Below are 72,089 nucleotides of genomic sequence, written 5' to 3'. Positions count from 1 at the left end.
AATGTTCCTTGTGCAACAAGCAATGATAGATATGCAAAGAGATAGCGATTTTTGTTTTCTGACCCACAATTATCAAGTTGAAGAAGTAAGTTCTCTGGTAATCGTTTAAAATGATGATGGTCATCCTGTGGTGTATTATCTTCCATGCATGATTTATTTTGTGCAACACCTTGATGGTGGTCTAGTCCTTTTTTCGAGTTGAGGGCATTTAGTAGCACAGAGGTTGATCTTGGCATTCCATCTACTTGTAGATCACCATTTGCATGCCTATGTAGTCGTTCCAAGTTCCTAAAGCACAATGATAATGAGGCAATTGTGAAGTTAGGATCATGAGGCCATAGATCAAGTGAGAAATGTCCATATCTACCTTCTCCATGTCCATGTGTAATCATGCCTATTAAAGAAATTGGTAGTTGAGTAGATCTTTCAGTCTCTTTTGATCGAAGCCTTAACCTAGGGATAGCTGTCTTTTGCTGGTCCATTTTATCATGTATGATGCACAAGTTTTTATCTAGATCTAATACTAAGGCCAAGCGCCAACTATAGTATATGTTCCAGCAACTTTGTTGTTGTAGCATGTGACATTGACGCTTCTTTAGAAGCACATTTCGCCCTTGAAGACACTTTGTTGCTGCAAGTTGCTCTTTGATCTCTGAGCAAATACTACATTTGGAGAACTCACTTGTCTTTGCTAAGGTTACATGCTTAAACTCTGTGTTCCAAATACGATTGAAGGTGGATAAGGACATTTGCTTATATCCAATACCACTCAATGTTGTATTTACTTCTGCCCATATATCTACCTGCTTGTAAACATCTGGGATGACCAATTGTGTCTCCCTTGATCCATCTTGCATTGTTCTACTCTTGTGTGGCATTTGCTCTGCATTCTTCTTAACAAAGTCTCTAAGGATGGCTCTTCCCATATCTGTGTGATCCCAAGCTGCTCTTATTATCCCCTTGTTTCCATGCATTGCCCTCCTCACGCCATGCTCAAATTGTGTTTTGTACCTGTAAAAAGATGTCTTTGTGATTCCATGAATCTCATACCATGCCCTTCCACATACCACTTGTCCATTGAAGATAAAGATGTACTTCCTTGTTCCCAAGTAATCAATCCTGCATGATGATTCAAACTTGTCATAAACATAGTTTGTGCGGTCTTCAAATTGCAATTCCCAAAAGTATTTACGTAATTATTGCATTGCTTCTCTATCAGCAAACTGACAACACTTTTCTTGGCAACAATCAATCATGGAAACCTGTGAAATGGATTCCATAGAAGTCCTCAAGTTTGCACCTTTAGGGGCAATAATTCGAGGCTTTCTATTGACCATACAATATGATCTCTTCTGAACAAAAATTGATTTTTTTGCAGAAACATAATCTTCATTGGTATCTTCCATGTTTTTGGCACAAGCATTTGTAGAGACAAATTGCATGTATGATTGTTGTTGTAGCAGTGATGTTCCATCATCAAAGGTGACTTGTTTAATAGGCCATCTTTCCAAAGTGACACAGTGGAGGTTGTCATCTATGTATGTTCCTGTGGTTTGATCAAGGGCTTTATCTACCACCACACCAACATCCTCTTCTCCTAGCAATTCAAAGTTTATCACATCATATGGAAAAGCCAATAATATAACCCCTGTCCCAACACACACAGTGTTGCCTTCTGTCCATAGCATCACTCTACGTTCTCTCCAACTTTCATGAATGCTAAGCACATCAATATCCTCAGAAGGTAGGACATGGTTTGATTCGTAATCATCTCCTCTGTCATGAATTTTTATTGAGTTTGAAACAACCACCACTTCTTTCTTTCCCCATTTTGCAAAACCACCTACAGCTTCATGAACCTTCATTGCATCAATTGTTGGGAATGGCAAATACGCTGCTACATTTAAACATTTATCAATAGCCACTGAAATATATCCATCTTCAAGTGTTTCTCTATGGCATGTCTCATTTGGATGTATTGCATGCACTCTACCAAGTGCAACAATCTCATGATCAACTAGCAAATTCACAGTTTCTCCAAAATAAAATTTGTTATTCATGATACTTGTACAAGTGAGAAAATTGAGATTTTATCATTTGTATGTTGTCACCTCTCAGAAAGAAGAAAATAGTGATGAAATTGCTAAATACAATGAAGTATCAAATTTCATTGAAACAAAAAAAGTACTTAAACATTAGATAGAATGAGTCCAACTTCCATAATAGAAAGTATTAATGGAAACATCATACAGAAAGAAGGGGATAGATTTGACCATATGGCCAAAAACAAACTTTCTCATGAACTGTGCCGCCCTAAAGTAAATAAGAAAATTTTCTTCTATTATTTTTAGTTGCCTTGATTTTACTTTATTTTATTAGCTACTCTTTGAGTAAGCAAAAACTTCCTTGTGTGTTCTCATTGGGAAAAGATATAGCATATGTTCAAAACTTGTACTATATCTATTTAACACGAGAACAATGATTAAAATTATTTATAATGTGTATAGGAAAAGATTTAGCCACCTGGTCAAAAATCTATTGTATGTATTCCATACCATAGCAATTATAAAAATTATTTGTGATCCCCATAGGGGAAAACATAGTCAAATGATTGAAACCTTTGTTGTATGTATTTCACATGATAAAAAGGATAAAAGCTCATTGTGGTCTCCATAGAAAAATATTTAGCCAAATGGTCAAAACTCAAGCCTAATACATATAACAAGGATAAAAGTTCATTGTGAACTTTATGGAAAAAGATTTAGCCAGATGGTCAAAACCTCTATTGTAACTATTTTACACAAGACTTAGGATTAAAATTCTTTGTGATATCCACAAGAAAAGATTTAGCCATATGGTCAAAACATGTATTTAACCTAGATGATAGCAAGAACAATAATTTTTTGTGATGTCCATAGAACAAGATTTAGCCAAATGTTCAAAGCCTTTATTGTATGTCAACAAGAATAAATAATTTCTATGATCTCCATTGGAAAATATTTGATCAAATGATCAAAACCTTTATTTCATGTATTCCACATGACAATAAGGATAAAGATATTTTTGAGAAACTTTGACCTTGTGCTTAAATGTTGAAACCACAATGACCTCTAAAGAATAGGAGATTTCATTCCCTATAACACAAAGTTATAAATATTGAGGAAATTTTAGCATCAATTAGAAGCTATTTGAGAAGGAAAGATAATTTTTACCATGTTTAAATATTTATAAATCTTATACTACCTACTTGTTGATAATAGTAAAATGTATCATATTACATTTTATTTTTAAGTTATACTATTTTAGTCTAAATCATGTTATATTAGTATATCGTACTATGTGCATATTATGGAATATATTATCAAAATATATTTTAATATATATATATATATATATTAAATTAATTTATTAATAATTAATAAATATAATTTAAATTTTATTAAATCATATTTTGTAAGATTATGTATATTAAATGTATCTAATATATAATGTGTAATATCATTGAGGATTTTGAACCCACCTTAGTGATAGTTCGAGAGTAGAATCTCTAGTAGGGTAGGATAGAGAGTATGTAGGAAAAATCTCTAGCTATGGAAATAGGGGCAATATCACAATAGTGGGTTCTTAAGGAGGGGCGAGGGGGAAGGAGCTGGTCTAGGAGAAATGCCCCTAGTAAGAGTTTGAGGGCAATGTCTTCCTCGGTGGAGGTTTGGGAGCAATGCCCCTAGTTGGGGTTTCAAGATAGCGCTCGTTGTAGGAATTTGGGGGCAAATCTCCCAATTGGGGATTTAAGCGGTAGGGCCCTTGGTGGGGGTATGTAGGCAACACCCCTAGTAGGGGCTTGGGGGTAGTGTCCCTGATGGGGGTTTGGGGGCAACGCCCCTAGCGGGGGTTCGAGGGTAGTGCCCCCGGTGTGGGGGTTTGGGGGCAACATCCCCAACGGGAGATCCGGGGGGTAGCGCCCCCTTGTGGGGATCTGGGGGCAACGCCCCTAGCGGGGGTTCGAGGGCAGCGCCCCCGGTGGGGGTTTGGGGGCAACGCCCCCAACGGGGGGTTCGGGGGGCAGCGCCCCCCTGTGGGGGTCTGGGGGCAACGCCTCCAGCGGGGGTTCGGGGGCAGCGCCCCTAGTGAGGGTTTGGGGGCAACGCCCCAACGGCGGGGTCCGGGGGCTGCCGGTAGACCCCGACGGTGGCCGACGGTATAGCCATTACGTGATTTTTGAAAAAATCGCGACTTGAAATCTTTAATAAAACTAAAAAATAGACACAAAAATAAGATCTAAATCTACTTGTATTCCGTAACAAGTTATGGTTATTCGAATAGCGTGATACATTAAATGATTCGTTTCATGAGTCGGTCTTTACAACTAATCATGACGTTTTTCAAAATGAGTTTCTCTTCACCTCCCTCTCTCTTCCACGCAACTCTCTAACTTGAGCGTTTTCTCTGTTGCGTTTTTACAGTTGCAGGTTTCGCATCTCTGATCCTCTGCGTTTTTATCTCTGCTCCTATCGCCCCTCTCTTACTACAGGTGTTGCAGCCCTAATCTTTGGCGGTTCTATCCCCCTCCTCTTCTTTGACTACTTTCCACTATTTCATTTTCTCAAACTGAAACAGATTGTGCAGTGCAATTTCTGATTTGAATCAGAGTATTTCTTTGACTACTCTCCACTTTTTCATTTTCTCAAACTGAAACAGATTGTGCAGTGCAATTTCTAGTTCAAATCAGGGTATTTCTTTGACTACTCTCCATTGTTTCATTTTCTCAAACTGAAACAGATTGTGCAGTGCAATTTCTAGTTCGAATCAGGGTATTTCTTTGACTACTCTCCACTGTTTCATTTTCTCAAACTGAAACAGATTGTGCAGTGCAATTTCTGGTTCGAATCAGGGTATTATGACCAAAACTACGTGCATCTTCAAATCAGAAATCTTGCTCCAAGGCTTCAGCAATTCAACAAGGTAGTGAATGATCGCCAGTCCACACCATGTCTACTCCTACTTCACGGGTGATTTCTGTTACGTTGGCACACATTACTGACCTACTAATTACAACAGGTTTTCAACTTTTCCCTACTTCATTTCTGATTTTGAGTTAGACTACATTGATTATGACCATTTCAATCCATACAATTACTACAAATCACACTACTACTCTTTTGTATGATTAGTATTGAATAATATTAAGATCAAACACCAAAAGCATTTTCTAAATAAGAATCATGTATGAAAACTAAATGCAATATGTATTTATGTATATGTATTTCTGTAGCAATGAGATTAGGCACTCACTCTTGAGAATTCAATGTCTTCTTCTTCTTCTCGATTGCTTGATTGATCTCCTGGAATGCTTGCGTTTTTTGTTGTCCAACCACTACCTTGCAAGTGATAGCTTCACTCTACGTCAATATTGAAAACATGACTTCTTGCACTGTTGAAAATACTCTTTTTGTTGTGAATATGAAGTATATGATTTGTGTAATGTTGAAAAATTTTTCTTAGATGTGAATATGGAATAAATGGTTTGTGCAATGCTTTTATCAATGATGAATGCTTTCAAAATACTAGCCTTTCTTTCTATTCTGTGATTCTATATACCTCAAGATTTTGCCTCAAGGCTAAACCTAGCCTTATATTTGTTGTATCATTCCGTAATATTAGAGCATTTTATCATGTTCTTATACATTGTATTATACTTTACTATATAGAACTTTTCATTATATTGTATTTTCATAGTAAAAGCATTACTATCAGATTTTATGATTACACTCTTTATAATTTTGCAATAAGCATATGGCTATACAATACTTACAAATACTTAATATGATTTTGCCATAGGATGTAATTTGATTTTCTAACAACACATATCATGATCTTTCATCAATTTATAGATTAGACCATATGGTCAAAAAATTTCTTGCAATATAAGAAGTACTTTATGTTATTTTATTCAATACAATCTGAGATTTGGCCATGAGGTCAAATCTTTTCTTATAATATAAGAAATAATCTATGTTCTTTTTTCCAACATACTGTGAGATTTTTCCATGTGGCCAAAACTTCTCCTTAAGCTATCTCTTGGCCAAAATAAGGACTCTTGTAGTATCACAATATCTTGCAACCAATCAAGCACTTTGTTCATTTTACTACAAGAATGACATTTTGCCATTTGGTCAAATGCTTTCTTATATTATCAACCCTTGCTTACTTCCAAAAGGAAAGGCTAGTTTCTACTTAGAATTCCTTACTTTCTATAATTTGGCCATGTGGTAAAATCTTGTCTTGCAACAAACAAACCACTTTTTTGGAATTTGATCCTAAAAAATTAAGACTAAATCTATGGTGGGTTCAATCACACAAATTTTGGGTATGCTAGATTTGGTTGTATGGAAAAATGTTCTAAGAAAAACATCTTCTATATTATCTCCAAAAAAGGAAGACCATGTTCTACTTGGAACTCCTTGATTACCTACTATATTTATAGGAAGTCTCGCCATGTGGTCAAAACTTGTTGTGCAACAAACAAACCACTTTGTTTCCATTAAGCATTTCTTTCATTTCAATTTTTCATAACTTCCTATAAATATCATATTATTTTGCCACAAATTAGCCACTTTTTCCATTCCACTACAAAATAAAAATTGGCCATATGGTCAAATCTTTCATTTTGTTATTAATGCTAGCTTCCAAGAATCCCCCATTCTTGTTTTGTTCAGCCATATGATCAAATCTAATCTCATAAATCTTGCAAACCATGAGATCACTTTTTCATTCCATTATAAAACAATATTTGGCTATATAGTCAAATCCAATTTCACAGCATGTTACAACAAATGAATCACTTTCTTCATATGGTTATGAAACTAGATTTGGCCATATGGTTAAAACTAGTTTATAGAAATCATCTTATCTTGTAGGTTTTTCCATGAGGTCAAATCTCCACCTTTCAAGTGTTTTTCACTTTATCTTATATTGATATCTATGGGATTTGCTACATAGCTATATTTGTTTATATGTGAATCTCATATCACAATAAACTGCATCCTCTCTTTAACTAGTCTTTAAGAACCTTATGGTAAAAAACCATGGCAAAGTTTCTAATCTGATAGATAAGTCTTATGACTAAATAGGATTTGACCACATGGCTAAAACCAATGACAATGTTTCTACAATATAGCTCATTTCAAGGGAAACTTACATGTGCAGTAATTAAAATGTTAACTTTGGGCCAAATGGAATTGTGAGCTTGCTACATAACCACATTGATATATAGGTGGATCTCATATTGGACTAAATCTCATTCTTTGATTAAATAGGATTTGACCACATGGCCAAAAATCTTAGCAAAGTTCCTAGAGTACGATCCTTGCATAGGAAACTTACATGGAGAAGAAATCCAATATTAACTTAGGGACAAAATCATCCATGACATTTTCTACATAACCACAATGATTTTTCACTATATGACCATTTGGTTAATCCCATGGTCAAGTCTCACTATTAATAGAATTTGATATTCTCACTGAAGTCCATGGCAAAGTTTTTACTATATGATTCTTGCAAGAGAAACATAATTAATGCTAACTTAGGGCCAGGATAATCCATGAGATTTGATACATAAGCACACATATTTATGGTTGGATCTCATACCACACTTAATCTCAAATTTCAATATTTCATTTTATGGAAGAGTCCCTTTAGAGTACATTTGTCTTGTATTTCGTAAAATCTTGTGTTGTTGTCTTTTCAATTTTCAACTTAGAAATCTTATACATTTATTTGGGTTTTGTGAATTTTGAATATTTTTCAATGCACTTTTGTCTAACAACTTTTTCTCTTTGTAGAACTATTCAATGGCAAAGAAAGATAGCACATCCAAAAAGGAGACCCAAACCATTGATGGAGTTAGTGGTGGTTTTGTGTATCCATGGTATGTGGATGTTTATGATAGTCAAGGAAAAAGGGCTGACAATGTTCTCTTATTCACTTTGAAGAGTGATATTGCATTTTTTCAACAAGATGGTGTCATAGAGAAGATAACAGATGGATGTGCTGGGAAAGAGGGAATACCATGTAATATTGTTAAGATCAAGGGAAAAAATGTAGTATACAAACTTGATCCTTTGTCATTTCACTTTGCCCGTATTAAAGAGGATGAAGAATGCTCTTTGAAAACAATGGGATGGACCTTATTTGAGGAGGTAAAGGGCACAGAAGACATTATATTAGCATTCCAAGCTGTTCAAAATAGTGAGCTACTTTCCCTATCAAGAAAATGTGATCGCCCCAACAAAAGAATGAAGCTCCAAGATAAACAAATAGACTTGAGATCTTCACCTTCTCCTCAAGAAGAAAATAATTCATGGAATCCCATAAGCTCAAAGTCAAAATCACCTCAACAAAGTTCCTTGTCACAAGCTCTTGTTGTTAGTATGGCTGCTCACACTACTAAGAATGATGCCACTTTACCTTCCATGTTAGAAGTTACACCTGCAAAGCCAATAATTTCTCTTGAGGTCAAGGGAGTAGAAAGAACATTCGATTTTCCTGAAATAGTTAAGAAGAAGGGAAAGAAGGAAGAATCAGGATTTCACATGTTTGAAAAATTCTTTGCATTTGGTCCAACAACACAATTTCCTATTCTCGTTGATAGGTGTTATGAGGCACCTCCTTTGTATGCTTATAGGTCACTGTGTTGGGATTATGTAGAGAAGCTAACCACATCTTTCATAAAGACTCCCATGAACCCAGCAACAGCAGCATATCTTATGCCTTTTGTACAAGACAACAATGAGAAGAGACCCATGCATCATGATGAGGTGGATGCTAATAAGTTAGACACTTATAGTTATTGGATTATATCAGGGCTTCACTCAATTCATGCAGCAAAGATATATATTCAAAGTAATACTACACGTTGTCTAGCAACCAAGCATTTATACACCATAAGAAATGCTAGAATATTAGTTGATTGTCCTGCGGAAATGTGCATTGAGCTTTCACGAATGACAAATATGGAATCACATAATGTTATGAAGAATGCACCTTATGTTGAGCAACTTCAACAATTAAGAGATCAGTGGCTAGCATTTGGTTCTCCACCAAAACCCCAACAAGGGCTTTCTAAGACAAGCTCTCAAAGAGTACCATGGCAGGTAATCACATATAAGCTTACCTTCTTTTTTTATGAAGATTAGTGTGATGCTCTTTCTTTTGTTCTATGCTCACTATTTTGATCTTTTTTTTGCAGAGATTTGTGGCATACATTGGAGAAAATTGTGCATCTAGAGATTGCCATATGATTGTTAGCTCCCAAGAAATATTTGATAGTTGGATCAGAATCATGAAGAGATACTCTAGAGGTGAGCTTATATCCCAAGAGGAGAGTTCGAGAAAAAAGGGAAGGCAACCTTCTCCTGCTGCATTTCGTTGCCTTATGGGTTTAAAGGATGGAGACATCCTTACACTACAAGAGGAGATCAATGAAGGTCATATCCTTTTTCTTAGAAACAAATGGGATAAGGAAGATATGATTGACATGGAAACAAGGGCTAAGCAAATCAAGCAAGATAGGGTCTTAAAGGAGGAATTAGTCACTCTTTTCAATGCTTCAGTTCCAGAAAGTAGCGCTGTGATGAAGACTTGGGAAGAGCTTGTCGATGATTATGATATCAATGATGAAGTCTACACAAAGATTTTAGGCATTTGCAATGATTGGGTATCAAAGAAGCTCACACATGGAGCTGATGCAGGGTCCCTACCAAATGGAGCAAAAGATATTGTGAACTTCCTAATTGGAAAAAAGAAAAATCCTCTTCAATCCTCCACTACTTCCCCTTGGCGTGTATATGTTGTCGGATGCAATCTAGAAACCTTTGATCTTATACATAATGTTTATAGAGATCCAATTACCATTGGGGTTGTTGTTCTAGATGCAGCACATGGGGTTGAGGGAATGAAATGGGGCTCTATAAAGTTTGGAAAGGTTGTATCCACTCTACTACAAATGATATGTGAACCTAAACAATTCACGTTGTTATCATTTCTTGATCGAAAGCAAATGGCAGCTTTGGAAAATGCTCTTGAAAGCTTTTCTTGCCAGTATCGCATGCTAGTTGGTAGTGTTGACTTCCTACCAATGGATAGAACATTTGCTTTTGGATCTATAGATTCTTTTGTGGTTTTGACATTAGTGACCATGGAGAAAAGCTTCATCAATTTTGAGCGATATATAAACAATGTCAACAAGCCTTCCATTTTGGACTTTGAAGTCTTGGACAAGGAGTGCAATGATGAAGATCTTGAAGAAGAACAAAGGATTGCAAAGGCCGTTTTGAGAAAGAAAATGAAAGTTATGGAAACTACAATCAAAGCATTCAATGATGCTCATGAGGTTGTATTTGATGTATATGCAAGTGGACTTGCATCTAAGGTGGCATTGATAAATCATATGAAGACTATTGTAGTGGTTTGCAACACTCAAGAGCAAAGAGAGGTTGAAGCACAATTGTGGAGGGTCCATGAGAGTGCCAAACAAAATTCAAACTGCCAAGAGGTTCCTCCTACTGAAGTTCAAGTTCTTGAAGTACCACCCGAGGGCATAGAAGAATCAAGCCAAGATATAGCAAGTCTAATTATGAAAGAGAAATTAAGGGCTACTTCAGGTGTTAAAACTCAGTTCCTTCTCCTTTCATCAAGGAAGACACATTGATGTAATTTTGATTTTTTTCTTGAGAAGTTACTTCCATTAGCATTTGCAATATTTTCTTTCTTTGATGATATTAATTAAAGAAACTATGTCTTTGGTTTTTTAATTTTTTATAAAAGGTACCAAGCATGTTTGGTTTAAAAAATCTATTTAAGTAAATATTTTACCAAATCAGTATTAAAGAGCTCATTAAAATTTATCATCTTTTGTAAGGATAACTATTTAATTGTAATCTAGTGTGTAAGAATACTTATCATAATGAAAAGTTTGAGCTAGCTATGCAAAATTTACTTAAGTCTATTTTAGATCTTATTTCAATTAAACTCTTATATGTGTTGTGTTATGATCTTGTCATGTTAGTTTTGGTTAGATTTGTCCACATGGTCAAATCTCTTATCTCTTATAGCCTCTTTTACTACATCACTAGTGTATGTCTATGCATGTACCTTAGGATAAGAAAGCCAACAATATATTGCACACCCCAAAAAGATTCATTGCACCTCCCAAAGGATTTTTACCTTAGTTATAAATATTGCAATAAAGATTTCTCTCCAATGTATCTTTTGAGATGTGTATATAAAATATTAAGGTAAAATTCTTGTTACAATTCGTGAGTTTAAATATCTATGGGATATAACTAGTTCAAAAATAGAATGGTTAGTCCTTAAGAAGAAACTATGAAAACTTATTCAAATAGAGTATAACTTATCTCAATTAAATTGTCATGTGTCACTTATATGTGACATAGTTTTGGTCACATGGTCAAAAGTATCATGTTTAAATTTTCTTTTAATAATTAGGACTAATAAACATCTTCTTTGTACATGCCATTTTGAAGGCCTTTTTAAAAATTGAGTATGTTAAATATTATAATGATAATATAATTTGTGCAACTAATTACAAGAATCTATTGTTAGTATCTCAAGTATACTTATAACTAGCGATAAAAATTAGGTATGGAAAAATGACTTTATTAGAATAGATTTTACTTCAAAAAATGTCATATATATTTTTTTCACCTCATGATATTAATTTTGATTAGATTTGACCACATGGTCAACTGTCTCTTTTCTTAAGACATCATTTTTTAAGTAATACCTATTTATGTATTTATCAATGTGAAGTTAAATTGCTTTAGTGTTCTATGCCAGTTTATAGCTCAAACATTAGGTAGAATGATGAGGAAGTAAATGAATCTAATGTGCTTCTTTTTCTTCTTTGTAACTTCAACTAAGACATCTATGGTTGGATATCTAGCAGATTCAACAACAATAGAGCACGATGATGTGATTGATGTTTCCTTGATAAGAAATCAACACAATTATGTGTAATACTTGATCTCAATGGTCTTCTTTTACAACGATGCTTTGCTAAGTCTAAAAGGTTTCAAAGCTTTCAAATGGGAAAGCAATGGCTTGTTCTTCGACGAGGATGTATGGAGTTTCTTGAAGCCTTATTTGCAAGATTCCAAGTGGGAGTTTGGTCAACAACTTTACATAAGAATGTCATGGCAGTTATTAAGTGCTTGGAGATTCATGCAAAAAGGAAGTATCCTTTCTTCATGATTTGGGGACAAGAACAATGTCATAGACATCGACTTAAAATCATATATAGGCCAGATAAGATGGGAGTAGAAGCAATGTTCAAGCCTTTGAAGTATGTATGGGATCAATATGGAGATGTTTGTCAGCATACCAAGACTATTCTCATAGATGATATAGTCCTTACAAAGGATGTCCAAATCCTGTTGAGAATTGCATTTATCCAAAAACATTTGATATTGATCGTGAAGACTCTATCTTGATCAAAGAACTTCTACCATACTTGACTCGCTTAAGCAAATACCATGATGCACGTGAAGTCATCAAGTTTGATCGATATGGACAAGATCCAGTTCAATATGGACATGAATTTTATGCTCAATTCAAGGTTGTCATTGATGAATGGACTAGATTAGAGAATGATGGTATTTCATCTTCATCATCAGCACCGCACGAGACCATGATTGATAAAGATGGTATATATGTTCAATCTTCAATTACTTATTGCTTCAAGAGACCATCTATTATACAAACATCCTCAACAAATGCCTTACATCATCTGTCTCTTACATTGAACAGCTCACAATTATCCATGTTGAAGCAAACTCCTTTAGTCTCTATTTTGAAAGATATGGAAGCAATGCAACTTGCTCATGAGTTAGGATATTACAAACATTTCATAAATGGTAGTGCAGCTAAACGTTTTACATAAAATCTACAAAATTTGTATTTTTCCAATATACATGATGTAACAAGAAGGCGCTGACTCTATATGGACTAATTTTGACTTTCATAATAGATATATCCCTTACATTAAAGGCTTTTGCATAGCTATGAAATATATGCTTGTTAGAAATTTAAAGTATTTTATGTAATTACCTTGGTGTTTTTAAACACCACCAATATCAATGAGAGAATCTACTTGATGTTTTTTATTATTTCAATAACATTAATTAATTGTGTTGAAATTTCTTATAAAGTGGTTTAAATCCTATTTTGTACTTTATGATAGTCTACTATACAAACATACTCAACAAATGCCTCGCATTGTCTATCACTTACATTGAACAACTCACAATTATCCATGTTGAAGTAAACTCCTTTAGTCTCTACTTTGAAAGATATGGAAGCAATGCAACTTGCTCATGAGTTAGGATATTACAAACATTTCATAAATGGTAGTGTAGCTAAATGTTTTATACAAAATCTACAAAATTTGTATTTTTCCAATATACATGATGTAACAAGAAGGCACTGACTCTATATCGACTAATTTTGACTTTCATAATAAATATATCCCTTACATTAAAGGATTTTGTATGGCTATGAAATATATGCTTGTTAGAAAACTGAAGTGTTTTATGTACTTACCTTTGTGTTTCTAAACATCACCAATATCAATGAGAGATCTACTTGATGTTTTTTATTCTTTCAATAACATTAGTTAATTGTGTTGAAATTTCTTATAAAGTGGTTTAAATCCTATTTTGTACTTTATAACCATCTACTATATAAGCATACTCAACAAATGCCTCACATCGTCTATCACTTACATTGAACAACTCACAATTATCCATGTTGAAGCAGACTCCTTTAGTCTCTACTTTGAAATATATGGAAGCAATGCAACTTGCTCATGAGTTAGGATATCACAAACATTTCATAAATGGTAGTGCAACTATCTACAAAAGTTGTATTTTTCCAATATACATGATGCAACAAGACAGTGACTCTATATGGACTAATTTTGACTTCCATAGTAAATATATCCCTTACATTAAGGGATTTTGCATGGCTATAAAATATATGCTTGTTAAAAATTTAAAGTGTTTTGTGTAGTTACCTTGGTGTTTTTAAACGCCACCAATATCAATGAGAGAATCTACTTAATGTTTTTTATTCTTTCAATAACATTAGTTAATTGTGTTGAAATTTCTTATAAAGTGGTTTAAGTCCAATTTTGTACTTTATGTCTTAGCTAACAAATAAGTCTTGATTGATAATAAAATTTATGTCTATTTCTTTGGAAACACAAATCATTGGTCAAAGGTTAAATCTTTAGTCTTAGAAAAATCATAAACTTCTAGCTTGGTATATAAATCTTTATTTTATGATATGAAAATTCATTTAGCTAGTCAAAGTGTGAAGCTAGTTAATTTTGGCCAAAGTCAATATCCATCTTGTCCATATATTGTCAAGATAGATAGAAATTTTGAATAAAAGATATTTATATGTCATGCATATACATACAAAAAATGTAAATGGGATGAGCAATTATTTGACATACTTGTGTCTATTGGTTTACACAAAAAAAGAACCATCACATCATAGGTTATCCAAACTTATTACGATATGGTATTAGATCAAGTTGTTAAACCACACCTAGTTAGTGGTGACTCTTTTAAGGTCCTAGTTCATGAAACTTATACATGTTACTTTAAATGATGCTATATCTATAAGAAAAAACTCGTATTATAATATCTTCAAATCCATAGCATTATAAATTTTGGCCATGATAATATATTTTCATAAAATGTTTAAGACTCTTGTATTCTAAATTCTCTCTCCACTCCATCAAACCTTTGTATTCTTACATTAAACTTGGAAATTTCCTAGGTATATACTAGTTAAGCCTCCTTGATGTTTCCACCACCATACAACATCATATTTTGTTAGTATGCTAGAAAAGATAGAGGTGAAATCCAAATCTCGTAACAGCCACATAGCTTACATTCATCATTTAAGCTCTCAAGATGTGTGATCTCATATTTGTAACATACAAAGTGCCCTTTAAAGATAAACATAAACATAGTGCTCTCTTTCATTCACAAAAGTAAGGCATTCATTCAAAGTGGGACTTGGGAAATTTCCAAAATCTCTAATATGGTGTTACCCCGAGATAAGCAGCTAACTTCATCGTAACTCTACGTCGGGGATCTCGGATTACTACTCCAACACTCCCTTTTTTATTAGGGCCCCTGGACGCTCCATCAAAATATAACGTGTACGTCCACAATGGGTTTACACAGCCCACCATCACAAACTCCTCTATTCGTAGTTATGGTAATCAAAGTTTACAATATTGAGAGGATGAACTGACGGCTCCATCCCACCTTCTTCATTGAACTCAACAGGGATACTTATCAACAGTCATAAGCAGTGATGGCAAAAGACTTTAATCTCCCACACAAAGGTTCCATCTTCTTGCTCAATCACTTTGTATCCTTTGCTCCACCAGATAAGTTTCCCCTGATGGTATCTCTGCTCCAGATATGGGTGCTCCAAATAAGGGATTAACCGCCCCATCAACTGACTTTAAGCTCTTTCGCAGGTCTCAAATCATCCCCAGCATGGACCTACAATGCGTTTCTCTATATTAGCATACTTAGAAATAATAAGGTTTAATCTTATTAAGATTAACCTTATTTTTAAACTCTACTCCCTGTAGATCAACTAATAGGGCCGTAGACCTATTTTTCCCTAACCTGACAATCTTGTAGGGGCCATCCCATTTAGGTTCTAACTTCCTTGGAAACAACTTTCTTCGTGCATCATAATAGAGGAATAATTGCCCTTTTTTAAAGGTATATCTCTTCGCTCTAAGGTCATGCAACTGCTTCATCCGACGCTTGGCTACCTCTTGGTGTAATAAGCTCTGCAACTTCAGCTCATCCAGGTGGGCTATAGTCATGAAACGTTCAAAAAGGGAATCCTTATCTCCCAAAGAATGGTTAATTGCAAACTGTATGGTTGGCAACTCAATCTCAAGGGGTAACACACACTCTTCCCCATAAACCAATTTGAATGGAGTATGGTCGGTAGCTCGCTTGAACGTGGTATTATATGCCCATACTGCCACATACAGCTTCTTGTCCCAGTCTCGTTTCTTCTCAGAGACTATTTTAGACAAGATACCCACAAGCTGTTTATTAGTACTTTCAACTTGTCCGTTTGCTTGTGGATTATAAGGAGTCGTTTTATTGTGCTTGATTTGCCAAGCCTCAGTCAAGCTTTTGATCACCTTATTCAGAAAATGGGTTCCACGATCCGACACTAATTCTTTCTGTGTACCGAAACGGCAAATAATCTGCTCTAACAGGAAACTTGCAGTCTCTTTTGCATTGTCCTGCCTCGTCGCCCGTGCTTTTGACCATTTTGTAAAATAATCAGTGGCTACTATAATGTACCTCTTCTGGGTAGTAGACGACGGGGTGATAAGACCCACGAAATCAATGCCCCACTTCTCAAATGGAAGGATAGCCATGATGGGTGTAAGTGGGCGTTTCCTATTCTCTCTACTGTCATGCCTTTGACAGGTGTCACATCTCTTAACATACTCAAAAGAATCTTGGAAGATAGACGGCCACCAATATCCGGCTCTTAATGCTTTCTGCACCATCAACCGTCCTGCGAAGTGCCATCCACATGCAGAGTCATGGCACTCCTCCAAGATAAAAGGAACCTCGTTAGGCATCACACATCGGCGATAGATATCATCAACACCCTGCCGATATAGCGTCCCTACGATCAAGGAAAACTTCAATGCCTGTTGTTTGATTTTCCACTTTTCAGACTTTGATAAACGAGCTCCCGTCTCTCCCGTTGATAGATAATGCGTAATAGCTGCATACCAAGATAAGATAGAAGCTGTATCGATTTTAAATATTTCCTCAATATCGCTTCCTTCAACCAAAATCTCTTTCGGCTCCCCGAAATCCACAAGGCATTCCACAATACCCTACAACCTCACTGGCTTACTCTTGATATCATAATCAAACTCCTGCAGAGTGATTAACCACTTTGCCAAACGATCAGGCGGCTGTAGCTTGTTCATAAGCAGTCTAAGTCCTTCCGCCTTCGTATAAAACACTACCTTTTCATAGAGGATGTAGTGCCTGAATTTCTTAGTCCCAAAGACCATCACAAGACACAACTTCTCCATGTAGGTATAGTTAATCTCTGAAATGCCCAATTTTCGACTAGCAAAAGCTATCGGATGATACCACTTTTCCTCCCAGATTTGGGCTAAACAATAGCTTATACTATACATAGTGGCTACTAAAAATATATAGAACACCTCGCCTCTTTTAGGTGCTTTTAAAGCGGGTGCTTTTACTAGGTCCTGTTTCACATCCTCAAAAGCTACCTTACAAGGGTCGCTCCATTCAAATGAATAGCTAAAGGATAATAAATTCGTTAATGGCAATGTTCTTTCTGCCAAGGCATTTATAAACCTTTGATAGTACCCTATCGATGACAGAAAGCTATGAACCTCTTTCGGAGTGCGTGTGGACTCATAGCAACTATAACCTTGATCTTTTCAGGGTCAGTTCCGATTCCTACTGAACTGACCACATGGCCCAGCAATAGCCCATAAGGTACTCCAAAAACACACTTACGTGGGTTAAGAGCGATACAAAATTGTTTGCAGCGCTCAAAGCACTTTCTCAAAATAATCAACATCCTTTCCCTTACAGTGGCTGCCCCTAGGTCATCAATAAATACTTTCAGCTCATCTGGGGAGATGTCACCAAAGGTCTTGCCTGCTGTTCGTTGCCATGATCGAGGCGCATTGCATAAACAAAGGCCATCACATGGTATGAAAAGTACCAAAGACAGTAATAAAAGTTGTTTTCAACTTGTCCTCTTCTGCAATTGCCATCTGGTTATATCATGCAAAGCAATCCATAAACGAATATATCTCCCTACCCGCTAATTGATCCAAAATCTGGTCAATAAACAACAACGGGTAGTAATCCTTAACCGTCTGCTTATTCAGCTCCCTAAAATCCACACATAATCGGATCTGGTTATTTTTCTTCTTCGTGATCACAACGGGTGAACACCATTCTGTCTGTTGTACAGGGAAGATTAACCCAGCTTTCCTTAGCTTATGTAACTCCTCAAACAGCCCGTCCCTCAATTCAAAAGGCATACGCCTTACCTTCTGACGTACAGGACGACTGCCTTCTTTTACAGGAATAGTATGAACAGCCAGGCTAGGAGGAATTCCTCTTAGCTCATCATAACTCCGAGCAAAGATATCGCGGAATTCTTGGATCAAGGACACATAGTCCTCCCTTTCTGTTGAACTGAGCATAGAACCTAATTTAATTGGCCATGAATCATTCAGCGTGTGCGATCGACATGACTCTGGGTCTGTCCTACAGAAGGGTGGTCCCGGTTGGCCGGGAACTTTTCTCAAAGGATTTGACAACGAGACTGCTAAGGTGTGAATCCTTCTCTCTGAATGCATTCAACATTCGATCCATGATTAATTGCGACTTGGCAAGATCCCCAAGGGTTTGTTTGTTTACCCTTTTATCCTTGGGTTAGGGTTTATACCCTGTTAACCCAATTAACAAGCACCTTAGGTTCCTTAAATTAAGACAGTAATTCTTGGGCAACCTTGTCGCCCTAACAATAAATGCTTGTTACCCTAACTTGGCAACTTAGTAGCATGATTACTCATTCTTGTAGGTTAGAACTGCACTAGAATCTGCCAACCTTGTTCTTAAGGAGTGGCAACTCTACTTTGTGATTTAACACAAAACCATGCGATGTTGCAACTTGTTGCATAGGAGTCGCATTTGACTTGTGGGATCATCTTTCCCATCAATTGGCATTTCTTGGTCAAGAAATATGTTTAGTCATGTAACATGTCCACTAGTATCATCCAGGACACGTCTTTAGCAGTCCATCGGAAAGGATGTCTAGAAAGCTCCGCTCGGTACTCCTATGGAATGTTACGGGGTTTGCGATCTAGGGCTTTCCGCGTCTGCCACGTAGCAGAAGTATTCCAACCATTCCCACTTAGGATCGATCTGAATTAGGGTTTTTCCTGATTGGTCATTTCCTAACAGCCACTAGCGTCGGACCCAAGCGAACTACTTTACGCAGAAACGCCAGGTCCGAAGCGGATTCACGCTGCACTTGGTTCAAGGAGAATGGGAAACGAGAGGGATGCAAAGCTCAACCTCTTTGCCATAAGGCATAGTCCCATTCCGTTCCCCTAAAACAGCGTAAATCGGATTAAATCATAACTCTAGGTCAACGCTTTTGTTGTTCGTGTCCTTTGACAATCATCCTGCTATTCCTCGTGATTTGAGAAAAGTTTCCAGCCAACCGGGACCACCCATCCGTAGGACGGACCTATGGCCCATCCTCCGCACTTTCCTCGGGTTGTTTTAGTTATTTAATTATCTAACACATTAGTTGGACATGTAACAACCAGTTTCTTTAATTGAACCATTAGGCACTGGTTCCTTCACATAATCTTATCACTTGACATAGAAAAACAATATCAGACAAGTTTTTTATTAACAGATCATCATATTTATCCTTGAAATACAAAGAGTTCCGCCCGTAGGCTTATTCACAATCCACCCGAAGGCTATCTAGCAATCCATAGGGATCACTATTCCAAGTTTTCACCTATAGACTAGTATGCGGGCCTCGAGATGCAATCCCGAGTCACGCTAGCCTCTTGTGCAGGGCCCCGAAGGCGAGGGATTTACGGCCAGAGCCCCCCTGGCACCCAAGCGTCCTCCTGCTCCAAGTAGCGCTCAACGGAGAGACCTCTCATGGCGGGTTCGGTCCACGTTCCCAGGGTGCTCAACAACCCCCTTGGTTAGGGTCAGGCAGGTAGTCGGGGGTAACTGAAGCTGCCATTCCCTTTAGGACTTCAACTTGAAGTATAGATATCCATTTATCTTTTAATTCATTGGTCAAACAAAGCCAAACAGTGCTCTAAAGTTTGTAGCAAGCACAAACATGTCCATTGATCGTTTTTATTGGCAAACTGCTAAGGAATGAGTCCTTCCTTTCGAATGCATCCAGCACTCGATCCGGGATGACTTGCAACTTGGCAAGATTCCCTGTATCCTGGGTTAGGGCGTACCCTATTAACCCGACTTGGTCAAATCTTAAGTTCATTGGGTACTTCAGTTTCTGGTCTTTAATTTCCAATTAATCTTCATTACTCAAGAAGGATACCAAAGTATTCATCCTCTTGCAAGATAACTTGCGTAAGGATCTGCCATCCTCGTTGCGAGAATTTGGCCTTTCTTCTTGTGATCCAATCACAAGACCATATGACTCCGTACTTATTGCGCAAGTGCCGCATCATACTATGCGATAATGGAGTGACGAAACAATCCGTTTCAGGTTCTTTAAGACTGACGTCGTTAGACCTAGGGTTTCCAAGTTTCATCTTTGTAAGATTTTCAGGGACAAACCCTATTCCTTTTACGATTACAATTCACTGTCCCTACATTCAGGGAATGTGGGAAAGTATTTAAGATATAGGCGTTTCTCGGAATTTAACTTATTCCCAACGAATATTTCGCAGCATAGGTATTTTCAAGTTTACATCAATTTGGTTAACTCTAGAAGATAATTTCGAGATTACTTACACATGATTTGTTATCTATGTGTAAACTGATTTTTCAATCCTAAACTTTATCGATTTGAGGTTAGGTTGATTCAAAATAATCTTCCTACACTTTGCGAACAACATTCATGCTAAACAAGTAACCTTTTACTTGATAATTTATGCTGTTGATAAACGATATTTTCCTAGAGTTTATGCATTGTAAGAATCATTTCATGCTTGTACCTTGTTGAGATATCGAGCTCCACTCGTGATACGCCAGGGTGACCGTTGTGCATTTATGTCACCGACTTGTCAGTTGCAGACGCGGTTGGTACACCGCCCATGAATAATAGCTACATGATAGCTATCCTTATCTATTCTAGTTCGTGGCTCAGTTAGTATGCCACCTTAGTTAGTTGAGTTTGGTTTGAGACCCATATATAGGGTTCTTCTATTTCTTTGTAAGAGAGTTTTTTTGGCTTACACAACTAAGAAGAGGAAAACTGTTTTCAGCCTCCACCCTTGTGTGTATTCCCCCATTGTGCAAGCAAGAAAGCTACAAGTGAGACTCCTTCCTTCTCTCCCACAATCTTGACTTGGTATCAGAGCCTTGTTCGTGGTAAGGAGCTCAAGAAAGCAAGCCAAGCTCGCGGTGTTCTGGTAAGAGGAGCAGTGTTGCTTTCATTTTCTGTTTTGGGAGCAGATCTCTGCAGGTAGCATAGCCGGAAATTGCAGGAGTGCATTATCTCAGGTTGAGATGCCCTTCGCGGTGAAGCAAGAGGGCAGTATATGCTGCGGGAGAGGCCTTTAGCCCTTGGCGACCTTGTTTTTTTGATTTGAGGCCATTTCGGGGCCTGTTTTGCAGACGGAAGTTTTCTGCACGCACTCAGGAAAAGGCTCAATTTTATGCTGTGCAGCCACTGTTCTACAGGTCGGTGAAAAGTTACTGTAGAAATTGCATCGTATGCTTGTGCGCAGAGACATTGGGAGTTTCAGAATCATCCTTGGTTCCTGTTTATGCAAAATCGTCACTAGGAAGTGACTATGTAGTCAAATACCACTTTCGCCAGTTTTCCAGATTTGCCCTTGTGAGGGTGAAGCTGTGTTTTTTGCAGTGACAGAATTTCTTGCAGTATTCTGTAATGGCGTCTGATTCTCTTTCACAGATTGTCACTGAAAAGCTTGACAAGAACAACTTCCAGGCATGGAAGTTTAGAATGACGAATTTCCTTATGGGAAAAGGATATTGGGAATTTGTTGCAGGAAATGAAGAAGAACCAATTCTTCCTGATGTTCCCAATCAACAGCAAATGCAGGCATTCAAAACATGGCATGAGAGAGCTAGGAAAGTTATGTATTGGCTATCTATCAGTATTTCAGACTCGATGATTGTGCATATTCAGGATGCAAGTACGCCAAAGGAGGCATGGGATACTTTGTCAAAAATGTATAGCACAAATACGCAAGCCAGGAAAATGCAGCTCAAGCAAGAGTTGCATAATGTGCAAAGAGAAAGTATGAGCATCAACGACTACCACATGAAGGTGAAGAAGATTGCAGATGCACTTGCTTCCATTGGGTCGCCAGTGGAAGATGATGATTTAGTTTCTGTGACCTTGAATGGTCTAGGAAAGGATTATGCGCAGTTTCGGACATCCATTTCCGTCCGTGAAAGATTTCCTGATTTTGAGGAGCTGATTGCTCTTCTAATTTCTGAGGAGCAGAGAAATGGTGGTGCATCTTCTTCAGGAGGAACTTCAAAAGAAGTTGTCTTCTACTCAAATGCTGGAAGAGGTAGAGGCAGAGGTAGAGGAGGCCGATTTGGAGGTCGTGGTAGAAATCAGAATATGCAGCAAACTCAAGAAAACCAGTCCTATGGAGGAGGACGTGGTAACTCTAGAGGCAGGGGGAGCCAAAGAGGTCGTGGTGGATGGCAAAGAGGTCAAAATGCAAACAGTAATGTTGAATGCTACTACTGTGGTAAAATGGGTCATATGGCTAAAGACTGCTATAAAAAGCAGAATGACATCATGAATGGAAAACTGCAACAAGGGAATTATGCATCTTCTAGCAGACAGGGTGATGACAAAAATGAGCATTTGTTCATGGTGCAGCACATGAACAATTCTGTGACAAGTGCAGAAGAAAGCAATGATGTATGGTATGTTGACTCAGGTGCATCAAACCACATGACAGGTCATGCAGAATGGATGGAGGATGCAAGGAAAATGGAAAAACCAGGATTTGTGGAGACTGGTGATGATACTGCACATCCTATTGTGCAGATTGGAAAAATTCCCTTGTCTATGCAGGATGGGAAAAAGAAATACCTGTCCGATGTATTTCATGTCCCCAATATCACCAAGAATCTGGTTTCTGTTGGTCAAATGGTTGAACAGGGCTTGCAGGTCAGATTTAATCCTCATGGATGCTTTGTTGAGGATATGAAAAATAAAGGTCGCTTGATAGCAAAAGGAAAGAAGAAGGGCAGAATGTTTACATTGGATGCAGACATGTCTGAATTGAGTGCAGCAATGTTTGCACATGGGACTGGTGTAGTTGCAGATATTGATATCTGGCATAAACGCATTGGTCATGTTAATGTACAGCGACTTAAATCAATGCAGGCCCAAAATATTGTTGCAGGATTGCCCAAATTCAAGGTTGCAGAAATGCATAAGGTATGTGAAGCCTGTCAGTTTGGAAAACAGGCAAGGAAACCATTTCCTAGACATGTTCAAGAGAGTCAGAAGCCATTGGAATTAATCCACTCTGATGTGTGGACTACTAAAGCTGCATCTCTTGGAGGCTGTCATTATTTTGTCAGTTTTATTGATGACTATAGCAGAAAAGTTTGGGTGTATTTTATGAAAAAGAAAAGTGAAGTTTTTGGGCATTTCAAAACTCTTAAAGCGATGGTTGAAAAAGAAACAGGCCTGCAGATAAAATGCCTAAGGTCAGATGGAGGGGGAGAGTACCTCTCAAATGAGTTTGCAAGGTTCCTGCAGGAGCATGGCATAAAGCAGCAATATTCATGCAGTCATACCCCACAACAAAATGGAATTGCAGAAAGAAAAAAAGGCATATTGGAGAGGTATCTCGTGCCATGCTCAATGAAAAAGACTTGCCAGATTTTTATTGGGCTGAAGCAGTTGCTAAAGCAGTCTACATAATGAATAGGACTCCCACTGCAGCAATACATGGAATGACTCCAGAGGAGAGGTATACTGGTAGGAAACCAGATATTTCTCATTTGAAAATTTTTGGTTGCATTGCCTATGTACATGTGCCAGATGAGCTGAGATCCAAGTTGGATCCAAAAGCTGAGAAGTGCATCTTTATTGGTTACTCTCTGCAGCAAAAAGGGTATAGATGCTATAACCCTTCTACTCGTAAGTTTACAGTGAGCAGAGATGTTGTTTTTGATGAGATGAGTAGCTGGTATAAACCAGTAAATGTGATTGATGATGTAGATGCACAAAATGGTAATGCTGCATAGAATTCACAGCAGCAGTCACAAAATATTAGTGGACCTGGAGCGTCCTCTAGCAGTGGTTCACATTCTTCGCCATGGACAGGCAGATTGAGATCAGGAGAATATTCTCAAAGTAATGCAGATAGTGGTATGCAGGTATCACGAAAAGGAAAAGAGAAGGTTGATCAGCCCATGTTTGATGTGAATGCAGGTCACTCTTATGTGGATGGTGAATCCAATGGCTCAGAACAGAGCATTGATGATGAGTTGGGTATTCCCTCTATTGTTACACCTGGAGTAAGGAAGACTAGGGATGTTTTGAGAGCACCTGGGAGTGAACCCACTTTGCGCAGGTCTACCAGAGTTAGGTATCCTGTGGATAGGCTGAAATATGATGGATTTACAGCCATTCACTATGCATATATGGTCAAGGTGATACAGGAACCAGAACCCACTTCTTTTGAGCAAGCCATGGGAAAAGAAAAATGGGAGAAAGCCATGGATGAAAAAATGGATGCCTTGGAAGCAAACGCTACATGGGAATTGGTACCTTTGCCTAAAGGTAAGAATGCAATTGGCTGTAAGTGGGTTTATAAGGTGAAGCACAATGCAGATGGTTCTGTGAACAGATACAAGGCAAGATTAGTAGTCAAGGGGTATGCACAAACATATGGCATTGACTATGAAGAAACATTCAGTCCGGTTGCAAGGATGGCAACCGTAAGAGCAGTCATTGCTATGGCTGCATCAAAGGGATGGTCTTTACATCAAATGGATGTAAAGAATGCCTTCTTGCATGGTGATTTGCAAGAAGAGGTCTATATGGAGCAGCCACCAGGTTATGTGCATGCTGTTCATCCTGAGTTTGTTTGCAGGTTGAAGAAAGCTTTGTATGGATTGAAGCAAGCACCTAGAGCATGGTCTGACAAGATAGGACAGTATCTTGTCACTATTGGTTTTCAGATTTCCAAAGCACATTTCTCACTTTATGTGAGAAAAACAGAGAAAGGTATTATGCTACTTGTCATTTATGTTGATGATTTGATTATGACAGGTGACAGTGATGAAGATATCCTTCATGTGAAAATGCTATTGAAGCAGAAGTTTGAGATGAAGGATTTGGGAGAGCTGCGTTATTTCTTGGGCATTGAGGTGATTAGATCACCAAGTGGGATACAGCTCTTGCAGAGGCAGTATGGATTGGACATGCTGTCCAAATATGGGATGACAGGCTGTAAGCCTATTTCAGTTCCTTTGGAGCAGAATGTGAAGCTGAGCACAGATGCAGGTGAGCTTCTAGAAGACCCTACTATGTACAGACGCATAGTAGGAAGTTTGATTTATATGACTATTACCAGGCCATATTTGAGCTATGCTGTTGGATTGGTAAGTCAATTTATGCAGGCTCCAAGGAAACCACATTTGGATGCGGCTAGACGCATACTCAGGTATGTGAAGTCCACATTGCAGTATGGACTATTTTATGAAACTGGGGTTCAGATACAGTTGCATGGATACACTGATGCTGATTGGGCTGGTAGCATTTCTGATAGACGATCTACCAGTGGATATGTGTTCTCTTTTGGGAGTGCTGCAGTCACTTGGAGAAGCAAGAAACAGCCTACAGTTGCCTTGTCGAGCACAGAGGCTGAGTACAGGGGTGCAGCAATGGCTGCATGTGAGGTAGCTTGGTTGCATAAGCTACTTTATGATATGCATCAGTCTACAGATGGGCCAGTTGTCATTTATTGTGACAACATGAGCAGTATGCTTACACAACTAAGAAGAGGAAAATTGTTTTCAGCCTCCACCCTTGTGTGTATTCCCCCATTGTGCAAGCAAGAAAGCTACAAGTGAGACTCCTTCCTTCTCTCCCACAATCTTGACTACCTTCCATGATGATTCATTGCAAAGAGGTTATGGATTAATAATACGAGATGCAGTCTATACTTCTAGGTTTAATCGAAGTATGCTATTTCAATGGGTAATAATCTAGCTTATAATTCATTTCAATGCATAAAACTATTTGCTAGGAATGTGTTTATACTTTCTTTAATTGGCATGTTCCATTAAAAGTATTGATGACTAAGTTCCTTCGAGGTGAACAACTAGGATGAAAAATATATCCTATTTCTAACATTTAACCTTGCAAGATTGAATTACAACAATATGGAATAATAATTTAGAAAGGAAAACCTGGTTTTGAGGTGAGATATCCACATGGATACCGGGAGATGACCCTCCTGCGGCTGCGCCTTGGATTTTCTTAGCAGGCATCGCAATTGTAGTCCTTCGGACATGGAAGCAGCTTTACACTCCTCTTCGGAATTCCACTGTTGCTCCCTTGCACCTCAATACTCTTCTTCTCTTTTTTCGAGTAAGGGAAAAAATCAAAGTCCCAAGGGTATTTTGGAAAGGGTAAGGAATGGTTAAGGGTTTTAACCACGGGAGGATTGGGGAGTAATCCCTAAGTCCAAGAGAAAGGCTTAAGGAATTTTATAAAGCACACGGTTTTTTAAAGCCCACGGGAAACATGGGAAGGCTAAGGAAAAAAGAAACCTTATGAGCTTTAAACATGAGGGGGTCTTCAATATATCACAAGGGAAGGGAGATAAGGGATTTTACACACGGAGGTTTTCAATATGTCACGGACAGGGGCTTAAGGTTTTAGACACGGGTTCCAACACTCATGAGAGAAGGGCAAATAATGCTTTAGACACGGGGGTGTTTTTGGCTTAAGGGATAAGAGGGGTGATAAGACCTTTAAAGCCTAAAGGTTTAAAGGATAAGGGGGATGATAAGACACCGGGGGGGGGGGGGGGGGGGGGGGGGGGGGGTGAAAGGTTTTCGAAAGGCACAATAGGGGGTGAAAGCGATTTATACGGCCCAAGACAAAAGGGTTATTGAGTTTAGCACCGGGGGGGGGGGGGGTTTTGAAAGGTTTTCGAAAGGCACAATAGGGGGTGAAAGTGGTTTATACGGCCCAAGAAAAAAGGGTTATTGAGTTTAGCACCGGGGGGGGGGGGGGGGGGTAGTGAGAATTTGGTGAGGCACAAGAAGGGATGAAAGGCCCTTAAAATATTTAAAACCGGAGGGGGGGTTTGAAAGGAAAGGGTTACAAGCCCATAAGAAAGGGTCTTAAGGGGAGTTTAAAACCCGGGGGTAGGGGGGGTGTTGTTTCAAAATGCACAAAAAAGGGGGCCTTGGGAAATTTTGGGGCACGGGGGTGAAAGGGTGCTTAAGGCCCTTAGAAGCTTCCCCCCCCCAGGAAGCTTCTAAAGCTTCCACGTGGAAGGGGGGGTGAAAGGGCTTTCTGGTCGACGGTGGCAGCGGCTCCTCCCTGGGCACTCGGGACATGGCAGCCAAACGATAGCCTCCCCCTCTTTCTCTTTCGACTTCAGCTCCTCAGTCAGGCATCGAGGCAGCGTACTCCCTTCCTCCTCCTTCTCACAGCAGCGGTACTGCACGATGATGTCCTGGCAACGTCGTCCTCTCCCTCCTCCCTAGCCTTCCCTTGAGTGGGGGTTTTTATAGGGAGAGGGAAGGGAATCCTCCCTCTCTTTGTGTCGTCATGCATGGCGGTTGGAAGTGCCAAGCTCCACCATGGAGCTTTGTCATTCATTCTATTCCCCTCCCCTTCCAGCACGAGAGTCGGCTGGGAAGGGGAATTAAAAAAAAAAATTGCCGTTATTTCTTTTAAAGAAATTATCCCCATAATTATACTATCCTTAAGAGGGTTTCCTATGTGAATGGTATTTTCATCCTTTTTGGAGTTGTTACATTCTCTCCCCCTTAGAGGAATCGAGATGTCCTCATCTCGAGATAAACTGGGGATATTGACGGCTGAGTGTGCCTTCATCTATCCAAGTGGAATCCTCTTCAGGATAATCCTTCCATTGGACGAGGCATTCTCTCAGGGTTCTGGATCTTAATTGTCTCTCCCTAACATCTAAAATCCTATCAGGCCTTAGTTCAAGGACTCCTTGACTAGGCATTACAATTTGTTGATCGTCAAGTACATGGTTAGGATTAGGTACATACTTTTTCAATAGGCTAATGTGGAATACATTGTGAACCTTTAGGTTCTCAGGAAGTTGTAATTTATAAGCATTAGGTCCTAGGCATTTGAGGATTTTGTATGGCCCACAATACCTTCGACTTAGCTTCTTGCAATCTCCTAAGGATAGGGAACTCTTTTTAGGGCGTACACTGTCGAAGGGTTTTCGAAAATAAAGTCGCAACCATAGAGGTTCTTGAGAAATTTCAAGATAGAAGATTAAACAAGTGAGATCAGGCTATGCAACAATAAACTCCAGACTCTTCATATTGAATGCAAAGATTGTTGTTTTAACATGCATCTGTTCAATAAACTTGTTGTTCACAGCCTGAAGAGCTATTGAATCCAAGCATCACCAGTTCCAGTAAAATCAAAGACCAGTTTCTGATCAGAAATTATTAAACCCTGTGCGAGTTTAACAAACTCTATGGCAATACTTCACTGCTGGAATCTATGACTCTGCAGAAGGCTAGGTTTGTCTCTAGCAAGCTCTCTAACACCATAAGATACATATAAGATTTCCAGCAAGGGTTGCCACTGTTTTTTTTCCAAAGAGATCCAGGGCACAGTCACCAATACCATGTTGAGCATACCCTGCAATCATTGTGTTCCATGTTCCTCACCATAAATCAACTTAATGCTGTCTATTGCCACACAAGCTTTCAGGATGTTGACGAAGGTGACATTGTCAATGTCCACACCTATGTCAACCATTTGTTGATACCACTCAAAAGCCTTATTACCTTCTCCAATTGATGCATGTACAACATTCTAGGCATTCCAGGATACATTATCCGGTTTGGTAACTTCGTGTTACATATACTCAAAAAATAAACTGAATGGCTACATGAATACAATCACATTGAGCATAGCCTCTGATGATTAAATTCCATGTAATCCCATTGCGATCCTCAAGAAGGTCAAATACTGTTGCAGCATCTAGCAGGCTTCCACATTCTGTATACCGTCTTGACACTTTTACCACAGAAAATGAAGTGTCTCATAAAACTGCCCTTTCGAGACATCATCGTCCCAGAAATTGCATTTGACACAGAAACATTCTCCCATTCTAACACCACATTAAGCGCATAACTGTGCTACCTCTTGCTCCACATCGCACAGTGAGTATATGAACTACATATACAAACAAAATTTTCCACCTTCTGCCATGGAAGATCATCCAGTCCGGCGCCACAGAAGATCATCCAGTCCTGCAAACTCCGTTGCATTAAAGAAGGTGTCGTCAAGGAAAAAGCCACCACACGGTCGTCAAAGAAGCAGCAAGTTCATAATAGCTCCACAGAAGGTGACGTTAGAGAGATTTCAAGAGACCGACGGCATCAGTAGGCTCAAAGAGTGACACTCAGAAAGTGAATTGCAATCAAAGTGACGGCATACGAATTTCTTAATGTTGAATTGCTGACAGATGATTTCTCCTTAGTTGATTTCTTGCCACTCACTACTTCTAGCACTGTTGGAAGCTCATTAACCATATTAAACAAGCGTTTCCTATCATTTTTGTCAAATGGTGCTGCATAGAAGGATGCAACAGAGAGAAGCCAAACATCACTGTGTACTGCTACCAGCGAGAGCCAGTCCTTGCGCTCCAACCCATCTCTTGGGAAATTGATGCCTAGTGCAAGCTTTGGGAGCTGAGGTGGAACCTCTTCTGCAGGTAAGGTGACTTGCCAAGATTCATCCGCGTCGTAGAACTCCTCCACATCTGAAGTGAGAACCTTGATCAAGCCTGCCCGCATGCCCTTGTAATCCAGAAAGATCTCCTCAATGCTTCTCTGGATGACACTCGCTCTTCCACGAGTTCTGTCCGATTTTCAGCTTCTAGATCCTTAGCAACCATCTTGAACATGACTGCACTCGAACCAAGGTCCTATGAACGTGTGAATGGCATGGTTGGCTTTGTCGAGAGCGCTTATGGCAGAGCACATGCATTTCTCTCCCAGCACTGCCATGGTTGTTCCCCTTCCTCCTCTGCCGATTTCGCCTTTAGAGTTTGTCCTTTGCATGCGATTCATCACTTGCATTTCCACACTCTATTGCAGTCGTTAAAGCAAAAACTGTTCCACTCCATCATCGTCTTTTGCCTTCAATCGCTCTTCAGCTTCATCCTCGTATTCCACTGTCGTCTCGTCCATGTCGTCTTTTTCTTCACCTTTTGGCTCGTCTTCCCCTATAGCTATCGTTTCTTCTTCGCCCTTTTGCCTCCAAAAACTCCCCTTTCAAAAATAGTCTTTTTCTACTTTTTCTTTCTCACGCCCCCCAAATTCGATTCCCCCGTTACTGAGAATAATCAATCCTCTATATCTGCTGAATTCGTGTAATTCGAGCCTCGATCCTCTTCCCGTGATGCTTTTTCTCCTGCAATCCTCTGTTCCTTCCGCTATAGGCCCTAGAAAAGCGGCCCTTTTTTTAAAAAACCAGAAAAAGCAATAGTGTTTTGAAGTTGATCATAGAGTTGCTGTAGCTCTATTGTCCAGACCAAATCAGTATCTGCTTGTACAGTCACTTTGTTGCTCTCAGGAATGTTTGATGTAATGATAATGCCACCAAAATGTGAAGAACACTTATCTATATTCCACTTCAAACCGGTTGTAGAGATGTTAGAGGGACTAGTTAATGGAATTTGACCACAATGAGGACCTTCAACTGATGTTATTTCTGGTAACGTGTTATTCAAATACGACAGGCATTTCCAAAGATCTGCGGTATCCTGATTCCCTTAGTTGTATTTCCAATGTATCCACATGCTCTCAAAAATCCAGGCCAAAGTTATAGCATCTGGTGAGATGCCCTCATCTTGCATTTGTTTGTATAATTATAATGCCTTCTCACCTTGACCCTGCTCAACATAGGCTGAAAGCATCCCTTCATGCCCACCGTTATTGAAGGAGGACCTATCAGGTGCAACCCCAGCTGAAAGAAAAGGTAGTAAAAGACCCCTCTTTACTATATTACCACACAGAATAAAGATGCAAACATAACAACTAAGTATGTACAAAATATCAACTCCCACACACAACTTTTGGGTGGATTTCACACCTCGAATGCGCAGTAATACGACATCCATCCCCTCTAATCCTGGGCATCCTCTGGATGGGCCAACTACCCATGATCGTTATCATCAAGATCCACAAACAGATTAATCTCTTCATTGTGCATTTCCGGTATATCAACAAGATTATTTGTCATATCATCTGTCACTTCCATTGGAGTTTCTTCTCATTGCTCTTCTCCTGCAAATTCTTCCAATGCATAATCTTCATCATCTCTTTTCTTGAAAATGTTGATTCTTTTTCCTACAATAGGCACTCTAAGCACTGTGCCATCCAATTCTGTCAACTCATATGTTGCATTGTCAAAGACATGTCTGACCCAAACCATCTTTTCACCATCTTTCGAAGTGCAGGATGCTGATTTTCAAGGCTACTATCAAAGACTAATACCCAGTCTCCCTCTTCTATTGCTCTAGGCCGCAAGCGATGCCTGCTGTCAAACCTGTCCTTATTTCTTAGTCTAGCAACCTTCAACCTGTCAATAGCTAGCTAAATATCCTCTGGTCTTCTCTGACTGTCGAATCCGAAGAGCTAAATGCTCCTCTCTTGTCAAATCCTCCTGTCAATGTAAAACTAACCAAGTCAAAGCACAAGTCTCAGTCGGCATAACCGGTTTCTGACCATACATCAACTCTGTGGGCATATATCCTATGGTAACACTGTGAGTCGTACGATTAGCCCACAAAGCAAATGGTAGAAGTCTCGGCCATTCTCCAATCCGTCCTCTGCATGCTTTGGCTAATGCTTTCACTATCGGCGGATGCCCTCTTTCACTCTTCCCATTTCCCTCTGGATTGTATGCTGTGGTTAGAGCCAACTTGATTCCTAGTTGAGAGAAAAACTCCCTATCTTTATCTGCATCCAATTCACCACGATCCGCAGTGATCTTACCCACACAGCCATACCTATAGAAAATTTCTTCCAATAAGAACTTACACACTGCACTAGTGGTCTTCGTTCTCAAAGATCTGCCCTCAACATGATTGGTAAGATCCTCTCTAGCCAAAACAATATACCTCATCTGCCATAGACCCATAGGCATAGTAATCAAGTCAACTACCCACTTATAATGAATGCATAGTGGATAGGTCGGATGAAGCTCATCTCGATGACGCACTACCGAATATATCTGACAATCTCTGCAAGTCTCTACAAAGTGAGAAACATCTCTATATATGCCTTTCCACCAATAATTCTCCTTGATTTTCTCATAAGTAGCCCACACTCCTCTATGACCAGCCCAAGGACTCTCATGAAACTCCCTCATCACCTGTAATTGTATCTCTCTATCGCAAACAACCCGCAAAGGTAATCCACCTCTTTTCTTCGGATGCTTCCAAAGAAATCCGTCCTTGAGAAAATAACCATAGGCTTTCCTTCTGATCTTCTTGAACTCTTCATCTGTCCATTCATCTCTTTTGCTTAGTGTACTAAGGTGCTTACCAATCTGTAACCAATCTCCAACATAGAGTTCTTCTATGAAAGCCACAATATCATAGACATGACAAACATGATCAACCATAGCGGCTGAAATTTTGCATCATCCTCTTCTGTAAGTAGAGTCTCCTCATCATCATATCTGGCTCTAGACAGCATATCTGCCACTGGATTATCCTTTCCTGCTATGTGTTTAAATTCTGGATTTAATGACTTGATGTATGCAATCCATCTCAGCATAGCTATATCCGGAGTAGAGCAGCTCGTAATCATACCTATCAATGGCAAGCAATCTGTTTCTACCACAACTGAGGCTCCAATAAAGTACTCCTTGTCACATTTGAGAGCCGTAACAATCCCCAGTAACTCCCTCTTAATTTGCGGATATCTCCTCTGTCTCTCGTTTAGGACTTTCGCCCCAAACCGAATAGCATACCTGTTTCCATCTGCATCATCTTGACCCACAGCCCAACCTATGCCAATTGGACTAGTGTCAACTGTCAATATAATAGGCCTTCCGCAATTATAATCCGCTTTCCTGAGAGTAGGAGCAATCTGCAATAACTTCTTCAATTTCCGCATGGCTCTAGTGTGGCTCTCATCCCAATAGAATTTCTGACCCTTTCGAAGCAGCTGATATAAACAATCTGCTATGTGTGCAAAATGAGGTATCCAAATCATATAAAACACACAAGCTCCAATGAATCTCCGTACCTCTGAAGTGGTAGAACAATACTCCGTAATCTTGCCTATAGCATCCACCTTATCAGGTGAGGGTTTCATGCCATAATACCCATACATATGCCCAACAATGACAACCTCATTCACTCCAAAAACAGATTTTTGCCCTGATAGTGTCAAGTTCACTTCTTCTAACCTGGCCAAAATCTTCTCACAAGCTGAAATATGATCAGCCACAAAGTATCTACATCCCTGCTCATTTAGATTCTCATTCTTCTCTTCTTCTGCACACCCCTTAATGGGCACATAATCCAAGAAAGGCATGGTAAGCTGAGGTATATAATCACGAAGGACCTTATGCATGGCATTCATCATATGCGCAACAGAATTAGTGGCACCTTGAGGCAAGGTACACATCCTGACAAGCCCAATAGGAGTTCTCATAGTGGTTATATCCCTGCTTTCCAAAGCCAGCTGAAACTGATCATATCCTGAATACAAATCACCTAAAGAATAGATGGCACGTCCAGTAAATGCTTCTGCAAACTCATCCACAACTGGACCTATACCAACATTCCTGATATTAACTCTGTTACTGGCTGCATGTCCTGTATAAATCGGAGAGTACCGTTCTTCTTTGGAACCGTAAATCACCTGTTTGAGTATGGTGCAGATGAAGGCTCAAGAATTCCCATCCTGATTTTCTCGTTCAACAAATCAATCAGCTTTGGCAGGTGTGCCTTAAGTACTAGAATAGGTCGGAGATTCCATGGAATATGAGGAATAGTAAAGATCACCATAGGAGCAACAATATTCGAATTCACACATCCAATCTCATGCGGGAAAAAAGCAAATCCTCTTCCATGTCACTCAACCATCTCCTGAAAGCATTACTTCTCTGTGGGTAGCAAGAATTCACCATTTCCAATTTTCAATTCAGCAAGAGTCTCTGCTGAAAATTTATGGCCTATATGCTCCGGATTCCTCAAAATTGGCTGTTTGGCAGCCCTCTCTATTTGTTGATCACTGTCAGGTGGAAGCGGTACAGCTACCGTCTTCACCTTCTTATCCACAGTCTTGTATTTCATGTCAACCCTGGCTTCATTATGATCCTCTGCATTACTCAAATCTTGCTATAAATCAGCAATTCTGCACTCCATTGGCTGAATATCCTCAGCCCTCTGCTCTATGGACTGCATAGGAACAGCCCTAAACTCTGGATGCTGAAATATTTCAGCAGTAAACTCTGTTGGCTGAAAGTTTTCAGCCCTCTGTGTCTCTGTAAGCTGATCATAATCAGCTGGAAACTCTGTTTGCTGAATTTCTTCAGCACTCAACACTTTTTGCTGAATCACCTCAGCCTCTGACTCAGTCTGTGACACAAAATCTGCAATTTCATAAAACATGTCCAGGGATTGCACTAATACATTACTGTGACAACTCTGCATATCAGCTTTCCAACATATCTTCCATCTCTGTCATCGTATCTGCATAAATCATACTGTCATACATCCCATCTATGTGCTCATCATCCTCTAAAATTCCTGCATTTTTCAAATTTTTCTCCTTTCTGCATATGTACTTCCTGGCAGCTCTAGGAACTTAGAAGTCTTCTAATAACTCATCGAACTGTTTGCTGAAATCCCAACAAAACCGAAGGAGAAAACACTGCTGCCAGGAGGCGAGAACTCCAATCTCCTCTGCTCTGTACCACCGTCGTCTCGCGAAACAGCGGTACCTAATGAAAACCCGAATCCCTCACAGTGGGCAAAGGTGCATCTCTAAGAGTATCCCTGTTTCTAACATGGTTCACACACACAGTCATAAACTGAACTGCTCTCATGCCATCTTTACTGCGAATCCGTGCGCAGAAGCAGATCCATCATCCATTACCTTTGTTTCCATGCGCATCTCTGTGATGAATGGCTGTCCAAGAATTATAGGATAAGAGCATGAATCCTGCACAAAGAAATGGAAATCCTCCTCTACATCTCCAGTAGAAACCCTGACACTGGGACATGCAGCATACAAATCACCTGCAGTGTTGTTGGTAGCTCTCATACGCCACCCATGCTCTACATCCATAGGCCATCTGTTACTCTCATAAACTCCACGAACTATGAGATTAATCTCTGAACCATGATCCACCAAAGCAACATAAGGCACCTGTTTCTCTCCAATTTTTACCATCGTCTCTGTAGTTGCCCTAGCCCAATGACTCCGTGAAAAGTGACTATGTGGTATCAAGACAGGCTCATCAGTTTCAGCATAATGCATAGGCTGAACCCTCTTCTCTATCTACAGAAAAACAGAAGCATTCTCAACCATAACCTCATCCTCATCCTCATCCAACTCCCCAATCAAAACTCCCTGTGTATCAGTAGTAGGCAATGCATGTCTTTTCCTCTTCAGGACCTCTTGGAACTGATCTTGAAACTTTCTTTTCGAGATGCCCAAAACCTCAGAAATAGTAAAAGTCACCTCACTGCCAAATATCTTGTCATTAAAGATTTTCTTCATGTCTGTAGATGTCTCAATATGAGACATCAATCTAAACCCTGGCTACTTTCTCTCTCTAGGCTCTTGCCTCTTTTCTCTCTTTTGAGCATCTTCCATCTGTCGTTCTAGCCCTGGTCTCAAAGACGGTCCTGCAGTAGGTGGAGTAACAAACTCACCCCCTCTAGTCTTTTTAGCTGCACTTGGATTTTCTTCATCCCTCTTACGCTTCTCCTCAACAAGTACATCTGCTCCCTGAGACTTAGCCAAGTAGGCATAAATAGAGTATCTGTCAACAGGCGAATCCCAACCTGTCTCAGATCTGTTGCTAGAGCCTGCACTAGTCAAAACAGTTTGCTGAATTTTTCCCTTGTTTGCAGTCTCCATAGCATAAATCCATAATGTTGACTGATTCTCTGAGCCCTTCTCAATCTGGACTCCATATACAGAAGCATCTCCTCTAGCTGCCACATAAGAAGTACACGCTGCCATGTCATCCACTAAGTTCTTCATTCCGCCTTTCCCAAAGTTGGTAGCAAGCGGAGCTCCTATTTCAGTCAACCAAATCTTACCATCTTGTCCCCAAAATACCAAATTCTTCCTCCTTGCATCCTGAAAAGATTCACAATCCTTGCAATGCTGATGGTCCGTACTATCACACCAAATACATCTTTGATCTCTCCTAGGTGCACTAGGAGCACTTCTAGGTGCAGTAGGAGCACTAGAAGAAATAGTAGACGCAGTCGAAGCAAATTGCTCTTTCAATTTTCCCACCAATTCTGCTTTAACTGACTCTAGTGTCAAATCCGTTATGCCTTTGACTATGTCATCAAGAGAGGTAGGCACCGACGGAGTGGATGGTTTTGGAGAAGAAGGAGCCGGCATCGGTCTTGGAGCAGGAGGAATAGGAGGAGAAGAAACAATAGGCACTGGCATAGGCCAAGAAACTGGCTGAGGAGGAGAAGAAATAACAGGGATAGAAGCAGGCATAGGAGCAGAAGACGGTGTCGGTGTCACAGAACCATTCTGTAGGCGAGTCTTCCATATCCTTCTCTTGGTCAAAGTCGAGACTGCATCCTGGGCATCTTGCCAATCCATTTTAAGTCCCATAGGCTTCGTGCGATCCTCAAGAAGCTCTCCCAATTCTTCCTGAAGAGCAGGATCTATAGCTTGCAAGAAAAGCTCAACTTTCTCAACATCCAATGCTCTTTGTTCAATGGCATCAAGCTGACTATACCTCTCTTCAAATTCTCGAATCAACTCTGAAGCAGCTAGACCTTTGTTTGGCAAGACCCACTCTCGGAATCATCGCCGTGTAGCCATCCCAAAGTCCTCAAGGAAATACTCTTCTTTCAGGGCCTTCTTAAAATCTTGCCAATGCGAATTTTGAATAAAAAGATCAGTCACTTTCGCCCTCAAGGCGGGTGTGACAAGACGAAGAAAATACTTACTCATAAGTCCAGCTGGAACTCCAAAAAACTCCATTTTGATCTCATATGTCTTCAAATATGTTGAAAATTTACGGCCAACAAATAGCTTCTTCTCATTCTCAACTGCTTCAATTGCCTTAGTTGCGCTAATTGCATTCTCCTGCTCTGAATATAGTTGCCTTTGCTGAGACAACTGCTGTTGATGCAATTGATGCTGCTGCTGCATATACAATTGTGTCTGCTGATTTTGAAGCTGCATATACATGGACATATTCTGCAAAATCTGCTTTAGATCATCTATTGAAGTACTTGATGCAGCAGTCATTGATGGAGCTGAAGTAGAGGACGCAACTGGAATTGTAGAAGAGGCTGAAATGGATGTTGAAGTATCTCCCATCCTGAAATTTCTACGACGCTTTCACGTCGGGTTCACCAAAGATGTCGAAGGGTTTTCGAAAATAAAGTCGCAACCACAGAGGTTCTTGAGAAATTTCAAGATAGAAGATTAAACAAGTGAGATCAGGCTATGCAACAATAAACTCCAGACTCTTCATATTGAATGCAAAGATTGTTGTTTTAACATGCATCTGTTCAATAAACTTGTTGTTCACAGCCTGAAGAGCTATTGAATCCAAGCATCACCAGTTCCAGTAATCAAAGACCAGTTTTTGATCAGAAATTATTAAACCCTGCGCGAGTTTAACAAACTCTATGGCAATACTTCACTGCTGGAATCTATGACTCTGCAGAAGGCTAGGTTTGTCTCTAGCAAGCTCTCTAACACCATAAGATACATATAAGATTTCCAGCAAGGGTTGCCACTGTTTTTTTTCCAAAGAGATCCAGGGCATAGTCACCAATACCATGTTGAGCATACCCTGCAATCATTGTGTTCCATGTTCCTCAGCATGAATCAACTTAATGCTGTCTATTGCCACACAAGCTTTCAGGATGTTGATGAAGGTGACATTGTCAACATCCACACCTATGTCAACCATTTGTTGATACCACTCAAAAGCCTTATTACCTTCTCCAATTGATGCATGTACAGCATTCTAGGCATTCCAGGATACATTATCCGGTTTGGTAACTTCGTGTTACATATACTCAAAAAATAAACTGAATGGCTACATGAATACAATCACATTGAGCATAGCCTCTGATGATTAAATTCCATGTAATCCCATTGTGATCCTCAAGAAGGTCAAATACTGTTGCAGCATCCAGCAGGCTTCCACATTCTGTATACCGTCTTGACACTTTTACCACAGAAAATGAAGTGTTTCCTAAAACTGCCCTTTCGAGACGTCATCGTCCCAGAAATTGCATTTGACACAGAAATATTCTCCCATTCTAACACCACATTAAGCGCATAACTGTGCTACCTCTTGCTCCACATCGCACAGTGAGTATATGAACTACATATACAAACAAAATTTTCCACCTTCTGCCACGGAAGATCATCCAGTCCGGCGCCACAGAAGATCATCCAATCCTGCAAACTCCGTTGCATTAAAGAAGGTGCCGTCAAGGAAAAAGCCACCACACAGTCGTCAAAGAAGCAGCAAGTTCATAACAGCTCCACAGAAGGTGACGTTAGAGAGATTTCAAGAGACCGACGGCATCAACAGGCTCAAAGAGTGACACTCAGAAAGTGAATTGCAATCAAAGTGACGGCATACGAATTTCTTAATGTTGAATTGCTGACAGATGATTTCTCCTTAGTTGGTTTCTTGCCACTCACTACTTCTAGCACTGTTGGAAGCTCATTAACCATATTAAACAAGTGTTTCCTATCATTTTTGTCAAATCGTGCTGCATAGAAGGATGCAGCAGAGAAAAGCCAAACATCACTGTGTACTGCTACCAGCGAGAGCCAGTCCTTGTGCTCCAACCCATCTCTTGGGAAATTGATGCCTAGTGCAAGCTTTGGGAGCTGAGGTGGAACCTCTTCTGCAGGTAAGGTGACTTGCTAAGATTCATCCGGGTACCCATACAGACACAAGTTCTCCTTCTCTGGATCGCATTCGTCGTAGAACTCCTCCACATCTGAAGTGAAAACCTTGATCAAGCCTCCCCGCCTGCCCTTGTAATCCACAAAGATCTCCTCAATGCTTCTCAGGATGATGCTCGCTCCTCCACGAGTTCTGTCCGATTTTCAGCTTCTAGATCCTCAGCAACCATCTTGAACATGACTGCACTCGAACCAAAGTCCTGTGAACGTGTGAATGGCCTGGTTGGCTTCGTCGAGAGCGCTCAGAGCGCATGCATTTCTCTCCCACCACTGCCATGGTTGTTCCCCTTCCTCCTCTTCCGATTTTGTCTTTAGAGTTTTTCCTCTGCATGCGATTCATCACTTGCATTTCCACACTCTATTACAGTCGTTAAAGCAAAAACAGTTCCACTCCATCATCGTATTTTGCCTTCAATCGGTCTTCAGCTTCATCCTCATATTCCACTGTCGTCTCGTTCATGTCGTCTTTTTCTTCACCTTCTGGCTCGTCTTCCCCTATAGCTATCGTTTCTTCTTCGTCCTTTTGCCTCCAAAAACTCCCCTTTCAAAAATAGTCTTTTTCTGCTTTTTCTTTCTCACGCCCCCCAAATTCGATTCCCCCGTTACTGAGAATAATCAATCCTCTATATCTGCTGAATTCGTGTAATTAGAGCCTCGATCCTCTTCCTGTGATGCTTTTTCTCCCCCAATCCTCTGTTCCTTCCGCTATAGGCCCTAGAAAAGCGGCCCTTTTTTAAAAAAAAACCAGAAAAAGCAATAGTGTTTCGAAGTTGATCATAGAGTTGCTGTAGCTCTATTGTCCAGACCAAATCAGTATCTGCTTGTACAGTCACTTTGTTGCTCTCAGGAATGTTTGATGTAATCATAATGCCACCGAAATGTGAAGAACACTTATCTATATTCCACTTCAAACTGGTTGTAGAGATGTTAGAGGGACCAATTAATGGAATTTGACCACAATGAGGACCTTCAACTGATGTTATTTCTGGTAATGTGTCATTCAAATACGACAAGCATTTCCAAAGATCTGCTGTATCCTGATTCCCTTAGTTGTATTTCCAATGTTTCCACATAATCTCAAAAATCCAAGCCAAAGTTATAGCATCTGGTGAGATGCCCTCATCTTGCATTTGTTTGTATAATTATAATGCCTTTTCACCTTGACCCTGCTCAACATAGGTTGAAAGCATCCCTTCATGCCCACCATTATTGAAGGAGGACCTATCAGGTGCAACCCCAGCTGAAAGAAAAGGTAGTAAAAGACGCAGAATAAAGATGCAAACATAACAACTAAGTATGTACAAAATATCAACTCTCACACACAACTTTCGGGTGGATTTCACACCTCGAATGCGCAGCAATACGACAACGCGAATGAAGACCATGTCTCCTTCTTCGAAGACTCTATCTTGGCGCTTCAAATCTGCGTATGCCTTCTGTCTATCCTTGGCCGCTTGGATGTCTTGTCTTATTGACTTTATTTGGTCATCCATCTCTTCCAACATCTGTCTTGAAGCTTCAACCCTTAAGGTTGGATCTGAGAAGTTTAGGGGACTTCGACAATCATGACCATACAATGCTTCGAAAGGGGTCATCTGAATGCTTTGCTGGTAAGAAGCATTGTATGCAAATTCAACCAAAGGTAAGTATTGAATCCACCTCTTCGGCTCACGACAGCAGTATGCCCTAAGCATATCCTTAATGACTTGATTTACTCGCTCTGTCTGGCCATTCGTTTGGGGATGGTAAGCGGTGCTAAAGCAAAGTTGAGTCCCAATAGCTTCAAAGATAGCTCTCCAGAAGTGTGATGTGAAGAGAGAATCACGATCACTAATGATTCTTCTGGGTAAACCATGTAGCTTGAATATCTCCTTGATAAACAATCTTGCAATGTCTGAGGCTTTATAGTTTGTCTTTATTGGAATAAGATGTGCAACCTTAGTAAGCATGTCAACCACAACCATGATGGAGTTGTATCCTCCCTAGACTTGGGGTAGGCCTACAACAAAATCCATACCGATAAATTCCCATTTCATTTGGGGAATGTCAAGCGGTTGCAGTTTCCCTGGCATCATGACATGTTTGGCTTTGATACGTTGGCAAGACAAACACTCGGTGACATATTTGAGAACGTCACCTTTGAGGCTCTCCCAATGGTAGCTCTTCCTAACTGCATTGAGAGTCTTGGCAGAGCTAGGATGTCCTGTGAAAGGGGAATCATGAGCTTCCCACAATATATTCTGCTTAAGTGACTGGCTTGCTGGTATACACAGCCTTGTTCTATAATAGACAAGCCCATTATTGATAGAAAATTCATGATACTTAGCCTGCAACTTTTGATTATGATCTTTGATAGAGATCTCCCTTAGCATTATTTGGTAGGCTGGATCATGGCATGCATCCTCTCTAGCTAACTCAAGTATAGGGTTGTTTGGCATAGATACTTTTTTAGCTAGAGATCTGGTTGTTGATGGATTCTGCAAGATTAGAGAATTTAAGAATGCCTTGCGACTAAGTGCATCGACAACTACATTCTCTTTTCCTAGTCGGTACTTGATTTCAAGATCATACTCCTCCAACACTTCAATCCATCGACGTTGCCTCATGTTGAGCTCGTTCTGGGTAAAGATCCATTTGAGACTCTTATGGTTAGTTACTAGAGTAAACTTATTACCCAACAGGTAGTGTCTCCAAAGCTTTAGAGCATGGATGACAGCCAGCAATTCCAGATCATGCGTAGCATAATTCTTTTCATGACTCTTCAATTTCCTTAAAGAGTATACTACTGGATGACCTTCCTGCATAAGTACACACCCCAAGGAAAGAATGTTAGCATCAGTTACTACCTCGAACTCCTTATTGAGGTCTGGAAGTTTTAGAATAGGTGCTGATACCAAACATTGCTTCAATCTGTCAAAGCTATTTTATTCAGGAGTTGACCATGCAATGGAAGTTTGCTTCTTCAGTAAGTCCGTCAGAGGTGCTGCAATCAAAGCATAGTTTTTGATGAAGACCCTATACCATCGTGTCAATCCAAGAAAGCTGCGTATCTCTTTGATGAATGTTGGTATTGGCCACTCAAGCACATCTCTGACCTTGGTTGGGTCTACTGAGATTCCTTCTGCTGATACTATGAATCCCAGATATCCAATCTGACGCTTGAAGAATGCACACTTCTTCATTTTAGCATACAGCTTATGTGACCTCATTGTCTCAAGGACAATCCAAAGTTGGGGTTCATGATCTTCTTCCTATTTAGAATAGACTAAAGTGTCATCGAAGAAGACAAGCATGAAATCATCAAGATATGGCCTAAAGATATCCTGCATTAACCTATTGAAGGTGGCAGGTGCATTCGTAAGCCCGAATGACATAACTAGGAACTCAAAGTGCCCATATCTTGTATTGAAGGCCGTCTTTGGGATATCTTCTTCCTTGATCCTTATCTGATAGTAACCTAACCTGAGATCAATCTTGGAGAAGATCTTCGCACCCTGAAGACGATCAAGAAGCTCATCTATTCTAGGAATAGGATACTTGTTCTTGACTGTTGATTGATTCAACCCTCGGTAATCAATACATAGTCGAAGTGTCCCATCTTTCTTTTTCTGGAATAGTACTGGAGCTCCCCACGGTGAACTGCTAGGCCGGATGTAGCCCTGATCTAGTAGTTGCTTGAGTTGTTCCTTCAGCTCAATTGCTTCTGGTATGGACATTCTATAAGGTCTCTTTGCAATTGGTGCAGCTTTTGGTACTAACTTAATCTCATGATCTACTTCTCTTTGAGGCGGGAGTTTAGTCAACTCTTCAGGGAACACGTCCGCATATTCCTTTAGCCAAGAAGGTCCTTCATTAGACTCTTGCTTTTGATCTAACTTGTTGAGTTTGATCAAGTAAACATGTAATCCTTTTCTGACTCCTTTTATGATCCGAGATACTTTGGCCAATTGGATTCTTGGCACTCCAGCCTCACCTTGAGTTGTGACTAATTCCCTTTCAGAGTTTTGAAAGGAAACTTGACCCTTTCCACAGTGAATGTGGGCATCGTTAGGCTTAAGCTAATCCATTCCGAGTAGACACTCATGGATACCTAAATTCATGACTCTGAATTTGACCGAAGTCTTCTTTCCTCCCAAGAAGAATTCCACCTTAGCAGTTTGCCTGGTACAAGTAACCTCACGACCATTTGCCAATTCCACAAGCAGGGTAGGTGCTTCTACTGTGGCTATTTCTAATCTTTTTGCACATGCTGGTGAGATAAAGGAATGTGTATTGCCACAATCAATCAAGGTCTTGAAACCTTTACCTTGATAGTCCGACGGTGTCTGAATCACCGAGAACTGGAAATTTGGCCCTTTCTTGTGTAGAGCGGCATGAACTGTCGCTCTTTCAAACTCTGCTTCCATGGTCGGATCTTCTTCTTCTTCTTCTTCGCACATTTTCCTATTGGCAATGCAAGCAGTTCTTCCTCTTCCTCAGTTATCGGCTCCTTGACCATGGCCTGATCCTTGGAAAGGCGCTTGGCAATGTCCTCCACCAAGCTTGGGACATTGCCTCTTGAAGTGACCGGGTTCATTCCATTATGGTTATGGTTGACATGCTTACCAAGGTTGCACACCTGATACCAGTAAAGACAAACTATAAAGCCTCCGACATTGCAAGATTGTTTATCAAGGCGATATTCAAGCTACATGGGTTACCTAGAAGAATCATTAGCGTTCGAGATTCTCTCTTCACATTACTGTTTTAGCACCGCCTACCATCCCCAAACGGATGGCCAAACAAAGCGAGTAAATCAAATCATTGAGGATATGCTTAGGGCATACTGCTGTCGAGAGCCGAAGAGGTGGATTCAATACTTGCCATTAGTTGAATTTGCCTACAATGCTTCTTACCAGCAGAGCATTCAAATGACCCCTTTCCAGGCATTGTATGGTCATGATTGTCGAAGTCCCCTAAACTTTTCTGATCCAACCCTAAGAGTTGAAGCTTCAAGACAAATGTTGGAGGACATGGATGATCAAATAAGGTCAATAAGACAAGATATACAAGCGGCCAAGGATAGGCAAAAGGCATATGCAGATTTGAAACGTCAAGATAGAGTCTTCGAAGAAGGAGACATGGTCTTCATTTGTGTATGCCCTAAAAAGAGTTCTCTATCCCTAGGAGAATGCAAGAAGCTAAGTCCAAGGTATTGTGGGCCGTACAAAATCCTCAAATGCCTAGGACCCAATGCTTATAGATTGCAACTCCCTGAGAACCTAAAGGTTCACAATGTATTCCATATCAGCCTATTGAAAAAATATGTACCCAACCCTAATCATGTACTTGATGACCAACAAATTGTAATGCCTAGTCAAGGAGTCCTTGAACTAAGGCCAGAAAGGATCTTAGATGTTAGGGAAAGACAGTTAAGATCTAGAACCCTGAGAGAATGCTTCGTCCAGTGGAAAGATTATTCCGAAGAGGATGCCATTTGGATAGATGAAAGCTCTCTCAACCATCAATATCCCCAGTTTATCTCGAGATGAGAACATCTCGACTCCTCCAAGGGGGATAGAATGTAATATTCCGCGTAAAAAATGAATTGGATAAATGGGGAAAAAAAAAATTCCCCCTATCCCTCCACCCGACTAACGAGCTGGAGGGGGAGGGAAATAATAGGAGCCATTAAGCTCCTTGTTGGAGCCTTATGGAGGGAGGGGGGAACATGCGTGATGACACGCAAGGAGGGAAGATCCCCCTCCCCTCCACTATTTAAACGAGGGGGGCCGCTGGAGATGAAAAGGCTGGAGTCGTGAGGAATAGAGGAAGAAGGGTCGGAAGAGGCCGTGCCGCTGCTGCGTTGTGTGGCAACCAAGAGAGAGGGAGGAACAGAAGACGTTGAGGCCTCACCGCCTCATCATCACGCCTTCACTCGCCGCCTGATCATCACGCCTCCACTCGCCGCCGTAGTCTGCCTAATAAGCTTTCCCCCCTCCCACGTGGAAGCTTTAGAAGTTTCCTGGGGGGAAGCTTCTAAAGGACCTTCTTAGCCCCCTTTCACCCCCCCCCCTCTTATGCCTTTTTAAAACCCTTTGTTCCCCCCCCCCCCCCCCCCCCCCCCGGTTTAATCCCTCTAAAGCCCGTTTTTTTCCTTTCCCCCCAGTTTTAAACCCCCCCAAGATTTTTTTTAAATTCCCTTTTCCCCTTGAGCCCCTCCCTTGACTTTGGAAACCTACCCCTGGTTTTAATTCCCCTAAGCCCTTTTCACCCTCATAACTCTTTTCTTTTTTTCCCACAATTCCCTAAGTTTTCCTCGTAATCCCCTGTATCCCCCTTATTATTTTCCCCCCCTGAACCTAAAAATCCAATTCATCATCATGGCCTCATATGATATCCCGTAAGGGAAAAGTAGCCGTGAGAGAAAAGATAGGGAGGGAAGGTAGAGGGAGTAAAAAGAAGGAGTGAAGGAGGAAGAGTGGGAAAAAGACAAAAGAAAGGGAAGGAAGGAGAAGACGTTGGAATTCCAGAAGAAAGAGGAAAAGGCTATCTCACATTCGAACTACGATGCCGCCGAAGAAAGTCCAAGGTGTAGCTGCGGGAGGGTCATCCCCCGGTATCCATGTGGATATCTCACCTCAAAGCCAGGTTTTTCTTCTTGGCTTTAATTCGGTTTTAAGTCAATCATGCAAAGAAAAATGGTTAAGGATAGGATATATTTGTTCGAGTTATTTGTAACGAAGGAGTTTAGCTTATGAATGACAATGTATAAAACTTAGTTTTCTTCAAATTGCATCAAGCATTATAAATTACGAGCAAGATTATCCATTTACTATAGCAGTATATTTTAGTTAAATCCTAAGGTGTAGAAATCATATCTTGCACCATTAGCCTTATTCTTTTCGCAACGAATCATTGTAAATGGTTAAATTCATGAAAGGTTTCTTTCGATGATCAAATTACTAGGAAGTTATCTTGAATATTTGCACATCTTAGCAAGGCAAGTGTTGTTAGTTGGCATGAGCTCATCTTTAAGGAAAACAGAAGTTAAATTAAACTGTATTGACTGGGAAGTAAATTGTCACAAGGATAGCAAAAACGTGACAAGACGATTAATATTACCTTCCAAAAGATAACTGAACCAATCTAAACATAGAAACATTCATACCCTAAACACTTGACTACTTTCCTTACTGTAGGGACAATAAATTCGTAAAGATAAGGAACTAGGGTTTGTCCCTAAGGTTCTTAAAAAAAGAAACCCTAGGCCTGACATACGTCAGCTTAAAGGATCTAAACAGATTATTCCATCGCAAGACTTGCGCAACAAGTATGAAATCATTTAGTCTTGTGATTGATTCACAAAGAGAAAGGGGTAAAAAAAACCCTAATCAAGGATGGCAGATCCCTAAGCAAGTTATCTTGCAAAAAGATGTATTTTTGGATATCCTTCTAAATAAGGAAAGTTGTAAACCGGAAACTAGCATATCTAAGGAACTTTAGGGTTAACCAACTTGGGTATGCCCTACACCGGAATGTAAAAGATCTTGCCAATTTACAAGACACCTTGGGAACGAGTGCTGATACACTTAAAAAGGAAAGAACACTTCCTTAGCAGTTTGCCAAACAACTCGGTTGATTAACGAAAATGTTTGTGCTTGCTAGAGATTTTGGGGCTCTGTTTGAATTATGAATTACAAATTAAATGAGTACCTATACTTCAGGTTAAAGGCCTGAAGGAAGAGGCAGCTTCAGTTACCCCCGACTGCCTGCCTGACCCTAACCAAGGGGGTTGTTGACCGCGCCGGGAATGTGGACCGAACCCGCCGCAAGAGGTCTCTCCGTTGAGTTCTACTTGGAGCAGGAGGACGCTTGGGTGCCAGGGGGCTCTGGCCGTAAATCCCTCGCCTTCCTGGTCCTGCACAAGAGGCTAACGTGACTCGGGATTGGATCTCGAGGCCCGCATACTAGTTGATGGGCGGAAGCTTGGAATAGTGATCCCTAGAGATTACTGGATAGCCTTCGGGCGGATTATGGACAAGCCTACGGGCGAAACTCCTTGTATTTCATAAATAAAATGATGAAATGTTAAAAGGACTTGCTTGATATTGTTTTTTCTATGTCACTTGATAAGATTACGTGAAAGAACCAATGCTTAAAGGGATTAATTAAAGAAGATGATTGTTATATGTCAAATTAATGTGTTAGATAATTACATAACTAAAACAAACCGAGGAAAGTGCAGAGGATGGGCCATGGGACCGTCCTATGGTTGGGTGGTCCCGGTTAGCCGGGAACTTTTCTCAAAAATCTCGAAGAACAGCGGAATGATCATCATCATCAAAAAGAATAACGAGAACGATGACCTAAAGTTACGTCTTACCCGATTTACGCTGTTTTAGGGGAACGGAATGGGACTATGCCTTATGGCAGAGAGGTTGAGCTTTGCATCCCTCTCGTTTCCCATTCTCCTTGAACCAAGTGCAACGTGAATCCGCTTTGGACCTGGCGTTTCTGCGTAAAGTAGTTCGCTCGGGTCTGACGCTAGTTGATGTTAGCTAATGACCAAATTGGAAAACCCTAATTCCGATCGATCCTAAGTGGAAAACGGCCAGGATACTTCCGCTACGTGGTAGATGCGGGAAGACCTAGATCGCAAAACCCATAATATTCCTTGGGAGTGCCGGGCGGAGTTTTCTAGACATCCTTTCTGATGGACTGCTAAGACGTGTCCTGGATGATACAAATGGACACGTTACATGCAACAAGAAATTATCTTTTCTTAGAGATGCTAAACTTGTTCTAAAGGTGTAAATAGTTGCAAGACATCACATTATGTGCAAATATGCGATTCATTACTTTTATGCAACTATAAGGTTTGCAATGACCATTTCTTTTCCTTGCTAAAATCATGATGATTGACAACTTGGGGAATAACTTGCATAAAACCTATATAGATTTACATCAAGGGGCTATGTCTACAACCTTTTGTTTAATGCAATTGAATTTCAGGCTTTAATATGACATGCAACCTTTTCTAGATACAACTTCGATAAATGAAGTTCATACATGACGAATATGTGACATGCAACCTTTTCTAGATACAACTTCGATAAATGAAGTTCATGCATAAGGAATATCATAAGACTAATGTTGACTTAATCCATTCTACGGCACTTAATCCGTCTTAAAATACAAGTATCTTCGCATGCAACATGCAAGTTCATGGTTTCATTTCCATGCAATGCAACTACTTGGACAACATCCAATGAACGACAACGATTATCTCATACGAATCCACAAGTAGAAAATTACTACCTAAATACCTTATGTGCTTTTCTTTTCCGCGGCCAATCAAGAATGCATTTAAACAATTCCATTTTTTTTAAAACCTATGCAATATGTGCTTAGGATTTGTAACTTGGAAGTGCAAGCAAACCCAAATGCATGACATGCACTAACTCTTGTAAATCGTCCAAGGAGATAATTTCCCAAATGCATTTTAACTATACTACGTGGATTAGAGACAAGCGTAAATGCATTCTTACCATGAAGTTAAACGTGCCTAATGTATGTCTTTTATGCAGAATTAAGCTTGTAAAAATTGGGCATGAGGACTCTTAGGAATGTTCACATGTAGACTTGGGTTGGAGACTTCTGCACGTGCACCTTGCATCTTTTGTTTTGGGGCCATTTATGCAGCGTATTTTTTTGTTGCAGCAGCTTCCCTTGGGTTACTCGCACGTCCTGAAGACTCATAGTCCGTGATCTTCCTCTCCTACGCAGGATCAAGCCCTTAGAGGCTTAGATTTTAATTCTCAGGGAGGCACGGGTGTACAAGGCTTATGAAAGCCTTGTTCAAAGCTTCTAAAGAAGCTTCCAAGAAGCTTCTTCTTCTCAGCAAAATGACGTGGAGAGGGGGTAATGATTGGAGGAGAGGACAATGGCCTGGGCGATGTCAACGAGGAGGGGTGTGATGACGATGGTGGCAGTGGCTTGCAGCAGGGCGGCGATGGCAGATGGCGGGGTGGCGACTAGCACGGTGCAGGGTGGCAGTAGCAGCAGCACCATGACCTCTATCTTCTCTCTCTTTGTGCCTCCCTCCCAAGCTCCAGGGGGGAGGTCTTATAGTGTGTAAGGAGGGGGGGGGGAGATCCACACACGTGGATGTCTTGCATGCCCCCTCTCTCCCCCATGCTCTCCACATAACACTACTCCTCTCACACTCCCTCTCCCCCTGCCATGCATCGGCTGAGGGAAGGGGTAATTAATTAAAAAAATTGCACCAAAAGTACCCATTATCCATTTATCTTTCCCGTAGAGAGTGTTCTCTACGGCCTTGTGGGTTTTAAACTCGGCCTTATTTACACAATGCACATGGGGATTATTATCGCGCGCGCGGGGTAAGCATTTAACTGCCAACCTTTTACGATGTGGGAGATCACTTTAGGGTGCCTTATTGCGCGGGGTGTGCGGGGTTTAAGGTTGACTTAATATTTTGAGCGGAAATATTACATTCTCTCCCCCTTAGAGGAATCGAGATGTCCTCATCTTGAGAAGAACTGGGGGTATTATTGGTTGAGAGTACCTTTCATCCATCCAAGTGGCATCCTCCTTGGGATAATCTTTCCACTGGACGAGGTATTCTCTCAAGGTTCTGGATCTCAAATGCCTCTTCCTAATATCTAAGATCTTGTCAGGCTGTAGCTCAAGGACTCCTTGGCTAGGCATTACAACTTGTTGGTCATCAAGCACATGACTAGGGTTAGGCACATACTTTTTCAATAGAGTGATATGGAATACATTATGAACTTTAAGGTTCTCGGGGAGTTGAAGTATGTAAGCATTAGGTCCTAAGCACTTGAGAATCTGGTAGGGTCCACAATACCTTGGACTTAGCTTTTTGCATTCACCCAAGGATAGGGAACTCTTCTTTGGGCGTACGCGAATGAAGACCATATCTCTTTCAGCGAAGGATCTATCTTGACGTTTCAAATCCGCGTATGCCTTCTATCTATCCTTGGCGGCTTGGATGTCCTGTCTTATTGACTTCATTTGGTCATCCATATCTTCTAGCATTTACTTTGGAGCTTCAACCCTCAAGGTTGGATCCAAGAAGTTTAAAGAACTTCGACAGTCGTGCCCATACAATGCTTGAAAAGGGGTCATCTGAATGCTTTGTTGGTAAGAAGCATTGTAGGCAAATTCAACTAGCGGCAAATATTGAATCCACTTTTTGGGTTCATGGCAGCAGTGTGCTCTTAGCATATCCTCAATGACTTGGTTGACTCGCTCCATTTGACCATTGGTCTCGGGATGGTAAGCTGTACTAAAACAGAGTTGAGTCCCAATGGCTTCGAAGATAGCTCTCCAGAAGTGTGATGTGAAGAGAGAGTCACGATCACTAATGATTCTTCTGGGCAACCCATGCAGTTTGAATGGGCAAGTGTGCTAGCATCCGTTATCACTTCAAACTCCTTACCAAGGTCTGGAAGTTTCAGGATCGGTGCTAATACCAAGCTTTGCTTTAATTTTTCAAAGCTGGATTGTTTAGTAGGTGACCATACAATTGATGTTTGCTTCTTCAGTAGATCTATCAGGAGCACTGCAATCAAAGCATAGTCTTTGATAAAGACCCTGTACCATCCTGTCAATCCAAGAAAACTGCGTATTTCTTTGATAGTTGTTGGTATTGGCCATTCTAGAACGTCTCTTGGCCGGGTCTACTGAAATCCCTTCCTCTGATACAATGAATCCCAAATATTCAATTTGTCGCTTGAAGAATGCACACTTCTTCTTCTTGGCATAAAGCTTGTGTGCCCACATTGTCTCTAGGACAATGCGAAGCTGGGGTTCATGATCTTCTTTCTGTTTGGAGTAGACTAAGGTATCGTCCAAGAATACGAGTACGAAGTCATCAAGATATGGTCTAAAGATATCCTGCATTAACCTATTGAAGGTGGCAGGTGCATTCGTGACATGACCAAGAACTCAAAATGTCCATATCTTGTGCTAAATGCCATCTTTGGGATATCTTCTTCCTTGATCCTTATCTGATAATATCCAGACCTGAGATCAATCTTGGAGAAGATCTTTGCACCTTGAAGACGGTCAAGAATTTCATCTATTCTTGGAATAGGATATTTGTTCCTAATGGTTGATTGATTCAACCCTCTGTAATCAATACATAACCGAAGCATTACATCTTTCTTCTTCTGGAATAGCACTGGAGCTCCCCATGGCAAACTGCTAGGACATATGTTACCTTGTTCTAACAGTTGCTTGAGTTGCTCCTTCAGCTCAATCGCTTCCGGGATGGACATTCTATATGGCCTCTTTGCAATTGGTGCAGCTCCTGGTGCTAGCTTGATTTAATGATCAACTTCCCTTTGAGGAGGAAGTTCTGTCAGCTCTTCAGGAAATAAATCTGCATACTTCTTTAGCCATGAAGGTTCTTCACTAGACTCTTGATTATAATCTAGCTTATTTAACTTAATCAAATAGATAGGTAGCCCCTCTCTAACTCCTTTTATTATCCGAGATGCTTTGGCCAGTTGAATTTTTGGCCTACCAACCTCTCCTTGAGTTCTGGCCAATTCACCTTTAGAGTTTTGAAAGGAAACTTGGCCCTTTCCACAGTGAATGTGGGCATCATTAGGTTTAAGCCAATCCATTCCGAGCAAACACTCATGGATAGCTAGGTTCATAACCCTGAATCTGACCGAAGTCGCTAGTAGGAATTCCATCTTAGCATTTTGCCTAGTACAAGTGACCTCACGACCATTTGCTAATTCCACAAGCAAGGTAGATGCATCTTTTGTGGCTATTCCTAATTTTCTTGCACAAACTGGTGAAATAAAGGAATGTGTACTGCCACAATCAATCAAGGTTTTGAAGCCTTTACCTTGATAATCCGATGGTGTCTAAATCACCAAAAAACTGGCGATTCGGGCCTTTCTTGTGAAGAGTGGCATGGACTGTTGCCCTCTCAAAGTCTACTTCCATGGTCGAGTCTTCTTCATTGCACATTTCTCTATTGGCAATACTGGCGGTTCTTCTTGTGGTCTTGATGGCGGCTCCTTGGCCACCACAGACAGTTCCTTGGGGTGGCCCTTGACGTTGTCCTCCGCCAAGCTTGGGGCATTGCCTTTTGAAATGACCGGGCTCATTGCAATGGAAGCAACGGAGGTTGCGGCCATTACCTTGGGTAGGAACAAAATTATTAACATTGTTGGTCCTAGCTTTCTTCCTTTGTCCCTGGTTTTGACCTTGAACTCTCTTAGCCTGGGACCTATACACTCCTTTGTTCTGATCCTTGTAAGCCCAAGTCTTGTTACTTCTTGGCCTGGTCTGCACCTCCTGTATTATGGGTGCAGCTCAAATGAGTGCGTCATGAAGATCTATTGGGCGCATTGACTCGAGGCGAGTGTTTACGGGTGGGTTTAATCTGGCACAAAACTTCGACACCTATTGTGTCATATCCATTTGTGCTGCATACTTCAAAAGAGAGACAAATTTTGAGTAATATGCGTCAAGAGATAAACCAAGCTGTTTACCTTAGTTAGTCTTTAGTTAGTAATCTTACTAACATAATAATTAACTAACTAACTTTCGAACTAACCAACTAACTTTTGTTGCGTGGAAAGATTACAAAACAAGTCCTTTGTCTTCATCTGTAGGAGAACTCTGGTTACTTAGTCTTGAATTTGGGATCTTATTTCCTTATTCTTGAACTTCCCAAAACAATTGTTGATAGTCTTGCTTCATCCTTAGTCAACTTGATGATAGGATTAGTTGCCATTGATACCATTGTAGCTAGATTTTCTGGCCTAGATGATTCTTTAGCAATCAGAGCATTAAGAAATGCTTTACAACTAAGGCATCTGCTACTACATTTTCTTATTCAGGTCGTCTGAACTTAATTTCAAAGTCATACTCCTGTAGAATTTCGATGCACAATCGTTGCCTCATATTAAGATCAAGCTAAGCTAAAATCCACTTAAGAATTTTATGATCTGTGACTAAGGAAAACTTATTTCCAAGCAAGTAATGTCTCCATAATTTGAGAGCCTAAATCAAAACTAACAACCCTAGGTTGTGAATAGCATATCTCTTTTCATAGGCTTTCAATTTTCTCGAAGAGTAAGCTATAGGATGAACTTCCGACATTAGTATGCATCCCAATGCGAGAGAGTTGGCATGTGTGACAACTTTAAATTCCTTACTTAAGTCAAATAGCCTTAAGATAGGAGCAGTTATCAAACTATGCTCTAGTTGCTCAAAGCTAGATTGTTCAATTGGCATCTAGATAATGGCAACTCGTTTTTTGAGTAGGTTTGTAAGGGGTGCTGCAATTTGGGCATAGTTTTTGAGTAGTATCCTATACCATCCTGTTAGACCTAGAAAAATTCTCACTTCCTTCATAGTGGTTGGGGGTGGCGAATCTTGAACATCTTTGACCTTGGCAAGATCTACTGATATACCTTCAACAAACACTATGAATGCCAAGTACTCAATCTTCCTTTTAAAGAAGGTATACTTCTTTTTGGCATACAATTTGTGTGTTCTCATCCTCTCAAAGACAATGCAAAAATGTGGTTCACGTTCCTCTTTCTTCTTAGAATAAGTTAGGACGTCATCAAAGAATACAAGAACACAATCATCAAGATGAGGCCAAAAAATGTCTTGCATTAACCTGTTGAAAGTAGCTGGGGCATTTTGTTGAGATGGCAAGCTCAACACGTGCAAACATTGATGATGGACCGCCTGGCTAGATGAGTCCACACATCTACACTTAGCACATTGGTGGTCATTATGATACTCACATGGCCACTGACTTATCACTTATTATATTTAGTTTGTTACACCTACCTATATGACTAGCAAAGATATAAATGAGCAAAGACCAGGTGAAGATAATATGTAACTCAAGCACTTTTAATTTTAGCTATTTGTTTAGTCTCCTACACATATCTAATTTGTTAACTTATATTGTAGTCCTAAGAGCCTGATGGCTCGAGAGGGATTTGTTGTGAAAAGTAAGCTTCCAAGTGATGTTTCTACAACCAAGGGCAGATTGATAATCATTGATTTCAATGCGGTGCTCTTGAAGGAATCAAAATAAATTTTTAAATAGGACTGGCTATTGTAGGGGTCGAAACCATTCAAGATTAGTGAGAATTGTTAATGTGTGGTGAGGCCTAGAGCGAAATAGTTTTTGTTGTTAATTAGGAGCCAAAGAAAATATCATGGTTTGGAGCTATTGCAACAAGCCAAAGTTGATGTGGATTTTGTTTACATGCTTCTCCTACACCTTGGAAAACAATTAAATTATTACAAGTAAAGCTACTTGGATACCGTCAGTATTTTTGTCTCGTTCTATAGTCTTCCTATTGATTGAGTCTTATGTTCCTATTTCTATATAAGTAGATGTACTCTCCCAGGAAGATTGTGAAGCGTGGTGAAAGATTTTTTGCAGATCCCTTGTGTTGATGAGCAATATTAGAAGAATCCTATGTTATTAAAGAGCTTGGGAAACAATCGGTTTGATGCCAACAACACCATACTCTTGGAGAACTATCTCTAAAAGTCTCTAATTAATGAATATGAAAGTTGTTTATTTGTCCATTCCTATGTCCCAGAGGCTAAGATCCATAGCACTCCATCATATCTGATTGGTACTATTGAGCCATGGCTTCAAGTGTGGATCGAAGATCCCTTCCCACTAGTCTATATTAGGAAACGTCCCATGTATAACATCAAATATCACCTATCTTTGGTGGTGACAGATTACTTCATTTACAAGGAGGGCTATTTGTATTGGCCTAAAAGGCAAAATGTATGAGTTGTTTCAATTGGTTCTAAGGTCATAAGTGTGAGATCTCTTCCTTGGTCAAAATTGTCCAAGGTGCTAGTTGCTAATCCCAACCAGGTCTTTAGTTCCTGTACACATATGGTTATTCTCTCTTCATAGTACTACAATTACTCCTCAAAGGCTAACTATAGCATGAGCTTCTCATAAACATCTCTTCTTAAATTTTCAAAAATTGGAGTTGAAACTTTTTCACAATTTGTGATAGTGTTCCATGTTATTAAAAGTGATTACATATCGAGGTTATGTTTAGCAGTGGAAATCTTTATAGGAGGAAGACTCTAGACAACGTGCTTCGGGCCATGATGGAAAGATACAACATATCTTCATTGTTCGAAAGATGGAGTATATATTCTTATTGAATTTCCATGGAGTTATTGACAACTTGTCTTAGTATATGCTTATATATGTATTCAAGTTAAAAGAATTTTTGTAGTAGAAATAAAATTCTAATTTTTCTAACTTCCTAGAAAGCACATTGACTTTACTTGGTTGGATTTGGAATTACGTACAATAGTATGTTTTTTTGAATTTGTCTTATTAACAAATGTTAGCAAACTTCTTACTTTGGTTAGGGTAGTGAGGTAAGGGTTTACTTTGACCTCATTGTTACTAAATTGCCAAAAAAGTATCTGTTAACACACTATTAGTGAGTTTGGGAATCTCCCAATTCCCATTTTTTGAATACTAAAAAGGTGGCACCTGGATAACATGCCCATAAGTTTCTCAAAACCATAAGACGTGACTTATCATTAGAAAGAGCTTGAAACATGGAATCTATTGAGCTATAGAGCGCTTGATTTGGAGTTATAATGTTCAAGTTATGACAAATCCAAAGATTTGACCACGTGTCCCAAACTTATGGGAAATTTCCATATTCTCCAATATGGTGTTTGTTGAGTTTGCATGACATTGGTGAGCCTAAATTCTTATGTGGTAATCTTTCCTGAATTGAGCTATCTTGTTCGAAATTCTTAAGTAACAATAAATGTACATTGAATCTAATGTTGATACAATAGTTTATGAAATCTAATCAAAGAAGCATATTTTTATAGAAAAAATGAAGTGAAGCCGCACCATGATTCATGAATCATGAAGATATAACTTGGTATGTCCTCACCACTCCTAAGGGGTTGAAGTTGTTTTTGATGAAAAAGGGATCCATAATAAAAAGGCCCCTAAATTGGGATTTTGTCAATGGATCTAGGATTTGAGTGGGCTACAAACCTAAAGCATCAACCACTATGCCTATCTATTTATTTCAAGAACTATGAAGTAATATTAGAGTCAAACTTGAAGCAATTGAAAAGGGCACTATTCCTCCATTCAATGGACTATAGTATTGAGATTTGTCCCAATTGTATTGTAACCCTCTGAAGGCTAACTTCATCTATGCTTGAGTCTAATGGGATGGCATCCTTACCTTTTCCTTATCTAGCTAAACTATACTATCTATGATCCAGGAATGGTTAATTTTGTTCATTTTTCTCATAACCTCAACTTCTTGCAACTTATGGAAATGATTATGTGGTGATGCGATGTTGTAGGTTCAATACATGGTGATCTTTGAGCTTTTATAAATGTCAACATTGACTATGGTATCTTTGGAAATCATGTTGAGGAGGTCGCCATCATGTGTGGAGGTCTTTGAATGGTTCATCACCATCATGCAAAGGAGGAACCTCCTAAGGGAGTTGTGGCTCATTATCGCTTAGTGGTTCCCTCTTGTGTGTAGTGTGAACCTCACCGCATGTGTCACCACCAAATGAGAGAGACCCATCCCAATGGTTAGGTTTTCTCCTATCACTTGGCTATGACCCTTGTGGTGACTAGTTGAGAACCACACAATGTCAAGTATGGTTATAACAACATTCCATCCCAATATTAGACACAGTATCGTTGTATTATAGAGCCCAGCATAACTTTGGTGCTATGTTCTAAAACCGAATGTGTATTCCAAGATCAAGAAAAGTACACAAGGCCAATAGGGCACAATATCCAAGTTGTAAAACAAAAGGTGATGGAAGAAGAAAAAAAATTCCATATGCATTATATCAATGAGAGCATTGCTACACTAGTTAGAGTTTGCAAGCATGGGACTTGTTACAACGATAATGAGGCCGCTTCCTCCTCCCTACCTTAAAAAAAACCTTTGATAAGGTACAATCACCTTGAGATTTTACCATTGCACTAGCCATCTATAGATTAACATCTGCATTGGCAATTCCTCCATTATCACCATCTAGGCTATCAACTACACCCTTTGCTATGCCTATGTCCGTACTTGATCCCTTAGAAATCTCTTCATGGACCTTTGACCCTTCACAGACATGTCCACCAACTTTCTACGTGAGTATTAGAAACCATGCTCTCCATGGAATCACTTGTCTTCTTGTCAATCCCCCTACCGCCCCTCTTCGGTCCATCAGCAACCCCCTCTCCACTTTTGGTATTAATATCATCCAAATCCCCCTCCTCCCCAACAACATGTAGCACCGCCTCATCAATTGAAGAGTCCTTGTCAACCCTAGTATGCTCCACATCTGGCATGTCATCCTCGATGTTCTTAGATTTAGCAGTATCAACTCATGTGTCCTAGTTGTGTGGGACATCTCTCACCTTCTCCATACTATACAACTCCTCATGTGGCACGTTTGTCTACAATATGTGGCATGGGAACTCACGTAAGTTACTCATGAATATATGGTATTTAAAAAATACCTTATTTTGAACCTACCTGATGCATAAGGGTGTAATATAAAGGGGTTATTTAGAGATTGAATAGAAAAGGGTTATGCTTTATTTAGGAAAAAATCATAGACAATGATACTTAGAAATAGACCTGAAATGCACGTGATGTAGAGGATATACATATAGTAACTTCCTAGAGAATAGGAAAGAGGGTGAACCTCTTCTCCTTCTTCATGTCAAAGATCATTTGGTTGATAAAGTCTATGTGCACCTACCCTTCCTTGTAAGAGGCCTCTAGCTTGTCCTATTGTGACTACCAAGTGAAAGAAATAAAGAGGACTAAGCTTACAAAAACAAGGCATCACATGAACCAAGTAGTAAGTATCAAAACTTTCAACCATTATACCATTACCAACCATTGTTACAATGACAATCGATTTATCAAATGTACCAAAGAGTACCAAATATCCCCCAACGATACAAATAATAGATATAAATAACAACAAATAAAATCTTTGTACAAAAAATAACACGATGAAGTACCAATAAACACCAAAGGTACCAAAGAGTACAAGAAAACATTAAGTATCAAAGGAACCAAAATGTACCAAATTCAACAAGTTTCTTCATGTACCATAGAGCTTTAAGTACACCTACAAAAACCACCAAAATATACCTAAAAGAGATTGAAGTAGTATCAATTAGCTTTTTAGTAATGAAAATAGCCAGAGAGTATCTAGAGGGTCCAAATGGTATTGAAATGGATTCAAAAGCAACAAATGTATTCAAAAATACAAAATATACAAAAAGATTAAGAGAAAGTACCAAAAAAAGCACCTACTATACCAAAGGTTCAAATACCACAAAAGGTTCCAAAAAGCACAAATTGCACCAAAGCTTCAAAAAAATTTTACCAAGTCATGTCAAATTCTTTAATTACTAAAGAGCTTTGAATATAGTAAAGTGTACAAGAACCACCAAAATATCCCAATAAGAGTTCAAATACTAGCAACGGTTCCAAAAATCTCACCCATTCAACTCGATGGCTCTAATGCTTGAAATGTCTCCTCAGGTGCATCATATACCTAACATCAACACATGCACAAACAATGAGTAAAAGTTATTTGGGCACCTTTTAAACTAGGGTGCACCTAGAAAACAATCAAGATAGGAAATAACTTCATGCAGCACAATCACGAAATAAGAAAGAATAAAAAATCTTATATATTGAGAAGAGTAAAATCTAGGAAGTAAAGAACTCTTACAAGGAGGAACTGAAGGAGAAAGCTAACTACTGATAGGGAATCATAGAGATGTTGAGGTTGAAGCATGCCGGCAACAAAGAAAATCAACCACTAAACTCTTTGAAGTCAAATGGAGGTAAGAAATGAAAACTTTTCCTTCAAAAGCTTGCTCATAAACCTCTTGTTGAAAATACTATTTTGCTATCTTAGATGGTGAGGGAAAAGCCTATGATGATGGATGTTTCATCTGTGTATAAGGATAAGATCTTAAGTTGACTCACTACTACGATCCCTTGGAATGTGAGGTGCTTAGGAAGCCCATCAAAAAAGTATCTATTTAGGACCAGAAAGAGATGGAAGCTATTTAGGGTGTCCCATTGCCTCATTATTCTTTGCCATAATTTCCCTTTGCTTAGAAATTTGGATCGGTGTATCATAGAGTAACCAATGGACCTCCCATGACATTAGCACAACACACCATCTCACAATTTTTTTACCAATAATAACTCCAACATTGTGCAATCAAAGAATAAATTAGTAGATGCGTTGATAAAAGTGTATGATAATTTTTTACAGCTCTTTGACATTAGGGCCAAAAATGATTTAAAACGGCACTTGTAAGAAAATGATTAAGTTGCTAATTCGAGGAGGTTTAGAAGAAAAAACCCTCCAAATTTGGCTGCTTGGACATGATTAATGAGAGAATATATTATTCATTTAAGAGGTTGGGTATTAAATATCTTCAACCCTTTATGGACATTAAGTGTCACCTTTTCAGTCTTATTCTCTTGGAAATTGCGAAATCATGTATTTTTGAGTTTTCACACCAAAAGACGCCGCTCGTTTGTGTTCCTCGACGTTCATTTTTTGCACCTCTCTTTCTTGTGGTTTTATTTCCTTCTCTGTGATACTGTTGCCCCGTTTAGGGTTCCCTACCAAAATGTTTACCAGTACCTCTTCTAGCAATACAAGTGCAATCCCACCACGCAAGTATAAACTTACTATTCAGTTAGATCCTGTCTATTCATTTTGGAGGAGTATACACCATCGAGCATTGTTGGACAAGGATGAAGCTAACAAGTTTCGATTACAAGGAAAGAAGCATGTAGACTTATGGATGGATGGAAATATTTATCCTCGAGACCCTTCTACAAGTAAGCATCCTTCTTTTTACAATATTCACAACTTCATAAGGTATATTGGAGATGGTTGTGATGGGATGCTTGGCTATTGCATGAGGTTATATTTTGCATCTTTTACATTTAGAGAACAAATGCATGAAATGAAGGAAGCATTAACATTGGTGCAAAAAACTATTTCTGAGCTAATGGGCAAGGTTGATAATCTAGAAAACTATAATCAATCATTGCAAGAAAAATTACTGCACTCGAAAGAAACTCCAAAAGGATTTAGACAAAGAAAAAGACCACTTAAAAATATAATGGACTTGTTTAGTCGGGTGACGAAAACAAGACTAAATATTGCAAAGAGATGTGTCTCTAATATTTCAGGTATTAATATTCAAGAGAATGATGAGAGGATTAAGCTTATTAAAGAAACCATGACAAAGAAGGACATTATAGGGATTCTTAAATCACTTGAAAATGTAGACTTAAGAAACCAAACTCTGAAAGAGTTAGTGAAAGATTTAAAAAAAATAGATAAACCAAATGAAATAGTGGAGATATGTGACAATATGGGTATTGTTAGCTATATATATAGACAGACTATATATAGCTAACATTAGCTATATATAGTCTGTCTATATATATAGCTAACAGGTATGAGTCGTAGAGGTTATTGTGCTCTCTCTAAATTGTGGTTAAAAAGTCTTAAATCTCATAGAATAAGTGAATTTGATTTGCCTCGACCTCTTGCAGTTTTAATTGCTAGGACAACTATGAATCATAGGATTCCAGATATTTTTGGGGAGAATATTTATATAGAAGGATCTATGCACTATGAAAAACATAAAATAGAGGCCTTTTTTTAATACAACACATTTAATAATATTTGGATTGATCTTAAAAGAGTCTAGATTGCAATGGTCCATATGTATAAATTTAATGTCTAAGAATGTGGTGATATTTTGAAGTTTGCACTAAAATTGGATGAAGCATAGATTCAAAAGGGACAAAAGATAAAAAAAAGTCAGAATTTGTATCATGAACATGGCATTGGATTACAGTACTAGTAGGGGGCAAGAACAAAAATTTAAAATACAATCCAAGATGGAGCTTTGGTGGATTGGCACGACCCAAATACTAATTGAAAGCCATGAAATCTTAAAATGGTTATTCTCTCGTACATGTATTCCTGATATTATAAAGTCTCAAAGTGAAGGTGAAATGTTGATAGTCGATGGTGTTGGTAGTTTTAATGTTGAATGGCATATGAGTGTTGACTTAAAAACTATAAAATGTATGCTTGGAGTAAGAAATGGGGCCAATGAAAAATATCCTTGTATTTATTGCATGGAGAGTTTGGGATCCAAACAATGGAATACTTTGCAACCAACAAGAAAACCCCTACTGGAAACTCTATAGATTTGATAAGCTGAAAAACATAGATGGCTTATGGGATCCTATTCTCTCAATCTCTCTAAGGAATATTCATATTTGTACATTACATCCAGAGATTAGAATAATTGATCAGTTGCATAGATTGCATCTTGACTATGTATATTCAATAAAACCAATATCTTTGTCAGATGACTACATTGATAAATGTGAGGCTTTATTGTCACCATATACTCACGTATATTTTACAACTCAAACTTATAATGTGCTTGTTGGGAAAAATATTCCCCTAGAGCCAAGTGCATATCTCTAGCCATGTAAACATGTTGCACCAAAGCAAACTAGCCTTGAGACGTGGATTTGAAGGCAAAGATGCGTTCCTTCCAATGATATTTGATATCCCCTTGTTTTTTTTTTTTCACTCTATGAGAATTCCTACAAGATGGTAGCATTGTAACCCAACCATTTATAGTAAATGTTTTGGGCTCACATTCTCCATTTGCACTCTTGCTATACAAGAGTTTATAGAATGATAAGGACGCCTTGTGGATACCATGTAAAAGACAATGAGTATGCACTCAATGTGTAGAGAAAGAAACCTAAAGAGAGAGGTCAATGAGATAGATTAAAAATACCATGAGCGGCAAGAACTTTGAAAATTCTATTGATTCTCAAAATGGTCTTAATTAACTTAACTTTGGCATGTCTTTGTCAGAGGTTTTGTCAGCTTTTATTAGTTAATATGGGTCATTGGGACTACCAAAACTTGTCAGGGTTTGAAGATTTCTACTAAATAGAGGGGAGAACCACAAAATGAACTCTACTATCTCAAAAGCAGAGGAGACAAGAATACCATATTTTTGTCCACATGGCAAAATCTCTTTGGCCCTTTCCTTAATCCATGTATTAACAAAAGTGCTATTTTTAACATTTTTCGATCGTAATGGTTGATGACTAGTATGAGAAAATGTGAGCTTGTTCACTTAGGTTTGAATGAGCTAGCAAAGTGATGGGAATACTAGGATTCAAAGTAGTGGAATTGGGGAAGCATTCAAGTATGTGGGATACCCATTAGAAAAATGTATCACAATGAAACAAGGATGCATTATCTTCTTATTTGGTCTTAAAAGAGAGCTTGGTACAAGTTGATTTTACTTCCTTGCTTGCTTGTAGAATCTTTTTTATACCTTAAGTACTTTTTGGTTCACATTGGAATGAATAGTGTAGTTAGTGTTTGAAGATGTATCAATAACACAACACTCCAAGACCAAACCAGTGGCCCAATCAACCTTTTCAGTACTGTTTGCTATAGAGAGTATGCAAACGACATCATAAATGCTTTTCATATTGCCCTGATCATCTGAGGCAATGTAAGCAACCTTAGAATCAAATTTGTGTACCAAGTAGATTAGATAAAAACCTCAATAGATTACAAAAATATAAAAATAGTATCTAAGCCTAAGTCACAAAGTGACAAGGCTTATTTATAAAAACTGTAATATTTGGTGGCTAGGATTTGAAGCTCTACCAATCACACCACACTTCAAGACCAAATCAATGGCCCAACCACCCTTTTGAATATTGGTGGCTATGGAGAGTTTGCAAAATACATCCTAAATGCTCTCATATTGCCCTAATCATCTGAGGTGGTGTGTAATTATCCTTAGAATCAAGTGTTAGTGCTAAGTAGGATAGATAGCAATCCCGATAGCTTGCAAAATATAAAGGTAGTAGATATTATTTTAAAACTTCTAATTAAATATGTTTTTAAAAAGTAAAATTTTCCAATGAAGTCCTAGCATAATGGTTTGAGTTGTCTGAGTACATGAATTCAAACCTTGTGCCTCACATACCTTGAGAAATCATTATCATTTATTTTTATTTACATTTGTAATAAGAAAATTTGAGAGACTTCCATGTAAGATTGGGGGAAATTTATTTGATCTAGAGTTGCTTTAGTTTTCCCTCTTAAATAGACAAATAGAAAATTTCCTTGCTATGGGATATTAGATTAAACTAGATTGTTGATGTCTAGTGATATTTAGAGCTCTTCTATCAACATTTAATCAAGTTAAACTCTAGCCATGGAATGTAATAAAAAATTGTGATCATCATAGTAATGCTATGATAAAATTATATCGTATGTAAAGAAGGAGGAGGAGGAGAATGACAAAATGGGTGAGCTCAATCATCACATGATCATGGTGGGATAAGAGCTTGCCTATTGTCAGTGCTTTAATTCAATGGGAGCTGGCAAGCCTATCAAACTTCTTATTTATAGGAGTGTTGGTGTGCCTTGTACTACATGGCCCTCAACAGAGACTAGGCTCAAACCCTTAGATTTCCAATACAAAATCATGTAGTAGTCCCTACATATTAATGGATTTGTACAAGGTAGAAAAGACAAAGAGATTAGAAGAACTCCATTTCAATGTTTCAAGCCATCCACGTCAGAAAAAGAAGAAATAGAAGAGGGAATAAGATAATGAATGGTTCTTTGAAGAGAGAAGGAAAAAGAAAAGGATGAAGAAGGGGGACTCCAACCAGTCACATGAGGAAGAGTTGGAGAACAAGGATGAGGTTCAATTGTCATCCTACCATAACCAATACAGAAAGCAACTTGGTACACACACTTGGATGGCCTTATTGAAGGCACTTACAAGGCTTCTTGGATACTCAAGTTTGCAATACAATGCGCACAAAGTTATGTTTTTGGAAAAGTCAGTAGCCATCTGAATATTTGGTTATGGTCCCGACTTCTCTGCCTCTAAGGCTGGATGCTTCCTTGCATACTCATCTTATGTTTTAGCAGCAAACAAAATAGATATCAAATCCATAGTTGGATACCAGGGAAGAAATTTTTACGTTATAGAGGAAAAATGCCTGAGGAGGAAGAGGATGTAAAGGCTCTTAAAAGCTAGCCATGTATATTACATTTTGAAAATAGTATTGGCATTTTAGATTCCATCGCATTTAATGTGTTCTCGCTCTTTGAAGTTGTCTTTGAAATCACCAATTGAATAACTCTTGAAGGGCATTAATTTTTGTTGCTCCTCCTCCATGTTTAGTGCTCCGAAATAAACACATACATGCTTGGTAGTGAGATTTCTCCATACCTTGGCTACTGTAAGTTGCTAGGGACCCTTGCTCTTCCACAAAATAAGGCCCATGAATAAGAAGAATATACGATGACAACCCAACAAGAAATAATCAGTTTAAATCATTAAACCTTGTTTTCAAAGTAGAAAGGTTCAAATTTATGTCCATCTTACCAAGTAGAAAGTAATATCCTTTTCTCCCCAAGTTTCCTTAATTGCTTGAACAAGATTCACAATTGAATGTTTGTACTCTTCTGAATAGTTAGATGTTATCTTTTATTCCCTGAGAAATTTTAAAAATATGTCAAGGTGTCTCCAAGCCTCCATTCATAGGAATGCAATTCGTGGTGTGCTAGCCACATTTGTTGTGATTTCACACAACTCTCTCCAACACTCCCACAATGCGTTCATTTGTTTACCAATATGATTTCTTAGAAATCATCTAGCTTTTGAACCCCCTATAGAGACATCTACTAAGACCTCTCTTGTTTTCCCTAAGGCTTTTGGATCCTTTCTCAAGTGAACTTGATCTCCATGTAATTAGATAAGCACGATGTGTGAGGTATACAATGTGCTAATGAAGATTACTTTATGAATATAAATGCAATAGTTTATCTCATAGTTAAATAGCTTATTAATCCATTGTCTGTTCTATAAAGGAGTTGTAGAAATATGGAATCATCTTTTTTGGGAATGCCGTCACACTATCCAATATGGAGAAAGATCGGGTCATGGCTCAAGGTAGCCAACCTTAGATATGACTTGGCATGATTGTGGAATTTTTTTTTGGGGTGATCAAGCCTTGTTGGATGATAGCATATTGCATCTAGTTTCTATAGTTAGTGCAACGACTCTTAGATCTATTTGGACTAAAAGAGATGATTTTGCCTTTGGTAGAGCTGCTAACAAACTTCCTGTAGAATGTACTAGGCTTCTACAAACTTATCTTCTTGCTATGTTTTTGTTCGAAGGATATGCTAAATAATGGATTGTTGGTTGTAGATATCTTTCCATCAACAAGTTTTGAGTGGCAACCTATGGAGAGCCTCAATGGAACATTTCATGCCATTCATAAAGAATTTTCACACATTATTTATGCTAATCAAACCACAAGTTTTTCTCATGAAAGTGGAATTTTCGTGTATTATGCACAATATGTGGTTCCTTCAAGAGCAGGTGTGTATGGATACCTTGAAGATTTGCAATTACCAATCCTATCATCTTTGGAATGGGAGATGCCTAATGAAGCAACAATGGAGAGTTTTAAACTCAAGATTGGTCAAGATATTCAAAAGGCTATGACTCCTTGAAGGATCTAGAGAAGAGTATGCTTATCGTGGTTTTTACCCTTGCATGTTTTTATAACTTGCTTTAAAACAACATGTTTACAACGAACGAAGGTTTCATGGCAAAACATAATTTTTTTAGATGAAGACTTGGACAAAATTTTAGGTCTATGTTGGAAAGTCAAGGAATCTGACCACGAAGGTGAATTTATAAGGTGCAATGTGTGCCCTCAATCATTGGGTTTATCCTATAATATATCTTGACAATCTCTTATCACATAGGTTTTGATTACAAAAAATACAAACTTAGATTGGGTGCTTGGGTTCCTTGAGATTCAAATATTAATTCTAAGACATTGAAATTTACACTGCAAGTTACCGCATAAGAAGTAAAAGAGGTGAACATTACTTCAAAGTGGAGTCTTAAGGATGTAAGAGACACCTTGGAGTTTCTAGACAATGTTGCTCTTGGATATAAGTTCAAGGTAAATGGTGCTGTAATTGGAAAAAGAGCTGAGAGCTCTATATCATATATGAGCTGTTTGCCTCCTACTGTTGTGAGTTTTGGACCATAAATATGCATGTATAAATAATTTTGAATCTTTCTTTTGCTCATAAATATTACTGCCAGAAACATGAAATTATACACATTGATAAGTACTATTAAAAAAATCATTGGTATAAGCTTTGCAATGATTCTGTGAACAACAAATCGTCATTTGTCAACCAAAATGATTTCATTATATCATGAGCTACAAAATTGGAGTACAATTTAATAGGAAAGATTTGGAACAAGCTTTATAATTCTCTATGATTCTATGAACAAAAACATATCCACCACATGTATGCCTTAGGGTAGTCTCTGCACTATAACAAAGCACACAAGTTATTTGTAGTAGCAAGAGACTTTCACTATAAAAAGGATAAAGCATAGGAGAGGATTGAAAACTTTGTCAAACCTATATCTAAGTCTGCTAACCATACTAAAGTCTTTATTCATTAATGTAATTCGATGTGCATGGGCAGCTGCAATATAAGCATCATTCATAAAATCTATTACAAAATCTTTTGTTGCCTCTTGCAAGCATAGTAGAGCAGACAACTGCCACCTCTTATTCAGGCCATGCATAGAAGCAACAGAGAATAACCTATCAGATATCTCCTTGACTAGTCTAAAAAATGCAACCATAGGAATGAGGTGACTGGCTGACTTTTGAGCTTTCCTGATCTCTGCAAAACACCTCTGCATGTAAAACCATCATGACTTTCTCTTTTTCCTCACTGGGGCTTGGCAAGCTAAAGTTGAGGAGAAGTTGAGGGCTCAAACTTATCAAATGACTTGTTCTCTAAGGATTCACCTGAATATACTTTACCAGCTGGTGTAATAGGGACAACAATTTCTTCAATTGTCTCCTCAACAGATCGCTCAGCACCTTCTTTAGAAGATTTTTTCACCAACACCTTCCTTGCAGTTTGTTTTGTCCTAGACATTGAAACCAACATGGCACAATCAGGAATCTAAATACAAAGGCAACTGACTCCTATCACACAATATGGAAGCCAAAACAATGCTAGGCCCAATACAATGCAATAGTACGAATTTGAGTTTCTCCTTTGACCTTATTGCTTTGTATGGAAGGCAAAACGATGCTAGACCTTGAACCCCAGCTCCTCGCTTCGCACAAGGGTTTGCCCAATACAACCCGATAGCATGAATTTAACTTCCTTCCTTGCCCTTATCACTTCGTGGTTGTATTGGGGGATTCCAATACAACCAACATGTTTGCACGCCTTGCTTTGTATTTTCCCCACCTTGCAATAGACAAGAAGAAGCTCCTTTCTCCTCTTTCACCTCATGCAAGATTGGCCCAATACAATGCGATAGCGCAAATTTGAGTTCATTCTTTGCCCTTATCGCTTTGTACTGGGTGCTTCCAACACAATGCAAATGTATGAGTTGCTTACTTCTTTTTGCATGCCCTCGCTTCGTACTTTGGCTGCTCGCAGTGCAATGTGGACATACGACACCTCTGTTGATCGGTTACATCAATACTGTTGGCAGTCGTGATGTAAGGTTTGAATTTGTGCTCGCGCCAAAGGTGAAGTTCTTATATACTTGGGGCGCTAATGTCCATGTGTCATGTTCTCATTGGCCATTATATTAGGGTTTTTGAAATATTCCTTCTTCCTCCCTCGCACCTATTTAAGTCCTCTCAATTTTTTTCGCACCTTTTTCTTCTCCATTTCCTTGCACACGGAACGTCCCCCTCTCTACCCTGCTCCACGCAATGTCTCTATCTCCCTCTGCTTCACCAGTCCAGTTCCATCTCCGTCTCCTTCTACCCTTGGCTCCTTTCAAAGTTTGAATTTCCGTCTCCATCTCTGTCTCTTTCTCTCCTCGACTCTAACCAACATCGAACCCGTCCCCGTCTTAATCATTGACACCCATCCATAATCCTATTCCCAACCTCCACATCACCCCTTGCGTCCATACTTCGTCACCCCCACATCCATACTCCCCGTCACCCCCACATTCCATACTCCATCCATAATCACATTCCCAACATCCATGTCAACCCCTCCATTCATATTCCTGTTCCCAACCTACATGTCAATACGACCACTATGCTGTTGTACAAATCGACATGGCTTCACGGCCTTTATGTCAACTTCCACATCCTCCCTGTCAAAGTTGTCCTCCACCACACATCTCAACACATTCCCAAAGTCCATCCACAATGCAAAATACACAAAAATAGCGCGAGAAGGTAAATAGGAAGGTTTTGATTTTCTTCGTATCGCATCGTATTTGCTAGTCTTTCCACAAGGAGCAATAAAGGTATTTTGTTCTTATCAGTGTAGGATCTCAGTCGAGTTGCGAATCCAAACGGTGCGATGGTGGCATTTGGAGATTCCTAGATGCTTCTATTTGCATCGTATAACTTATTCGTCCAACATGGAGCGAGGGTTGCACTTCAAGAGCCTTATACATTGATATTCACATTGTATAGGCAAGCACTCTGAAGCAGAGCTATTGTATCTCAAGAAGATGTCAGGAACAAAGATGTCACACATGTCTGCCTCCACATCTATGAAGGGGAAAAGATTCCTTAAGCCCACAATGACAAAGGAGTCAGTTTCCTGAGATGTTTCAATAGCATCTCATATGTCAGTGACAACTGAAGGTTCAGGCAAGACTTCAAGGAAGGGAAAGGCTTCAAAGTCTCCTATGAGGGTCCCAGGGCTGTCTCAAATTACAGATGTTATAGCCTTTGAGAAGATTTTGGATTTTCTCATAGAAAACAATATTGTCATTGCTTTCTATCCAACAGCTAGGGAGATTTTCAATCCAGAGTGGGACCTTGATCAAGTTCTTAATTTCTCAAAGGACTTTTGCAATGAAGATTTTGCAGAGTTTGAAGAGTTGGCATATTGTATTTTTCAGTTGGATTTGAAGGAGTATGTTCACACCCTTGTTGGAAGGTCAGGCACTGAGAAGTCCTTGTTTACCAAGAAATTTGGTTATCATTCTCTTGATAGATTTTATGCAGCTGAGTTATGCTCTTTACACCCAAAAAAATGCAAGCTTATGCTTAAGCCTACTACATTCATTGTATTTGCCCTTATAAAATACCCTCCTAAAATCTAATGAAAAGCATAAAGAAACCTCAAAATTATCTAGTTGTTGCCTTCTTAAAGAGATAGTAGATGAACTTGATGTTGAGGAGCAACTAGACACCGAGATGGAAGCATTAGTTGCAAAGGACCTAGATGTTGCTGAATTCAAAGTAGGGATAGTAATTGAAGAGAGAAGTATAGAGGTTGATGAGTCATCTAACAGTCCTTCAAGCCTTGTCGTTCCATCTTTGCCTACTTTCCCAATTAAAGACAAGGAGTACATATTATTGTTTGATCTCCAAATTCTTTTCAATTTGAAAGAAGATTATTGCTTGGCAGTTATTGCAAAGGCATCTGTAGATGCAAAAAGCATAGTCGATGTTGAAAATGAGTCCAAGGAGGACTTACATAAATAAGATACTCAAATGTCCCATGATATGTTTATAGATGCATCAAATGATTTTCCCTATGTTTAAGCAAGGTTAAAGATGCTAAGAGAGAGTTACAGGCTGCTAACAAAGAGTTTGACCAATTTCAAGAGAAGCTTGGAATATCCAATTTTGAAAGGGAGGAGTCAGAATATGTAAAGGATCTCAAGGATATCAAGGAGACATCAATTAGCTTATGGAATCCAAGCAAACTTGAGAGTGATGAAAGTCAAATGGTAATGCATTCTTTTGTTTTTTTGGAACCACATACATTTTTTCATTTTTTTCATTCTGATTGTTACTTTTATAGTTGGAGATTGCAGATGCGGATAATTTCTTGGGAAGAGCCAACGGATAAAGAGTTGGTGGTAGTTCCCTAAAGGATGTTGCACTTGGGCATTACATATTGAGGATTGATCCCAATGTTCTATTGGTTTTTCATAGCACTTTCTCAAAGGAGGCCTCATGGCCAATTGTTAACACAGAGGTAGTAAGTTTGTATTGACAAAATGGGGCTATTGAAAGAAGATGCTTTCATCAGGAACACCCAAATCAACATGTATGAAAAACTTGGTTGACTTAAAAAAGCATAGGAAGTTTGTGACTTGCTCACAACTCAAAGTAAAGTACTAATTGCACATTATGGCCGACATAGGCATGGGGAGAAAGCATTAAAGTTTTTTGAACGCATGCAAGTCGAGGGCCTCTCCCCAGAAAAAATCACATTTGCTTCCATTTTGAAGGCTTGTGTTGGTGTAGGAGCTATAGACAAAGGTCAAATAATACATGCAAAGATTCTGAAGGATGGGTCACTAAAAGAATCAAACTATTGTTGCCAATGTAATGATATGTATGTCAAATGTGGTCTACTTGCAAAACCACAAGAAGTGTGTCACAGGCTCCCAAAGTTAAGATGTAGACTGCAGTGACTGAAGGATATGCTCATTGTAGCCATTATAAGAAAGCACTTAAACGTTTTGAAGAGATGAGATTTGTGGACCCATCTTGCAATGCAGTCACCTCTTCTTGCATCTTGAAAGAGTGGAAAATGGGAAAAGAAGTAGATGCTAAGATTGTTAGAGATGGATTGTTGACAAAAGATATTGTTATTGGTAGTGCACTAGGAGATATTGTTGTTGCTTGCAAAAGCAAAAGAAGTGTTTGAAAAGCTTCCAACTTAGAATGTGATCTCTTAGAGCGCACTAGTCATAGTATATAACCAACTTGGCAGTGGTGGAAAGCAATTATGTGTTTTGAGAAAATTCTTCTCATGGACTTCTCTCCAGATGCAACTAGCTTTGTTGCATCTTGAAAGCCATTGGGAGCATAGGAGCCACCAACAAAGGTGAAAAAATACATGCCTTGATGAAAAAAGAGGGGTTGCTAGAAAAGGATATTGTTTTTTGCAATGCATTGGTAGATATGTATGCCAAGTGTGGCATGGTTGCAAAAGCAAAAGAAGTGTGACAAGATTTTGGCACAATGTGATGTGGCAAAATCGAGTGTCCTTATAGTAGGGTATGGCCAAAATGGCCATGCAGAAGAAACACTTGCTTTTCTTGAGCAAATGCAACATGAGTGCCTATCTCAAAATGTTGTCACTTATCCTAGCCTCTTGAAAGAATGTGGAAGCAAATGAGCCATAGATAAGGGCAAAGAAATACATGCCAATCTTGTCAAGTATGGCTTGCAATACATTGGTAGATATGTATGTCAAATGTGACTTGCTTGGAAAAGCACAAGTAGTCTTTGACAAGCTTCCAATGCCATTTGAAATGTGCGTAGTGAAAGACTTTCCCTTCATTTGATATGGCCGAATCCCTACTTCTAGCTTCTTGGATAGGCTTGCCCACCCCAATTGAAACCCTTTTTGCATCACCTCCACTTCTTTTCCCTAGATTTAATGTCATCTATAACCCCATAATTTGCTTCTTTCCCTGTGGATCCCACACTTGCATTTGGCTTTGTAGTTGAAGCACCACTTTGAGGTTCATACATTGTATTGTTCAGAGATTTATGTGTTAAGCCCTTACTTGTAGAATTCACTTCATATGACAGAGAGGCACTA

The 72,089-nt window shown here is 39.4% G+C and overlaps 2 pseudogenes; both read right to left on the bottom strand.

The window, feature by feature from the left end:
- Window positions 1-29,504: 29,504 nt before the first annotated feature.
- Window positions 29,505-30,308, bottom strand: LOC148025209 (PHD finger protein ALFIN-LIKE 4 pseudogene; annotated as a pseudogene).
- Window positions 30,309-38,903: 8,595 nt separating this feature from the next.
- On the bottom strand, window positions 38,904-39,744 carry LOC148025208 (PHD finger protein ALFIN-LIKE 4 pseudogene; annotated as a pseudogene).
- Between the last annotated feature and the right edge of the window lie 32,345 nt (window positions 39,745-72,089).

Source organism: Lygodium microphyllum, chromosome 15, assembly GCF_053477565.2.
Source record: "Lygodium microphyllum isolate KBCC chromosome 15, Lygodium_microphyllum_v1.1.10, whole genome shotgun sequence".
Lineage (NCBI taxonomy): Eukaryota > Viridiplantae > Streptophyta > Polypodiopsida > Schizaeales > Lygodiaceae > Lygodium > Lygodium microphyllum.
This window is presented reverse-complemented; position numbering and strand designations above follow the sequence as displayed.